Here is a 72089-nt window from a genome sequence, read left to right as displayed (position 1 = left end):
TTGATGTAATCACGGAAGCCTATACTCGACAAGGGCGACCGTTGCCGTCCGGGGTGAGGTGCCACTCCACAAGGGGGCTCTCAACTTCGTGGGCCGCTATGAACGGGGTGTCCTTGGACGTGATCTGTGCGGCGGCCTCTTGGACATCCCCGAATACATTTGCAAGATTCTACAGAGTGAATGTGGTTTCTCCACAACCGCTGGAACAGGTTCTCCGGCAACACTCTTCTGCGTCCCATTGAGGTATGGTTTTGTCTATTCCTCGGGACCCTGCTGGTAGTCGTCATCCAGTGCTTTATGCACCGCCTCTGGCGGTCAGTAGGGATGAAATAGAACGAAAGTTACGACTGTAACTACGGTTCTATGAATCCCGGATGACCGCCAGAGCATCCGGTCCCTCGGAATTCTCGTGCTTTGCGAGAAGGTTTCCAGGGACTGAGCTCCCGGTGTCACGTGACTATATAGACTCACGTGAGCCACCGTTGGTCAAAGGTGACTTTTTTGTTATTAATTCTCGACCTGTGTATGCGCAAGGATGATCATCCAGTGCTTTAACATGCACTGTCCTGACCAAATAAACAAATGTAATTATAAGTATATAAATAATGTTCTCTTATTTTTGATTTATTTATTTGTGTGTGTATGTGTTTGTGAGAGTGTGTGCGTCTACATGTGTGAGTGTGTGCGCGTTTGCATGTACGTGTTTGGGTATATTTGTGTTTTTGGGTGGTGTTCTCCTCTTATTTTTTATGAACCAGTATTATTGCTTCTGTATGATGAATACATGTCTTCACCCTGTTTTGAAAATTGACTGTGTGCATTCTTTGCCCACAAATGTATACCATGCAAAGTTGACTAATGGGTCCTTCGGTGTGACTGCCTGCCATAAGAAATTACAGCTCCGAAATGACATGACTGAATGTTAAATGACATGACTGAACTCGTCACACCTGTTTGTAGATTAAACAGACGCAGAATAAAAAACAAATCTACATTTACTCAGCTGAAATATTTTCAAAGTATTTTTTTTATTTTTATTTTTTTTGCCATGTTCCACTTGACGAACAAATCTAAACTCAGCCTCATCAAGTGCTTGGACACAAAACCCAAAGCATACATTTTAACTCTCCCCTTTTCTCTCCCTCAGCCTTGAATGAAAGCAAGAATTTCAGGGCTTCTTTTTAATTGACCTCCCCCCCACTTGCCAAAAACCCTCTTGGCACAAAAGGGTTTCTTTTCTGCAATAATACAAAGGTTAATAACCAGGTCCTTTTCTTGCCCCCTCCTCTGGCAAGAGGAAAAAGGAGGTACCATTAATCCAGAGCAAATCAGAATGACCTTTGAACCCTTTCGGCTGTATTTTTTCTCATGGTTCTGGTTCTTTGGAGGGGCCAGATCAGAGGCTGACCCGGCCCGCTGCCTTTCCTCTCCTGACAAATCGCTGCTGAGCCTCTTTTGTCTGCCACACTTTGATCTAACCTGCCTGTCAGTCGCTTCAGAAACAAGTGCCTTACAGTTCCAGCACAGCAAACAAATTAGAAACTATTAATGTCCTGTCTCAGATTCTCCTTTTCTCTGGCCATTTACCCTTGGAATTTCCTTAAATGCTAAACCATAAACATTTATGCTGTTATGTCTGATATTAAAACACTAGCTAAACAGAACAGTATAGTATGTCACTCCTACTTTCTGTTTGGATACTGGAGCGTCAGGCAAGAAACAGGTTTGAAGCAAATTCACTCTCCATCTAGTTTATTGGCAAACTCACAGACATTTATTGCATGTTTCTCAAATGAGGAAGACCTTTTTCAAACAAAACAAAATGAGGTGGCCCTGCAAATGTGTGGAAAAAAGTGCAGGAATCAACTGGAAAACTCGTCTGTCTAATGGCCAAAAGGAAAGTCTCTACCTGATTTTCCAGTTGAGCTTTTAGCAATATTTGCATGTCTGATTTGGATTTTACATATATGTTGGACATGCGCAACAGACTGCGGCACTGTTGGGCACTGTCAATCAAGAAGGTTTACTTTCTGAAGAGACAGAAATATCCACATAAATGTTTTTTGAGGATTAGCCAGAGCACTTTACTTTATGAGTGCATGCACACTGATTAGCTTGAAAACTCAGCTGTTTTTTAAAATTATAGGTCATATATTTTAGCATATTTATATAAAACAGATTATTAATTTCCTCTTAATTCGCAGTCTATGTTTTGCGTTTTAATAATCTCACTGGGGTTTATTTTTGTTATGGTCAGCACGCGACAGAAGCTAATTTAGATCTTAAAACACTAGTGGGGCTAAATCAGGGTTTACGCTTCAGTCCCCATGTGCATGTAGCCCTACTTAGCCTGATTTGCTGCTCTTTTTCTCATCTTTCACATGTTGCAAGACAGGCTTGGGACCTGGGATTTTACAGTTTTTAGTTCTTGTTGTGTGGACACTAAAATGTGACATGTGACACATTTTTAACCAAGCTGATGACTTATAACTTTCATATTTGTTGAATGTGAAGAGAGCCCTTGCAGAAGGCGAGCATGGGAACATTGTGATCCATGTGTGAGTGAGGTGATGGGGCCATGTGCAGCAGACTGGATGATGCTGACCAGTGGATGAGTTGGCAACATAAGCAAGAGCTCATTGTGGCTGTGCAATGGGATGTGGAGGCGCAGTTCGATGCCTTGGCACGGCTTGAAGCAGCACCTTTAAGCTGCTCATTTTTACTCAGACCTATTGATCCTTCATTATATTAAAAGAGGCACGAATTATTTAAGGCTCCACAAAAAGTTTTCACCTGCTGGGACTGCTGCAGTACAATCAAACTGATGCTCAGACATATATTTAGATAGAAGTTATTATGTAACGTACGTGATGAGAGAGGCAACAACTAGTGTGCAACAGGTTAACTTTTATTTCTGTGAACACAGATAAAACCATATTGATGAATAATGGTTTTACTGTACTGGCTTTACACAGCTTCTGACTAAACAACGTTAATTCTGCGTGAGGCAGAAAAGGCTAATATTTTAGTAATTACACTAATATAAACATATGTTACAAAAGAAAAACAGGTTCATGAAAATAGCCTTGAATATGTAACACACACATATTTTTCTAATTATTTATACCATTGAAATAGGTTTTGACATCAAATCAAATCAATTTATTTTTGTAAGGCCCAAAATCACAACAACAGTTGCCTCTGAGGGCCACAGGGAGAAATGAATCAACAATGTCTGTGGTGGCGATGAAGTCAGACAATGTCTGTGGTGGCGACATCACATGTATTGTCCGATTTATTAATAGTAGTTTTGTTTAAGAACCTGTACATTATACCATCCACCTGGGAGATGCTCGCTGTAGTTAGCATTTAAGCCCAGCTAATATTTGAATAAACAAAAATATTTAAAAATATAATCCTGCCAAACAAAACACTGCCTTATACTTATTACAGACATATCCAAAGCAGTGTTCTTTGATTATAATGGTTACCTATACCATTAGCATCACTTTTGTACAATAAAGTCAGCTTTTGTAGACATTTTGAATACTGCGAAATACCAAACCAGTGGTGGGCCGCCAGGGCCGGCAAGGCCTTCTCTGCTAGCCAGAGAAGGCTAATCAGAATATAATTTTAAAATATATATATTTTCCCACAAATATGTATAAATTATTCCCCAGAGTATGAGTTATACTCTTCATTTCATGGCTTTCCTCTTGGATGCACTGCTTCCAGCCCCAAGTTGAGATTTTATCCAATCATATTCAGCCATCATGTGTTGCCAGGGGTCTAAAATCTGCCCTCAGGCCTCAAGACTCAACAGTGCCGGTGCTTGTAGCTTAAAGTGACTGGAAATTAAAATTATGAACCAATCAGCTTTAGAGTTGGCTATTGTACGTCTGCTGGCTGTTATCTGTCATCTGCCTGAAGAGCTGGTTCTCCTCCTGAAGAACTAGTTCTCCTCCTGGCCGAGAAGGAGGGTCTTAGGACAGAGGACTCTGGAACATCGTCCCTCGCCACCTCAGACATTGCTAAATATGTTTTTTACCCTCAGAGGCAACCGAGGTGTGATTTTGGGCGTTACAAAAATAAATTTAATTGAATTGTTACACCGGAGCCAGCTAGCAGGTGCATCATGTGCACGTCTTTTGATTGGATTACCAATATTGAGAGGCAGGTCCTATGGGCAGGTCTATGCAGAACCTCAGAATGAGAAAACTGAATTTGACAGACAAATTAATCTGCGTACTGCTAAGCTTTAGTTTCTTCAACTCACAATGGCGGAAGGAGGAAAAGATATCGATTTGGTCGAGGATATAATTATAACCCCTTTCTCAAAACAAACTTTTCAAGAAGAGTTAGACATTGTAAGTTCAATTCAATTTATTTTTGTAACGCCCAAAATCACAACAACAGTTGCCTCTGAGGGCGACAGTGAAAAACGGATTAAGCAATGTCTGTGGGGGTGAGGGACGATGTTCCGCAGTCCTCTGTCCTTACACCCTCCTTCTTGGCCAGGAAAAACAACAAAAAACCTCCTTGGGGAAAAAGTAGTAGAGTTCCAGAGGTAGAAACCGCTTCACCAGGAGAGGAGTATCTGGATCCACAGGTCCTCGGGGATAGAAAAGAAAAGGCGATGAACAGTTTGTAAGTAGAATTAAATATTAAATATAGTTTGATAGAATAAGTAGTCAGAAGCAGAGGATAGTGCTCAAGCTGCCATACTTCCCCCAGCATAGTTGCTCCAACGGCAGCGTAGCTGAAACTGTAGGTTTTAAATTTCAGTTCCTAACTGGCCAGACCATAAGCGATTTCAAAGAGGAACGTTTTAAGCCTGGTCTTAAAAGAAGAGACTGTGTCGGCATATTTAACAAGGACCGGGAGCTGATTCCATAACATAGGAGATCGGTAGCTAAACGCCCTACCTCCTACTGTGCTTTTAGAGACTCTTGGGACCACCAGAAGGCCAGCATTTTGAGAGCGAAGAGCTTTGTTTGGATGATATTGTACTATAGCATCTTTGAGGTAGGATGGGGCCATGTCATTTATGGCTTTGTAGGTCAGGAGTAGGATTTTAAATTTGATTCTAAACTCGACAGGGAGCCAGTGAAGAGACTCGAGCACCAGTTAATGTGTTCTCTTCTTTTAGTTCCTGTTAGTAATCTTGCTGCTGCATTTTGAATCAGTTGAAAGCCATTTATGGAGCTTTTAGGACACGCGAGCAGGGAGTTACTCCAATCTAGACGTTACAAATGCATGGATAAGTTTTTCAGCATCGCTTTTAGGCAGAATTCTTCAGATTTTGGCTATATTGCGCAAATGGAAATAGGCAGTTTTACAGGCTTGATTTATATGCACTTTAAATGAGAGTTCCTGGTCAAATGTCACAAAGGCGCCGGTCCAGCTGGCAGCCCGGTGTGACGCTCCGCTCTTTTCTCACACTTTTTTCACACTTATTGTGCTTTATCTTTTGTATTTTGTATATTTTTTTTTACTTTACTTGTACGATAGGGACACGCGCTGGAATCGCTTTAATTCAACTTGCTTTTAATAATAATAATAATAACTTTTATTTATATAGCGCTTTTCAGTGACCCAAAGACGCTGATCATATATAAAAAAGGGGGGGGGGGTGGTATTTACAGACAGGGGGGGACAACACGTACAATACACATTAATATACAGATAAAATGAACAAGACAGAAGAAGTAGAGAGAAAAAGATGGGGATGTAACAGGGGGTAGAAGAGTAGGCAATGGGGTAGAGGAGGCTAGGGGTAGGGGAGGTCATAGGCTTGGGTGAAGAGGTATGTTTTTAGGCGGGATTTGAATGTTGTGAGTGAGGGAGAGTGGCGGACAGGTTGGGGGAGGGAGTTCCAGAGTCGGGGTGCTGTTCGGGAGAATGCTCTGTCGGCAAAAGTTTTGAGTCGGGATGTTGGTGCAGTCAGGGTGAGAGAGGAGGAGGATCGGAGAGCTCGGGAGGGGCGGTGGGGGATGAGGAGGTCAGACAGGTAGGGGGGGGGGGCAAGGTGGTGAAGAGCTTTGAAGGTGAGGAGGAGTATTTTAAAGTTTATGCGCTGCTTGATGGGGAGCCAGTGGAGAGAGCGGAGAACGGGAGTGATGTGATCACGGGACTGGGTGTGGGTGAGGAGGCGGGCAGCGGAGTTTTGGACCATTTGGAGTCTATGGAGGGAATGGGAGGAGATGCCAGTGAGGAGGGAGTTGCAGTAGTCGAGGCGGGAGGAGATGAAGGCATGGATGAGGGATTTAGCAGCGGGGAGGGTGAGGCAGTGTTGGATTTTGGCGATGCGGCGGAGGTGGAAGTATGAGGTCTTGACGATGTGGCTGACATGGGGAGTGAAGGAGAGGGTGGGGTCCATGATGACACAGAGATTGCGTACCAGGGTAGAGGGGGTGATGGTTGAGGTGTCGATGCTGAGTGAAAAGGGACCAGTTTTATTGAGAGTGGATTTGGTGCCAATGAGGAGGAGCTCTGTTTTGTCACTGTTCAGTTTGAGGAAGTTGAGAGTGAGCCATGATTTTATTGTAGAGATGCAGGTTTCGATGTGGCTGAGGGGAGGGTTTTGGGTGGATTTGGTGGTGAGGTATATCTGGGTGTCGTCAGCGTAGCAGTGAAAGTCCAGGTTGAGTTGGCGGACGATGTGACCAAGGGGGAAGATGTAGCAGATGAAGAGGAGGGGGCCGAGGACTGAGCCCTGGGGGACCCTGCGTTACTGGGGAGAGGGTGGATGAGTGACCGGAGAGGGAAATGAACTCTTGCCTGTTGGTGAGGTAGGATGTGAGCCAGTCAAGTGCAGAGCCCTCAACACCCAGTTGGCGCAGCCTTTGTAGGAGGATGGAATGGTTTATAGTGTCAAAGGCTGCGCTGAGGTCTAGTAGTAACAGGATGTTGAGGGCCCCGGAGTCTGCAGAGGTGAGGAGATCGTTGAGTACTTTGACCAGGGCTGTTTCAGTGCTGTGAAGTGGGCGGAAGCCAGATTGGAGGGGTTCATAGAGGTTGTTTGACTGGAGGTGGGTGTGAAGTTGGGCGGCGACGATGCGTTCCAGCGTTTTTGAGAGGAACGGCAGGTTGGAGATGGGGCGGTAGTTGGAGAGGTTGGCGGAGTCTAGGGTGGGTTTTTTGAGGATGGGGGTGATGGAGGCCAGTTTGTAGATGGAAGGAACATGGCCGAGGGATAAAGACTGGTTGAAGAGGGTGGTGAGATGGGGGATGAGAGCAGGGAGGCAAGCCTTGGTTAGAGTCGTTGGGAGGGGGTCGAGAGAGCAGGTGGTGGTTTTGGAAGCGGTGATGAGGTCTATGATATGAGAGGAGTTAACAGAGGAGAAGGTGGTGAGGGGAGGGAAGGGTGGGTGGTCAGGGAGGGGGGGGGCAGGGGGGGGGGTGTTGATGGAGTTAATGGAGACGGCAGTCATGGAGCTGTTGATTTTGGAAATTTTGTCATTGAAGGCAAGGAGGAAAGAGTTGCAGAGGTCAGGGGAGGAGGGTGGAGTGATGTCCGGTGGCTGGAGCAGCTTGTTGACGGTGGAGAACAGGGTGCGAGGGCTCCGGTGGGAGCTGTTGATGAGGGTGGAGAGGTGGGCAGATTTGGCGGCTTGGAGAGCGTCACGGTAGGAGGAGATGTGTAATTTGAAAGCTTCGGCGTGGACGGTGAGGCGGGTTCTTTTGAGGAGTCGTTCGAGTTGGCGGCCAGTCTGCTTCATGGTGCGGAGTTCAGGGGTGTACCAGGGGGCGGGGTTGATGTATGAGACGGAGGAGGTTTTCCAGGGGGCTAGGGAGTCAAGGGAGTCGGAGAGGGTGGTGTTGAGCATGACAGCATAGTCGTCGGGGGAAGAGGGGGGGAGTCAGGGGGGAAAGCAGAGGATATGAGCTGGGAGAGCGTGAGGGGGTTGACTGACTTGATATTGCAGTAGGTGATGGTGCGTTTTTTGGGGTTGTGGGGCGAGGGTAGGGGGGCAGAGAAAAGGATGCAGAGATGATCAGAGAGTGGGAAGGGGAGGGGGTGGGGCTTAGACATGGGTAGGAGAGAGGAACAGACTAAGTCCAGAGTGTGGCCTTTGGTATGGGTGGTGAAGTCAATGTGTTGGGTGTGATGGAAGCAGTCCAGGAGAGAGAGGAAGTCGGATGTCAGTGGGGCGTTGGGGCAGTCAATGTGGATGTTGAAGTCACCAGTGAGTAGGAGGCGGGCAGAGAGAGAGGATGCGATGGTGAGGAGTTCAGACAATTCAGTGAGGAAAGAGGGGTGGGGCTTTGGGGGACGATAGATCAGGATAGCGGTGATAGAGTTGGGGAGGGAGAAGGCGAGGTATTCAAATGATGAGATGGATGGAAGGTTGAGGTTCAGTTCAGTGATGGATGTAGATTTTTTATGAATAACAGCAAGACCTCCCCCACGCCCGGAGAGGCGGGGTTTGGCAGTGTAAGTGTAGTTGGAGGGAGTGGCTTGGTTGAGAGCATAGAAGTCCAGGGGCTGTTGCCATGTTTCACAGAGGAGAAGCAGATCAATGTTATTGTCCAGTAGCAGTTCAGATATAACAGGTGATTTGTTGGAGAGGGAGCGGCAGTTCAGCAGTGCAAGGGAGATGGATGGAGGCGCGGAGATGGATGGGGGCGTGGAGATGGATGGGGGCGCAGGGGTGGGGGGGCGGAGGTTGCTGAGGTTGGCAGTGTGGCAGGTGGGGGTGACGGGGGGGCGAAAACTAGTCCAGAGTGAGGGGATAGGTGAGCCGTCGTTGGAGTGTTGGTTATGGGAGAGACCAGAGCCCCGGTGGATGTAGCGGGGCCGGCGAAGGATCCCAGCTGAGCTAGCTGCAGAGGCAGCAGCAGCAGCTGGGAGACGGTGGTTATGGTTGAGGAGGTGAAGGTCAGCAGCAGTGTAGGTGAGTGGGCGAGAAGTTGGTGGAGCGGTGGCCTGGAGGCGCGGGAGGGATAGTCCGAGGAGGAGATGGAACGTAGCAGCAGATGAGAGTAATCCAGTTAGTATGTTGGCGGTGGCTAGAAGCTGGTTAACTAGAAGCTGGTGGGCAGAGAGTCGTGAAAAAGCAGCAGTGGACCGGGTGTTGAAGCTTGTGGAGTGAGTGGCGTTGGTTGCCCCAGACCTTGTATGCACGGCAGGGAGGCCCCGCGATACCATGACGGACCTCAGCAGGTGTTAAGCCAGCTGTTAGCTGGCGGCTAGGGCAGTAGATAGTCCAGGAGTGAGGGAGGAGATGAGTGATGGACGGTGCAGTAATGTCCGATGAAGTTAAGGAACAGGGATGTAGACAGAAGACAACACAGAGACGCGGGAACAAAACAAAACAATGGAAACGACTAACAAAACAAAGACATTGGGACAGAAGCGGCAGTCGACATACCAGACGCCGGCGTTGCTCTAGCCCAATCAAGACGCATTTGAGTCCAGTTTTGTGACCAGATCGCCCCCGTCTGTGGAGCAGGGAAAGCAGAGAAACGGGGCTGTACCTTGGTTGTATGGGGCTGCTTTTCTCCGGGTGGAGCCGGTGCCCCGCTCTCTGTGTCTGCTCCTGTGGCGGGCTGGGGCCACACCTTCGCCCAGGTACAGACCTCCGGGGCGGCGGGTGCGGGAGCGCGGAGCCGGTGTTCGGGCGTGGAAACGCCGGTGCAGCGGAGGAGAAGCGGTGCCGCTCGCTCGTGGTGCGTGCGGCTCGTGGTGGTGCGTGCCGCTCGTGGTGGAGCCGGTGTTCGGACGTGGAAACGCCGGTGCAGCGGAGGAGAAGCGGAGCCGCGTGCGGCTCATAAGTTTATTTTATGAATGTGAAGTGTGAATGAGAAGTGTGAATGAGATACCAATCACAGCTGGTCTAACAAGTGACTTTTGACTTTGTTTGGCTGGATTATTGAGTGTTTTCGTCGTGTCGTCGTGATGTGCGCTGGCTCCGAGCCCCCCCGGCCCCCCCGCGCCCTCCGGCCGCCGCTGATGTACAGTATGCCGCCGGTACACATTTATACAAAAGAGGAACTTCATGAACGATCGGGACACGCGCTGGAATCACTTTAGTTCAACTTGTTTTGACTTTGTTCGGCTGGATTATTGAGTGTTTTTGTCGTGTCGTCGCGATGTGTCCTGGCCCTCCACGAGACCGAAGGTTCGCTAGTCCGAAGGTTCACAAGTCCGAAGGTTTTAAAGGTTCACTAGTCCGAAGGTTCGCTAGTCTGAAGGTTCACTGGTCCGAAATTTTGCCAGTCCGAAGGTTCACTGGTCCGAAGGTTCACTGGTCCGAAGGTTCGCTAGTCCGAAAGTTCCTCATAGGCTAAAGTGAAGGTGCAGACGGCATCGGGATGTAGTCAGTCTGTAAAATGCGCACGAAGCACGAAGACACGCACTGGGGCTCGTCACGTTTGATGTACCAGCTGCTCACAGGAGGCACCGCAAGTTGTACTGTGTATATAAAAGTAATAAGGGAATATATCGAATCCTCCGCTTTATGCCCTCATTTGATCATAAGAAAAATGCGTGAACAGAATCCTCCGTTCTATGCCTTCATTTTATCATAAGAAATATGCATGATCAGAATCCTCCACTCTATGCCTTCATTTGATCATAAGTATAGAAATGATATATGTATATATAGAAACGCGTGATCCGATCACCGTAGGATTGGTAGTCAAAAAGGAAATTCAGCTGGCCAAGACGGGAGTGTCTACAGAGCCGCGGCGCGGCGCGGAGTTAATTCATTCATTAATAATACGACTATGCACAGAAACAAGTCGGTTCTGGAAAATACGTGAGTTTAATCATAAAAAGTGCATCAACACTAGAAAAGTCAGAAAAGCAGTGTGTGGGGCAAAGGGAGGCGAGAAGAGCCCGCTGCACGGAGACACAGCTTTGGTGAGGAGAGCCGCGAGTAGAGCCCACTGCGCAGACTCTCATCTTCGGACTCGTGAACCTTCGGACTAATGAACCTTCGGACTTGTAAACCTTAACATTTCGGTGAATTTTTTTTAAATTTCGGTGAAATTTCGGATTCGTGAACCTTCGGACTAATGAACCTTCGGCCATGTGAACCTTAAAATTTCGGAATTTTCGGACTCGTGAACCTTCGGACCAGTAAACCTTCGGACTCATGGGCAGCCACCCCCCGGCCGGCGCCGTACCGCGTTTACACAAAGGAGGAACTCATGAAACTGCGGAGAACCGTCGTCTTACCCGGAGATCGTCACGTTATCCCAGCGGACATCTAAGATTTTTTATAAGAGATCTTCTACTGAGAGTGTTTTTCAAACTTCCTATAAGTTATCTGTTCTTTTCTTCTGTATCTACCTCTGTATCTCAATGAAATTTCCCCATGTGGGACAATAAAGGATTATCTTATCTTATCTTAAATAAGACTCCGAGTAGAACTGGAGGCTACACTAACATTGTCCACTGCTCAGATAAAGTGTCTCGGAGATGTTTAGGGTCCAGCACAATGACTTTGGTTTTTTCAGGGTTAAGAAGCAGATAGTGTCATCTAGGTATGCATACCTAAACCCACGTTCAGGTTCAAGTCCGGAGTCGAATCCAGAGGTTTAGGTTCAGGTCTGGACCTAATGAGTCCAGCTGAACTCATGCCATTTTTGCATAATGTTATAACAGCATAACACAAGCTACTTTGCTAAATTAAGTTGAAGACACTTGAACAAGGACTTCTATCAAACACAAGGCTTAGCTGCAGACTGAAATAAACTCAGTTTATCTGGTTTATTCACTGTTTATTAACAGAAGTTACAACTTACAAATCACAAGCTACGAGCTAGTTAACACACATTCATGTGTTTTACTAGAGGAACAACTTCCGAACAAGAGCAAGTTGAGTATTGGTATTGGGGCAGCTGTTTCAGCTGATACTATGTTTGTCAAGTGTGTTACTGGTTTGACTGGGCTGTTCCCCACACTTGAAGTTTAATGCCTTTAGATACATTTCCACTCTTTAATTTTGCAGATCCATTAGCATCAAAGTCATGTAAAAACCTTCAAAAACTAGCATAAAAGTCAACTCGAACCCCTATAAATCAATCAACTTAGCAGTATCAAAAATAGAATGTGAAAATATTTTACACTACACACAATACATCATATTAACAGCATTAAACACAAGACCATATTTAACAACTGTAGAATACAAATACTATTACAAAATATAAGCTCCAATTAATGAATCCAGCAATTAAACAATATTACTTTGACTTAGTATTTACTTAGATGTATTTATATATATTGCACATTAACCCACCTAAATAAATGCTACATCACACCACAACATAACAGTTATTTTATTCATATTGTAGCGACCCTAGTCTCTAGTGCGCGTGCGTGCGGTCTCTGGGGCGGAGCTAAGAGCGGGCTCAGGAGACGAGGTAGTTTCTGATGTTCCTGTTCCATCACCATGGTTATAGCCAACAGTAACCAACTCTGTTCAAGAAATAGAGTGACAACTTGTGAGCACTAAACCAGGATTACTGACCTGAGCGAGAAGTTACAATATTTACACCCAAACCAAAGCACAACCCGCTCCTTTAACAAGCGTCTTAAACAAACTCACGGAGCGGCACAAGCGGCGACGCACGCGGCGCCTTAAAACGATTCAATTAAGACAGCGATCTTCCCGAATGTTCGGTCTCTCGCGTCTTTAAACTCATTGCGCCGGCTTCAACTTCTGCCGCGCGGAAGACGCGTGCGTCGCTGATGCTCCGGGCGCGCCATTGACAGCGATGTCAGTGTTTACGTCTTTTCTGGCGCGAATTTCGCGATCTACGGAAGGTTTAAGATGGTTTAGATTCTAGAACGTAAAGGATATAGAATGTGAGTGGTAGATTTTTAATGAGTCCAGAACCGAATCACTGGGGTTTCGGTTTTTTGGACCTGAACCGAAACGTTTTTACAAGTCCGGATCCGGTCCGTCGTAGCGGTACGCATCCCTAGTGTCATCCAGGTTTTTATATCCTTCTCACAAGCACTAAGTCTGTCTACTTGATCGCTCTGATCGGGTTTCATTGATAAATACAGCTGAGTGTCATCTGCATAGCAGTGGAAGTTAAGATAAGATATTCCTTTATTGTCCCACATGGGGAAATTTCATTGGTGCAACGCAGGTAGATACAGAGGTAGATACAGAAGAACAGATCACTTATAGGAAGTCTGAAAAACACTTTCAGTAGAAGATCTCCTATAAATAAATAAAAACTCCCATAGACAAATAAATAAATAAATACATAAATACCATTGCATGTGATCACGACAGTAATTGCACATGAATATGTGTCACGACAGCACATAGATTGCACATGAATTTCACATGAATTGCACATGAATTCCAACAGCAATTGCACATATGACAGAGTTGCACATCAGTATTAGGTCAGGCCAGCATTGCGAGTGTTCAGTACTAACAGTTTTTGTTATAAAGTCTGACAGCAGCAGGAAGGAAAGACCTACGGAACCTTTCCTTCGCACATCGAGGGTGGATCAGTCTCTCACTGAAGCTGCTCTCCAGAGCAGAGAGAGTGTCCTGCAGGGGGTGACACTCATGGTCCAGCATAGATGTGAATCTAGCCAGGACCCTCCTGTCCCCCACCTCCTGCACCGAGTCCAGAGCACAGCCCAGGACGGAGCTGGACTTCTTGATGACTCTGTCCAGCCTCTTCCTCTCCCTCTCTGTGATGCTGCTGCTCCAGCAGGCCACACCGTACAGGAGGGCTGATGCCACCACAGAGTCATAGAAGGTCTTCAGGAGTGGCCCTGTCACTCCAAAAGACCTGAGTCTCCTCAGGAGGTAGAGCCGACTCTGGCTCTTCCTGTACAATTAATGCCATGATTTCTGATAATGTTACCAAACGGCAGCATATAAAGAGTAAACAGAATTGGACCGAGTACTGAACCCTGAGGCATACCTTAAGTTACTTTAGAACAAGGTGAGGAGCTCTGGTTTACATATTAACAAATTGGTACCTATCTGATAAATAGGATTTAAACCAGCTGAGGGCTGTTCCTTCAACACTTACATCACATTCTAACCTCTGCAGTAGAATGTTGTGGTCGATAGTGTCAAACGCTGGGCTGAGATCCAAGAGAACCAGGATTGAGACCAGTCCATCGTCAGCAGCTAATAACAAATCATTTGTGACTTTAACTAGTGCAGTTTCAGTGCTGTGGTGGGCTCTGAATCCTAACTGGAAAACTTCAAATAAGTTATTGTCCTGTAGGTGGCGACAAAGCTGTTTAACTACAACTTTTTCAAGGATTTTAGAGACAAAGGGAAGATTTGAAATAGGTCTGTAGTTTACCAATAGGTCAGGATCTAGGTTAAGCTTTTTCAAAAGAAGCGATTTAATGACTCCATGTTTGAAGGACTGTGGAACATAGCCACTTTCTAGTGAAGTATTTATTATATTAAGAATAGAGTCTATAATCAGGGGGAGAATGTCTTTGAGGAGTCTGCTTGGAATCGGGTCTAGGATACAAGTTATCTCTGCTTGATTAACAGCTGTGAACCTTTCTAAATTTACTGATGGATTTATATGGGACATTAGTTTTACAGCCTGGGCCTGGGCTAGTTCAGGGCTGATAGTGGAAGTCATTTTTATCTAATTTATCTCTGATTGTTTTTATTTTATTGTTGAAAAAAAGGAGGAAATCATCAGAGCTGAGAGAAGCTGGGATTGAGGGCTCTACTGCGCTGTGAGAGTTTGTTAGCCTGGCTACAGTGCTGAAAAGAAATCTAGTGTTACTTTTGTTGACTTCTATTAGATTTGAATAATATCTGGTTTGGGTCTTACGCAGAGCCTGCTTAAAGGACAGTAGCCTTTTCATTATAACTTTATTCTGTGGGGCTGGATGATCTTTAAGAATAAACTGAAATGTAATTAGGACATGATCTAACAATATAGGGTTTTAAGGGAAGACAATGAGGTCACTAATCTCTATTCCATACGTTAGGACAAGATCCAGAGTGTGCTTATGACTGTGAGTCGGTTTATTTACTTTTTGAGTGAAACTGATGCTATCTAACAAGGCACTGAAGGCATTACTGAGAGAGTTATCACTCACGTTCACTTGGAGATTAAAGGCTCCAGCTATAACAATTTTATCCCAAGCTAACACTAAGTTTGATATAAAGTCAGACAACTCTGAATAGGGACAGGAGGTTGGTAGATAACTATGAACAAAACTCCCTTTTGGTTTCTCATATTTGGACACGTGATTGACAGTATGAGACTTTCAAATGAGTGAAATACATTGTTAATTTTAGGGCTCATGAGTAGGCTTGAGAGTGAGATCACTGCCACACCACCACCTCGGCCTGTGCTCCTGGAGGCCTGAAAGTTATCGTGGGTGGGGTGGACTCATTTACCCTGACATAATCATCTTGTTGAAGCCACGTTTCAGTTAGAGCTAGAAGATCTATGTTTATAGTCACTAATTAATTCATTAACTAAAAGCAATTTGGAGGAAATTAATATAATGTTTAGCAGTCAACATTGTATATGCTTATTTGTTTATTGTTGTTTGTGAGTGTTATTTCTCTTAAGTTATTTGTTCTGACGCCTGAAATAGTTTTTCTAAGGTTTGACTTTTGGGCATTATTTGCACGAGGGACACACACAGTCTCTATCTGCCTTGAAGCTGAACACTTCATATGTGACAGAGCGGGCGAGAGTTCAGCGACAGAGACACTTCTGCTCTGGGCTTATCCCTGGGTGGGTGACTAAGGAGAGGTCGTCCGACGCCGACGCTGCAAAGCCTGTTACAGGCGGATTCGTTCCCCACTTTCAAAGTTCCAATGTGTTGTCCGCGCTGATGTCGAACGAGCGGACATCGGCGCAGAGAACGAGCGGAGAATGGCGCGGAGAACGAGCGGACGTCGGCATCGGCGCGGACATTGGCGCGGAAAACGCATTGACAATGGCGCGGAGAACACACGAACATCGGCACGGAGATTTGGCTATTAATCTCCCTTTTGTTTTTGTGTTTGTGTCCCTGGCTCACTCACCCTGAAGACCTGATTAGGATCCGAATGTCCTGGACATCTACCTCTTCAGGGATTCAAAATTCCATTATAAACCACCGGGAGGTTGAACCTTAACCCTCCATTCCTGTTTAAAGAAGGCCTTTCTTCTTTTTTTTTAACAAAAATAGCCTCTTTAACTCCTCTTTCAAACCATCTTTTCTCCCTGCTTAGAATCTTCACCTCACTCTCTTCAAAAGAGTGATTAGAGGCTTCAAGATGAAGATGCACTGCGCTCTGTGGTCCTGAACTCGAGTGTCTTCTGTGTTGATAAAGCCTCTTGTGCAGTGGCTGTTTAGTCTCCCCTATGTAACACTCTTCACACTTTTCTTCACTACATTAGATAGAATGAACTGCATTGCTTTGTTTTTGGGTCGGCATCTTGTCCTTAGGGTGAACCAGTTTTTGTCTTAAAGGTGGTATGGACGATTTTTTTCAGCAAATTTTTTATCATATTTCCTCGTGGCGTGGATAAATCATTTGTCCTGCCACGTATCAATCATAAAACTCACCTACCATTCACCTGCAGCCGCGTCAGGCTCGTCCCCACGTTTCAGCGTGCCTAAGCGCATGGATCTATCATAATATAGTTCCCTCAGTGTACGGGGCAAAATGAAGACGGAGAAAGACATTTCGAGCTGACGCAGAAGTGGACAGAAATCTACGGGAGACGAGCAATGTGATGCGCTCCGTTGCGCTAATAAACAAACGCACTTTGTGTTGTATCGGTCCGCACGGGGGAGTGCGCATGCGCACTTCCGCCTGCGTTCTCAAATCGCCGAAAAATCGTCCATACCGCCTTTAATGTGTTGCCTGGTTTAAAATAAACAGGAACTTCATGTTGTCTAAAAATTCTCTGCAATTTTTCCGACAGTCCTGAGACATAAGGGATAGAAACACCCTTCCTTCTTTGTTCTGTTTCCCCTTTGTCCCTTTTTGTCCTGCTTTTTGGTTCTTTTCCCTCTGTTCAGGGCCCATGCGGGGTATCCACAGGCTGAGAGGGCATTCCGGACATGTTTTTCCTCTTTCCTCTTGCCCTCTGAGCTGGTGGGCACCTCTTGGGCTCTGTGCTGTAAAGTTCTGATCACTCCCATCTTGTGCTGTAGTGGATGATTAGAGCCAAAGAGCAGATACTGACCGGTGTGTGTAGGTTTCCTATATACTTCTATTTGGAGCTTCCCTTCCTCTCCTCTGATAGTGGAACAATCAAGAAAGGCCAAGCGGTTCTCCTTAGAGTCTTCTCTTGTAAACCTGATATGCAGGTCCAAAGCATTGATGTGCTCTGAGAAGGCTTCCAGCTCTTGTTTCTTGATTGTTACAAATGTATCATCAACGTAGCGAAGCCAAAGCTTTGGGGCAATGCCTGAAAAGGAGGCCAGAGCCTTCTTCTCAAAGTGCTCCATGTACACGTTGGCCATTATGGGAGGAACGGGAGAGCCCATGGCACAGCCATAAGATAAGATAAGATAAGATAGCCTTTATTTGTCCACACGATGGGGAAATTTTGGTGTTGCAACGCAAGTAGATACCTAAGTAAAAGAACTGATAACTCATAGGAAGCTTTAAAAAAAAGGCTATCCCAAGTAAATTGTCTGTTTGCTGTAACCCGTGCCAACATTTTTTAAGTGGGTCGGACAGTAGGTAAATTCTTATTTTTTTACTTTGAAGGCAAAAAAAAAGATCAAAATGTTGCCATTTTTTGACTCAGAGTGACCGCCAGGGGTCAGGCTTCAACAGTCAATGACGGAAAACGTCTCTATCAACCCGATCAGGAGACTAAATCTCACGATTTTAAGATATTTCAATCAACCTTTTGTACGCCGTTATCCTTTATTTTGGTAGCGAAGGCGAGCGGGGGACACGGGCGCCGCCATGTTTGTTGTGATGACGCTGCTGGGCGTGTTTCAATCACGGAATGCATTGCTTAAGTCAAATTTAAATCAAGTCACACCGTGGCGAAATAATAGAAAAATAAAAGATTTTGACGTTTTTTCAACAGAATGCTGATATTTTTTTTTCAGTCGGCTAGTTTCATACCGGGTCGGTCGGGTTACGGCAAACAGACATATTATTTTGCCGGGACGATTCTCGTCCTTCGGCTCGGGCCTAATTAAAGTCCAACGCGGAGACATCCCAAAGAGCACAGCTCTAATCCCCCTGCCTCCATCACCCCTCCCCCACAAACAGTATAATACTTAATTCAACATTTTCACGACCGCACGGTGTGAGATAGAGTAAGGTCTCCACTGGCTTTTATCTTCTTTTGTTTAGAATGGCAAGAAAGCAAGATAAGTTTGTTATCTTAAGTTTTGGAGCAGGACCACACCCCTTTCACGCCCTTTCTTGCGGCTAAACTCCTTTCACGCCCCTTCTTGCGGCTAAACTCTTTAGGTAGCCACACACATCAGCGTTCGTGACTTTGTGTCTCCCCCCACCCTCTTATTTATTATTATTCACCGAGTTCTAATTTTCGATACCACTCACTAGCATATCTGTCTGTGCTTACTACTCAATTTTTGCATTTTTCCAGCCCCCGGATTTGATCGGTCACCCGCCCCTCCCCCTGCACAGCTGCATGCTCCCTCTTCCACAGCTGGACAATGCCCTGCATCTGTTCCTCTTTGCTTCTCTGCCCCAGACCATCAGCTCCCCACTTCGCCTGGACTCACCCATCCCCCCAGCACACAGTCCCCCTGCCAACCACTGGCTGTCACAGCAGCACAGGTGAGGGGTGAGCTGAAGAGGATTAAAGTGAGGAAGGCAGCAGGACCTGACGGCATCAGCCCCAGGCTCCTTAAGTCCTGCGCAGATGAACTGTGTTGTGGAGCATGTCTTCGACATGAGCCTGAAGCTGAGGGTGGTACCACAGGTCTGGAAGACCTCCTGTCTGGTCCCTGTGCCTAAGACACCGCGCGCCAAAGACTTCAACAGCTTCATGCCAGTGGCTCTCATGTCCCACCTGATGAAGACACTGGAGCGGCTGGTCCTGGACCACCTCCGCTCCACCGTGAGCTCAGCTATGGACCCGCTGCAGTTTGCATATCGGCCTGGCATCGGAGTGGAGGACGCCGTCATCTTCCTGCTGCACCGCTCTCTCTCTCACCTGGAAAAGCCTGGCAGCTCTGTGAGGATCCTGTTCTTCGATCTTTCCAGCGCCTTCAACACCATCCAGCCGCTGCTCCTGAGGGACAAGCTGGAGATGGCTGGTGTGGAGTATGACCTGGCAGAGTGGATCCTGGACTACCTCACACTCTTTGTGTGTCTGACACTCGGACCTGCAGTGTGGGGGCGCCCCTGGGAACTGTCCTCGCGCCCTTTCTCTTAACCCTTTACACTGCAGACTTCAGACACAACACGGACAGCTGTGTCCTGCAGAAGTTCTCTGATGACTCTGCCATCATCGGACTCATTACAGACGACGATGATGCGGAGTACAGGGGACTGGCGCAGGACTTTGTGGACTGATGTCAGCGGAACCACCTCCTCATCAACGCGGGGAAGACCAAGGAGATGGTGGTGGATTTCCGCAGACGCCACCCCACTGCCCAAGTCCAGTGAACATCCAGGGACGGGACATTGAGAGAGTGGACTCATACAAGTACCTGGGTGTTCATCTGAACCACAAACTGGACTGGACTCATAACACAGACGCACTGTACAGGAAAAGCCAGAGTCGGCTCTACCTCCTGAGGAGACGCAGGTCTTTTGGAGTGACAGGGCCACTCCTGAAGACCTTCTACGACTCTGTGGTGGCATCAGCCCTCCTGTACGGTGTGGTCTGCTGGAGCAGCAGCATCACAGAGAGGGAGAGGAGGAGACTGGACAAAGTCTTCAAGAAGTCCAGCTCCGTCCTGGGCTGCACTCTGGACTCGGTGCAGGAGGTGGGGGACAGAAGGGTCCTGACTAGATTCACATCTATGCTGGACCATGAGTGTCACCCCCTGCAGGATACTCTGTCCGCTCTGGAGAGCAGCTTCAGTGAGGGACTGATTCACCCTCGCTGTGGGAGGGAGAGGTTTCGTAGGTCTTTCCTTCCTGCTGCTGTCAGACTTTATAACAAACACTGTTAGTCCTGAACACTCGCAATACTGACCTAACCATGTGCAATTCCGTCATATGTGCAATTACTGTTGTGATTCATGTGCAATTACTGTGAAATTCATGTGCAATCTATGTGCTGTCGTGACACATATTCATGTGCAATTACTGTCGTGATCACATGTAATGGTATTTATGTATTTATTTATTTGTCTATGGGAGTTTTTGTTTATAGGAGATCTTCTACTGAAAGTGTTTTTCAGACTTCCTATAAGTGATCTGTTCTTTTCTTCTGTATCTGCCTCTGTATCTTCCTGCGTTGCACCAATGAAATTTCCCCATGTGGGACAATAAAGGAATATCTTATCTTATCTTATATAAGACACATTAGAAATATTCTTTCCCACATTTAAAATTTTTATTTAACTGCTCTTGGCAGGAACAAGAATAACAAATTGGTGGCTTTGCCACTGTGAATTTAAGTAATGTAGCAAAGTCATAAGTATAAACACAAGGCATGCCTTCTTGAAACACTGTGTGCAAAATTTACCATCATAACAAAAAAAAATAATTTAAAGTGATAGGTGTCTTAGTGCTCCCAAGTGAGTAACATTTCACACAACTGAAACATAGAATTGGCCTATTTCAAAAATATTTGTATCAAAGTAAACAAAGTTATACATAAAAAAACTGAGGAATAAACTTAGTAAATTAGACAATAAAAAACAATTTGAATACTATAATATAGATCAACAAAAACAATAACACACCTCACATACTAAATTTCAGTGGCTCACAAGTTTTTTGCTAGGAAAACCAGCATATTCACTTTGGCTGGTTTCAATGATGACCTAATGCAAGTAATAACATTCCCTCCTGTGCTAAAAATATGCTCTGAGGGAGCACTTGTGACAGGTATGCAAAGATACTTGCGGGCCATGGTGGACAGTTGTGGGTAGCTGATCCCGTGCACCCTCCACCAAGCCAAGGGATCGTCCTCTCCATCGATGGCAGGAGTCATCAGGTAACTGTTTACCTCTTCCTCTGAGACATCTTCTGGGTTTACAGGCAAAGACGGAGAGGCCGCACTGGTCTTGAAAAAACGAGACCTCTTCACCTTTCCTCCCAAGGGCTGTGCACTTTGAGGAGCAGTTTCAGTTTCAGACCTCTGCTCCTATTAGATGGAGAAAAAAAACAGCCATTAGTTTTCCAGTTAGATTTTACAGAAACATTTTATTTTTGCGAAATACTCATTTACCCAATGATATGTACGTTTTGATAAGTCTACCATCTCGGTCTTCAGTCTGGTCTTGATGGCAGGCAACATCCAAAAGCTCCTGGATGGTTGGGTCTCCATATTTATCATTGAGGTATTTTAAGACTTTGGTTTTTATTGATTTAGTGAGGTCAGCGTCCTCTTGGCATCTTCAGCCAGGACTGAGGTAGCAAAAAGGTGGAGAACTGGCTTGAGGTAGGAGATGCTCACATATTCCTCTACGGAAAGAACCTCTGTGAATTCCAGGAGAGGATGCAGCGCCTTGTGAATGGACTCCCACACGTACACATCCTGCCAGGTTGGGATGAGGGAGCTTGCATATCGATCACCAGACAATACCTGAGAAATGGCTTTGGGCTGTTCAAGCACTCTGGAGATCATCATCTCTTTAGATCCCCATCTGGTTGAGCACTCCGTTATGAGGTTGTGCTCAGGGAGTTTGAGCTCCCTCTGTGCCTCCGTCAGTGCTGCCTTCTTCTTCCAACTGTGGGAAAAAATGTCCCACCAGCTTCCAGCACAGTGCTGTTGCCCTTGACACTCTGTCATCTTTGAGTGCATTTTCTGAAGAAAAAAAAAAGGCAAACAACTTTTGTGATACAAAGCTATCACCATTACACACCCACATTCTCTGACATCCACAATCCTGTCCTCTCTCTATCTCACACACAAATATACACAGCTTGTGTGTGTGTGTGTGTGTGTGTGTGTGTGTGTGTGTGTGTGCGTGCGTGTGTTTATTTTGAACATGTATAAATGCAGGTGGGCATTGCACCACAGACAGACATACGACGCACATAAAATCAAAACACATAATATTTAAATTTACATATTCGTAAAGGAATGGGGGGAAGTATGAATTTCTTTCATCCCACCCACTTTCCACAACTAAACATAATTTATATATTTGTATTATTAGCTTTCTGATTATTACTAATCAACAAATTCGATTTTTAAACTATAGGCCTGTACTGATTTCTGAAAATTGGTGAATCTCTCTCTTGCGCACGCACGCACACACACACACACACACACACACACACACACGATATGATAACGTACCAATGGGAAGTAAGCAGCTTGCTTTAAGATTGAATTCTTCAGCAATAAAATGTACTGTAAGACTCTGGTAAGGCTCAGGTGTGCGGCTTGACCACATATCAGTGGTAGTAGAAAAAAAACTCCATCATTTTAAGCTCCGCGGCGACTTGGTCTCTGATCTTTGTGTACAACTCCGGAATGGCAGTCTGACTAAAGTACGTACGGGAGGGTATACTGTACCGTTTATCAAGTTTATTTATTAATGACGAGAACCCAGGCTTGGTAACCATGTTGAGAGGCATCATATCTCCAGGTAAGAACTCGGTTATTGCCTGAATGATTTCAACGTGCCGTTTTGAATTGCGGTCATATGGAGTGACACTCTCAAACATTTCCGTCAATGATCCCTGTCTTGATGGCGCACTGGTGCTCGGCATTGTGGCCATTCAGCTGTCATATATGGCTTTATGATATTTTTCTAAGTGCTGCAACAAGTTGTTACCCCGTGAAGTAGTAATGGTAGCATGTTCTGCACAACACCTGACATTGCGCAACATCATCTTTTTTAAAGCCAAAATAATTCCACACCACCGACGTGCTAATCCTCTTAGTAACTAAAGTGTCAGTTTCTGACTGTTCCGTCGAGCCAGAGGCCATTGTAGCAGGTTAAAGTATAGCCTGAAACGTTGATGCAGCCCAGTGCCTTACTGTCTGTCGCTCGTCACATGACCACATTCTAATCGCGTACGTTGTGATTAGCAAATCGCGTTTGATCACGTGCAATTAATCGTTCAATCCTACCCCGGATACAATATTAATAAGTCGCTCGCCGGGACGATTCTCGTCCTTCGGCTCGGGCCTAATAAGAAATCAGGCAAGAACAATGACTCCTTGAATTCCTTGGAATGAATTTCATTCCATTTTGAGCCAAAAATAAACTTGGTCTGAATATATACACAAAATGATTCTGTTGATTCATCCGTCTTTATTATGAGTTCACCTGGGGAGACTCAAGATTTCTAAGTGGGAGCACTTATTTCAGGAAAATGTCTAAGAAACTGAAGAAAAACAGAAGCGGGTTAGCAATGCTCCAACTAAACAAGTAGGTCTCGCATCAGCGCCTGCCCTTCGGCTCCGGATCTGGGCTACTGCTCCAGTACATGCTCTAAACCTGAGGAATCCAGGCATGAGACCCAGGGATTACAGCGGCTTTGTGGGAGATAACTGACAAGATTACAAAGGTAGTAGATGTAAAGATGGTGGAAATGTGTGATTTTTAATTAAATCACTGTGAAGGGCACGGCCTCTACATTACAAGTTGCAGAATTGACAATACAGGTACATGCCCTGACTGAACAAGTGCAGAAAAAAATCTGCAGGTTGTTGGTATTCCAGAGGACACTGAAGGGAAATATGAACCGTATTTTCCGGACTATAAATTGCACCGGAGTATAAATCGCACCAGCCAAAAAATGCATAATAGAGAAGAAAAAAACACATAAGTCGCACTGGTGTATAAGTCGCATTTTTGGGGGAAATTTATTTGGTAAAATCCAAGACCAAGAACAGATATTTCATCTTGAAATGCAATTTAAAATAAGAACAGTTTAGAGAACATGGTGAATAGGTGTACGTATGCTAACGTATCACCATCAGTGAACATGGAGTGGAACCTGGCAACGCAGTGCCAGAGGAGAATTGGCTGGAAGCTGGCAATGCCAAAAACATTGCCAAAATAAAAAGTATAGTGTCTAAACCAGACATGGAGAGACTTGTCCATGCATTTGTCGCCAGTAGATTACTGATTACTTGCCTCTCTAAATGAGTTAAAAACAGCTGCAGTATATCCAGAACACTGCTGCTCGGGTCCTGACTAGAACCAGGAAGTACGATCACATTAGTTCTGTGCACAGGTCTCTACACTGGCACCCTGTTGCTCAGAAAAAAGACTTGAAAGCAGCTTTGCTTGAGTACAAGTCTCTCCATGGCCTAGGACCACATCTCAAACATGTTAGTGCCATATGAACCATCTCGGACCTCGGCCTCCTGCTGGTGCCCAGAGTCAGGACTAAACATGGGGAATCTGCGTTTCAGTTTTATGCAGCTAAAATCTGGAACAGTCTTCCTGAAGATGTGAGAAAGGCTTCTGGTACAGCTGGCAGCCCGGTGTAAACGCTCTCTCTTCTTTCTCACACTTATTGTGCTTTATCTCCTATATTTTGTAAATATAGTTAGTATATTTTTTCTATTTTACTGTACGATAGGGACACGCGCTGGAATAGTTTTTTAATTCAACTGTTTTTGACTTTTTTCGGCTGGATTTGAGCGTTTTTCGTTGCGTTCGTTGTGTTGTTGTGACGTGAGCTAGCTCCGAGCGAGCCCACCAGCCCCCCCCCCCCGCGCCCTCCGGCCGCGCTAAAGTACGGCGTGTCGTCGGTACACGTTTATATACACGTTTATATGAAAGAGGAACTTCACGAACGATCGGGACACGCACTGGAATCGCTTTAAATGAACTTGTTTTGACTTTATTCGGCTGGATTGAGTGTTTTCGTCGTGTCGTTGCGATGTGTTTTGGCTCTGAGTCCCCCGGCTCCGGCCCCGCCCCCCGCACCCCGGCTCCGGCCCCGCCCCCCGGCTCCGGCCCCGCCCCCCGGCCGGCGCTGTACCGCGTTTACACAAAGGAGGAACTCATGGAACTGCGGAGAACAGTCGTCTTACCCGGAGATCGTCACGTTATCCCGTCGCAATACTGACCTAACCTAATACTGATGTGCAATTCTGTCGTATGTGCAATTACTGTGAAATTCATGTGCAATCTATGTGCTGTCGTGACACATATTCATGTGCAATTACCGTCGGGATCACATGCAATGGTATTTATTTATTTATTTGTCTATGGGAGTTTTTATTTATTTATAGGAGGTCTTCTACTGAAAGTGTTTTTCAGACTTCCTATAAGTGATCTGTTCTTCTGTATCTACCTCTGTATCTACCTGCGTTGCACCAATGAAATTTCCCCATGTGGGACAATAAAGGAATATCTTATCTTACTCTGACAATGTTCAAATCTAAGCTAAAACAGTTTTGTTTAGCTGTGCATATGACTGAAAGGATTTTCTTTGCACTCCTTTCTTTTATGTCTTAAACAGTTGTGTGATTTCTGTAATTTCTTTGTGATTTTAATGATTTGTTTTCCTGTCGTGTCAAGCACTTGAATTGCCTTGTGTATGAAATACACTTGCCTTGCCTTACACGCAGGGTAAAGCAGTGATACAAACAGGACCTGTGTGTAGCCAGCCAGCAGTAAACTGGTTCTCCTGCAAAACACACACAATGTAAAGGTCCAAGCCATGGATGCAGGCCTGGAACACCTATCCTGCTTTACTTTTAAAAGAGCCAACAGACTACATTCAGCCAGGATAAACTCAACAACATTATGCTGTTTCCTTTCTTCCACGCTTTCTCACTACTTACTCTCTCCCTCTTTCTCTGTATCTGCACTGTCACTCTTTGTCTCTCATTCTCTCGCTCTCCCACTGAAACTCTATCGCCGTTACACTCCTGCTGCTCTTTGATTTTCTGCTGCAGGTTTCAGATGCCAGCAGAGTGGCTGCACCTTCTAACAGGCCAATGATTGTGAAAGGATGAAACTCTAGAGGCCATCAATGGCTGTGACACACACGTGCACAAAAGCACACACCTACATTGTACTCGCACACACACATGCACAATCACACAGTCTCATACAAACAGTCACAAGCCTGCAAGTTATACCCGTCGTAAAGCTATATTCACATTTGGTGTGTAGTGGTCGCTCTGAGCTATCCAGCATCAGCAGCTGAGTTGGTTCAAATCACCAAATCACTTAATATCAAAACATGACATGGGTCAAATATCCGTTTTTGCTTAGTCTTATGAGTAGAATGTGCCATATCAATAAAACTTATATTCTAAAGTTATACAGTAGGTCAATGGCCTTATAGTATTGACTGTTGCAGAACTTTAAATTACACTTAATCATAATGCCCAAAATCACAACAACAGATGCCTCAGTGGGCATTCCAAAATTATTGACATACTGAACCCTTTGGAATTACTTGGATTTCTGCATAAATAGGTCATAAAATGTGGGCTGATCTTCATATAAGTCACAACAATAGAAAAAAAACAGTGGGGTGGAAAAAGTTATGACTTATGACTTCTCCAAGAGCTAATAGGAGCCAAGAGTCAGCCAACCTAGAGTCCAATCAATGTGATGAGATTGGTTAAAGCTGCCCTACCCTATAAAAACACAATTTTTGAGTTTGCCCTTCTCAAGAAGCATTGCCTGGTGTGAACTTAACCATACCTCGCACAAAAGACATCTCAGAAGACCTACAATAAAGAATTGTTGACTTGCGTGAAGTTGGAAAGGTTTACAAAAGTATCTCTAGAAGCCTTGATGTTCATGTGTCCACAGTAAGACAGACTGTCTACAAATGGAGAAAGTTAGGCACTGTTGCTACTCTTCCTAGGCGTGGTCTTTCTGTAACAATGACTGCAAGAGCACAGAGTAGAATCCTCAATGAGGTGAATGAGAATCTTAGAGCGTCAGCTAAAGACTTACAGAAAAGTCTGGCACATGCTAACATTTTTGTTGACAAATCTACAATAAATCTACATTAAACAAGTATGGAGTTGGTTCCCCACGGAGGAAGCCACTGCTGACCATAAACACATTGCAGCACGTTTGAAGTTTGCCAAAGATCACCTCTAGGTTCCACAGCACTATTGGCAAAATATTCTGTGGACAAGTGAAACCAAAGTTGAGTTGAACACAAAACGCTGTGTGGAGAAAAAAGGCACAGCACACCAACATTAAGACCTCATCCCAACTGTGAAATATGGTGCAGGGGGCATGATGGTTTGGGGCTGCTTTTCTACCTCAGGGCCTGGGCGGATTGCCGTCGTCGACGGAAAAATTAATTATCAAGACATTTTGCAGGAAAACTTAAGACCATCTGTCCGTCAACTGAAGCTCAACAGAGGATGGGTGATGCAACAGGAAAATTACCCCAAGCATAGAAGTAAATCTACAACAGAATGGCTTCAACAGAAATAAATGCGCCTTCTGTAGTGGCCCAGTCAGAGTCCAGACCTCTATCCAATTGAGATAATGTGGAAGGACCTTAAGAGAGCGATTCACACCGGACATCCCAAGAATATTGCTGAACTAAAAGCAGCTGCTGGTCCATTATGGGCGCCCGCCCCCCCTGTCAATCTACGTCAATTTTTTTTATGTCTAAAAACAATATAATTTATTCAGAAATATCTTATATTCTTATTAGTGTAAATGTGTAAAATAATAATATATATATACATATGTGACTGACCGTGGATAAAGCAGTAACAAGTCTACCCGGAGACATTGAGTTATTCACAGATTCTGAAAGTGTGAATTCAAAGCTATACAATGGTGCCTCACTCATGCACATCTGATAATATTTGACTAAGTTGTGGTCGTTTGAATGTATACAACTCCCTTCCCCCTGTCACACTGACAGCACCTCCCCTACAGCTGTCACTAAAGACTCAAGAGGAGTGTTATTTAAGTGAACTGGACTTGAATCAGAATTAGAAGGTTAGGTAGGGTTTATTGCCATTTGTCAATAAACAGAATTCACAGGTGATTCAGTGCAACACAAACAACAAAACATAAGATAAGATAAGATAGCCTTTAATGTCCACACATGGGGAAATTTCGGTGTTACAACGCAGTAGATACAGGGGAAAAGGACAGACAACTTATAGGAAGTTTAAAAAACACTCTTAATAGAAGAACTCTCTGTGTAATGCATCCTGATGTCTTTGCTTGCTGACGGTGAGGGTCCGAAAGACAGCACATTAGATTCAGTTGTCTGTCTGCAGGCATCAATCAAAGTGTTGTAAAAAGTCCTCTCATTTTGCACAAGGGCAAGATGATGCAATTGCTTCTGGACCACTTCAGATTTTCTTTCATCTGGAAAGTTAGCAGTTCGTATCAGCAGCTCGTTGTTGCTTTGACACTGCCAACAGAGATCTGTGCCGTGGCCTGCAGCTTCTGATGTGTGAGAGAAGCTGTTTCCACAGTGATCTGAAGCTTGATTTACAAACTGCAGGCACACCTGAAAAACAGATGTTGCTTATGGTTAATTATACTCTAATCATTAAAACATGAAAATCACTCAAATAATGTTTTACACTTACCAAGCTCCTTAGCAGACTTCACGTAGAGACGCCAAACTGAGGCCTTAATGTAGGAATTAAGATAAAATAAGATAATCCTTTAATGTCCACACAAGGGGAAATTTCGTTGTTACAACGCAGTAGAAACAGGAGGAAAGGACAGATTATAGGAAGTTTCAAAAACACACTCTTAATAAAACTCTTATGAACGAAAACAAAAAACTCTTATTAACAAAAACTCCTCTCCTATCTTAATAGGGAATGGAGGGGGGGAAATAAAATAAAATAGATCAAAAGATAAAGATAAAAATAAGATAATAAAATAATGATAATAGAATAAAATAAAATAAAGTAAAAATAGCTAGCACAAGACTAGGTAATACTATTAGCAAGTAAGTAAATTGAATAAAAACAAAATAGAACACTCTTATTTACAGGTATTGCACATGGTTAATTCAGTATTGCACATGAATATGATGGTATTGCAAATGGTTACATCAGTATTGCACATGTTCAGGGCTAGCAGTGTTTGTTGTAGAGTCTGACAGCAGCAGGAAGGAAAGACCTGCGAAATCTCTCCTTCACACAGCGAGGGTGGATCAGTCTCTCACTGAAGCTGCTCTCCAGAGTGGACAGAGTATCCTGCAGGGGGTGAGACTCATGGTCCAGCATAGATGTGAATCTAGCCAGGACCCTTCTGTACCCCACCTCCTGCACCGAGTCCAGAGCGCAGCCCAGGACGGAGCTGGACTTCCTAATGACTTTGTCCAGCTTCTTCCTCTCCCTCTCTGTGATGCTGCTGCTCCAGCAGGCCACACCGTACAGGAGGGCTGATGCCACCACAGAGTCATAGAAGGTCTTCAGGAGTGGCCCTGTCACTCCAAAAGACCTGAGTCTCCTCAGGAGGTAGAGCCGACTCTGGCTCTTCCTGTACAGTGCGTCTGTGTTATGAGTCCAGTTCAGTTTGTGGTTCAGATGAACACCCAGGTACTTGTATGAGTCCACTCTCTCAATGTCCCTTCCCTGGATGTTCACTTTAATAAGCATTTAATATTGTAATGCATTAATATACCTTTCATTGTTATAGCATACTGGACACACGCACACACACACACTGCACATTCTTGCTCTGTCTGCTTGGTCTGTCTCTGCTCCCCCAACTTCTCTGTCTTGGTCAAGGGTCGCATCTCACGACCATATTAGGATGTCCTAAAAGGTACAGCCTGGTACGAAGAGGAGATCCACCTTCTTATGAATTCATATTATATATATATAATATTCAATATGAATATTCAGAATCTTTTTTCTGTGTGTGAGAGGCCCCCAGATGAGGGGCAGACGTCTGATGGGAACTTGAGGGACAGGACATGCGTTTTTAATCTGTTAGTTTTGTAATTGTAGGGAATAAATACTTTTATTTTAACGACCATAATCTTGTCTTGTTATTCTCAGTAATTAGAACCAACATTAGTCACATGGGTTGGGAGCAACTTCACATGCCAGTCCTTATGGCCAGGATGTCGGCCAGGCAACAAGTGTTTGATTATGTCAGTCAAGGTATCTTTGCCAATTCTGAAAAGGGGAAAGGATTATGGTTAACAGTAATATGGGAATAACACGCTTCACAGATAACAGTTCATATTGGCGGCGCACAAACAAACACACAAGACCTGATTTAGTCCTGGTTTAGTCCTGGTTTAGACCTGGTTTAGTCCTGGTTTAGTCCTGGTTTAGACCTGGTTTGGACCTGGTTTAGTCCTAGTTTAGTCCTGGTTTAGTCCTGGTTTAGACCTGGTTTAGACCTGGTTTAGTCCTGGTTTAGTCCTGGTTTAGACCTGGTTTAGACCTGGTTTATTTAGATTAAGACATGTGACATTTGATAAGATAAGATATTCCTTTATTGTCCACACATGGAGAAATGTCATTGTTGCAACGCAGGAAGATACAGAGGAAAAGGAAAGATAACTTATAGGAAGTTTAAAAAACACTCTTAATAGAAGAACTCTTATAAACAAAATCTCCTATAGACAGAACCTCTCATACAGTGTCTATTATTGCTATTCTGCATTTGCACTTTATTGTACATTTAATAAAGTGAAGTTAAGTAAATGATGTGTAATAAATAGTACCTGCTGTGCAAAGTCGAAGCTGTAATGCAATGGACTGGCATAGTTATGATGCTTCTGCCAGTCGAAGTTCTTGACAAACACTCTGCCATCCGCCGTTCCAACAAGCTGTGGGATATTGAGGTGAGACTCAGGAGAGCTGTTTTCCACTACCTGATGACAAGGGCGGCAATGTAAAAAAAAATGAGAACAGAAGAAAAATATCTTAAGCAGAACAGAGAGCAACACTGAAGTTTTGCCAGGCTAAAGTTTACACATTACAGTAGTCAAATAATATAAACTAACCTCAGTGATGTGGATGTCCATTGTGCTGAACGAGCGTCGCCTCCCTGCTGAAAGCGCGCATATCTGTAGAAGACAGAGGGAAGGAATTAGATGAAGACATGTGACATTTGATAAGATATTTCTTTATTATCCACACATGGAGAAATTTCATTGTTGCAACGCAGGAAGATACAGAGGAAAAGGACAGATAACTTATAGGAAGTTTAATAGAAGAACTCTTATAAACAAAATCTCCTATAGACAGAACCTCTTATTTCTCAATAAGGAATGGAGGGGAAAAATAAAGATAAAATAAAAATAACCCTATTCATAAAGTAATAGTCTATAATTACTATTATTAAGTTAAGTAAATGATGTGTAATAAATAGTACCTGCTGTGCAAAGTCGAAGCTGTAATGCAATGGACTTCTGCATAGTTTTTGATAAACTCCAGCTGTGAGCGCCTCTTCTGAAAAGTGAAACAAAGAAGTTTGGAACGAGCTAAACCGGCTAACACGGGCTACAGTAAAAAAACATGAAGATACAGACATTACACCGTCCCAAAACAGCTAGTTTCAAGAGAGTACGTGATGGTAATTAATCAGTAGTAGTCACATTAAATTCAAGCCCGTATTTGTTATGCAGAAGCCAAGGAAAAAAGAACACGGCCCGGTGCTAGCTTGGAATGTAGCGAGCTAAAGCGGCTAATGCGGGCTACAGTAAAAAACACAAAGATACAGACATTATACCATCCCAAAACAGCTAGTTTCAAGAGACTACGTGATGTTAATTATTCAGAAAGTGGTCACATTAAATTTTGGACATTTAAAAAAAACAAAAACATGGTCATGTCAAATAGCCCCCCCTATATTTTGCACCACCAGCCGCCACTGACTAAAAGAGTTTTGCAAAGAGGAATGGTCCAAATTCCTCCTGACCAATGTTCCCTCTAATTCTTTTTATGGCAAACACACAAACTCCCTGAGTGGCCCCCTTGGACCACTGTGAGCAACATCAGAAGTGTCCACTGTGGCCACGCCCATATCACATCTATCCAAGTGACATGCTTTCTTAAAAGAGTCAAATTACAGGTGTAATTTATGTGTGATTACTTTTAATTAAGTGCTTTCACTTACAATGAAAAAGACCAACATCTTGTTCATGTTCATGACCTGTGTAGCAGGGGTAGACTGGGTGAAAAAAGTGGCCCAGGAGTTGAAGTAATATTACTACTGGGAGCCTTGCAGGGAGGTCTGGGGGACCCAGGGCACATGTGTCAAATACAAGGCCCGCGGGCCAAATCCAGCCCGCCAGGCGTTTTAATCCGGCGCGACGAACATTTCAAATTTATCCATCCATCCATCCATTTTCTACCGCTTGTTCCTTTCGGGGTCGCGGGTGACTGGAGCCTATCCCAGTGACTTCGGGCCTTAGGCGGGGTACACCCTGGACAGTGGCCAACTCGTTGCAGGGCCAGCACAGAGACATAGACATTACAGACAGTTCACGCTCACATTCATTCACTAGGGCCAATTTAGAGTCACCAATTTTACCTAACACATGCATGTCTTTGGATGGTGGGAGGAAGCCGGAGAACCCGGAGGGAACCCACGGTAACACAGGGAGAACATGCAGACTGTTTCGTCTCACCTATGGAACGTTACATAGGTGAGACGAAACAGCCTCTACACAAGAGGCTTTATCAGCACAGAAGAAATACTAGTTCAGGACCTCAGAGCGCCGTGCATCTCCATCTTGAAGCCTCTAATCACTCGTTTGAAGACGGTGAGGTGAAGGTTTTAAGCAGGGAGAAAAGATGGTTTGAAAGAGGAGTCAAGGAAGCTATTTTTGTTAAAAAAGAAAGACCTTCTTTAAACAGAAATGGAGGGCTAAGGTTTAATCTTCCTGTTATTTATAATGGGATTCTGAACCCCTGGAAAGGTAAAGGACATTCAGATGCTAATCAGGTACTCAGGGTGGTTGAGCCAGGGTCTCACAAAGACAAAGAGGTTTCTAATAGCCCATTAAGATTCTGAATAGGCTAGCTCGGTAGATACAAGGGGGAGTTTCTGTTGAAACAAACAACTCTTTCTACTTCAGGAAGGCTCCTCCCAATGGGCGGGTCTTACCACAGAACAGTATTAATATCGGAGTTCTCGACCTAAATTCTGTTATTGACAATGACTCTTGGATGAGAGTCGAAACGTCTATTTTTTCAAACTGAGTCCAGATGACTACAACTGAAGCTTTTTCTACTATGGAACACGCCTGGACGAATGAGGGATTACACCGATATATTTACCTTATTTTATTGATTTCAATTGGTAGGCCTACTTCTATTTTTATGTTGCCCCATTTGCGAAAGAATATTCCTAGTTTGTTAATTGTGTAGCCTAGCTTACTATATTTCTGAAGTGAGCAATATTAATCATATATTAATATTGTTAGTATGATGATGATGGTTATTGATATTAATAATATTACTAATAATAATAACAACAATAATAATAATATTCAGTTCATATTGTTATATGGCATAATATGAGACTAGATAAATTATCGCCATGGTAAAAGACAGTTCCATTTTCTGACTGTAAATATAATCAAGACCTCTTTTATTAATGATTGTAATCAATACTGCATGAATAGGGACACAAACATAATTTAATTCAGCAGTGCTTTAAGACTGAATTAAAAAGCTTTATTCATTGATTTTGGGGCCTGTTGCTGCTCCTGCAATTGAAAGATGGCCGCCACGATTTCCACGGCAAGAGAAGATCTTTTTTCAAATTAAATTTTACGCAGTTTTTCAGTTTTGCGGGCTTTGATCACTGGCGCGAATCGGATTCGCTCCGCCCACGTTCTTTAATCAAAGTCGATATACCAGGGATTATAGCCTTTACAACAGTGGTCCCCAAACTACGGCCCGCGGGCCACATCCGGCCCATTGGGCCTTTCAATCCGGCCCGCCAAGCTTGTCCAAGTTATATTAAAATATAAGTTTTGTATTTTTAGTTTTGACTTTGATGCACTGGCAAAACAGGGAGATCAACAACACTGTTCCCACTGAAATTGAAGGTCAGTTTTCCTGCTGTGTTTATTCAACTGAAATGTAATCAAATTAATCATTATTTAATGCAGTTGGAAAACAATTTGCACATTGAGCCTTGCATTTGTTTGCTTTGTTACAAGTTACAGGTCAAATCTTGCGTGTAATTTATAGTAATTCATTAGTTCACACAAACACACCATCCATATTTTCCTGGCCCGACCCCTCGGTCAAATTTTAGAACCCAATGTGGCCCTCGAGTCAAACACTTTAGAAGCTATGTCATCCAAATTTTCCAAATTTGGACATTGTTTAATGTGTTTTTCACTGTTGCCCTCAACTGTTGTTGTGATTTTGGGCATTACAAAAATAAATTGAATTGAATTGAAAATGCCAAACAATTGTGAGCAAGAAGAAGAAAGTAGATCTTAACATGTTTTCAATGATAAGCTGACATTGGGAATATTTTAAGCCTTTATAGCAAAAATTAAAGAACTATTTAGAATTTCCAAGAGACAAGCGTAAGGTAGTTTGTTTTTTTATATTACAAAGGATGAAAAAAAATGCATTTCTAACCTTTTGGTTTGACCAAAATGTAGGTCCACAAAGATTCCCAGTGTGATCTTTAATGAAGGAATGGCATGTTAATAAAGTCTACAAACTGCTGCTTTATTGCGAATGTAAAAAAGGCCCTGGACAGGGGTGAGGTAGTGGGAGCGGTATTTCTTGACCTTAAAAAAGCCTTTGAAACGGTCAATCGCTACCTACTTATATGCAAAATGTCATCTTTTAACATCTCCCCTGAGGCAGTGGGTTGGTTTGCCTAAGCTCTCTGACACAACAACTATTCTAGTCACAAAGTCATATCATGACCTCATGGGCTTTGTAACACCAAAGCAATGGAAGGTGTACTTTTACGGACTACGACAGAGTCTGAGGACTACGAAACGTCTGAGGAATAAAGTCTGGCGGTAATGCAACACTCGGATGCCAACCGCCATAAAACAACAACAACAACAACAACAACAACAACAATCTCGTCAGGGTAGGTGTGTTAAAGGGGCTGTGAACAAATTTCCATTCCTAAACATCAGTATGGGCCTGCCTTCCATATTGGGACCACTACTCTTTATAAATGATCTGCCTTTGATCTATCCAAGTGTCCGCTGCCAACTTTATGCGGATGATGCCATTTTTTATGCACCCACCAAGACACCGGAGCAGGCAGCAGAGATTTTGTCTGCATGGGCCCAGGCAGCTCCCTCAGCCACAAAGAAAATTGGTTCACTCTACAACAAGGCAATGAAAATTATTGATTTCATTATTGCCACATTCTTAAGAATTATAATTCATTACGTTTTGAAAGCTTCTGTAAACAGTGTTTTCTTAAATTATGTTTCAAATACAAGTACTTGGGTGTTCATCTGAACCACAAACTGGACTGGACTCATAACACAGACGGAGGTGGGGGACAGAAGGGTCCTGGCTAAATTCACATCTATGCTGGACCATGAGTCTCACCCCCTGCAGGACATTCTGTCCGCTCTGGAGAGCAGCTTCAGTGAGAGACTGATCCACCCTCGCTGTTTGAAGGAGAGGTTTCGCAGGTCTTTCCTTCCTACTGCTCTCAGACTTTACAACACACACTGTTAGCACTGAACACATGTCACTATACTGTCATACCCATGTACAATACTGACATAATCATGTGCAACACTGTCATATTCATGTGCAATACTTTGACATAATGTCAATCATATTGGTGCAATATTATCTGTCCATATAACAGCTGTAAATAAGAGTGTGACTATTTTTATTATCATTTTTTACTTTTTATTAAGAGTATAAGAGGCTTTTTTTATAGAGCTTTTCTATTAAGAGTGTTTTAAAAAAAAAAAGTTTTTTTAATTTTTTTAATTTATCTGTTCTTTGTTGTTTACTTCTGTGCCTGCTTTGTGTTGCAACACTAGACATTTCCCATTGTGGGACAAATAAAGGCTTATCTTATCTTAAATGTATCAATAATCTGGCCCCTGAACCGCTCATTAATACAGAGACTAAACAGCAGCAGCAGAGTGACGAGAGGCTCTTCAAACCAAAACTGTAAAATCCCACAGAGCAGGACATCATTTGGATAATCATCCTTCTCCTATAAGCTGTAAACTCCGGGATTCATCACCCCCTGAAATAAAGTGCATCTGGAGGTAAAAATGTTCACCTCCAGACTTAAGTGCTGGCTGAAAGAACATCAAAACTGTACCCACCTGTAAATGTTATGAATGTGCATGAGTGAACGTGTATGAGTGAAAAATATGAGTGAACGTGTATGAGAGAGGTAGACTGAGCTGTGTAGATGTGTACATTTATCACTGATTTATTTATAATAATGGAAATGTGTTTTAATGCCTTTTTCCGTAAACATTTAAAAGCATATTACATCATTTTTTAAAATAAACGTTATAGTTGATAGTAATAAACAAACATCAAATTGAGTTTCTGCTTAAAAAAAACCCACACATTTTATTCTTAATTTCATATAGGGTTGTCCCCAAAACAGCAAGATTTCACTTCACCAGTCCAAACTGTTCTGTTTGTATATAAAGAATATATATAAAGGACTAATTAACTTGTCACCAGACTGTTTGTAAACAGTTACAGTAGCTATGAATTAATTTGCGTTTCTGTCACATAACTTGAAATAAGAAATTCATCTTGTAAAACATTCATTTTGGGTGGGACAAGTGATGCCTGGTGTTTTGAGCGGTGGCTCTGCATTTTGCGGCGTTGGCTCTGTGTGTCACTTTGGCCTCCGTGTCATTGCGGACTATCTGTTTCGCATCAGATTATTATAACATGGTCGCGGTCCTCGTGCTGTTTCCATGGATGTATTGGCTGTTTCAAGGCGCAGCAGAGGAGAACGTGGCGTGTTTTAAGCAGAGTTGTTGTGTGGGGGAGCACGGGGGACTGCGAATGTGGAGCGGGGGTCCGCGGTGGTGACGCGAGGGCTGGGGGAGGCGGCACGCGGAGCTAGTTGCGGTGGTTGGAGTGGCAACTCGGGACACCGTGCTCTTTCACACAACATAACTCTTCCCAGTCACGCTCGTGAGTTGCTTTAGTTGCTGCAGGGTTGAGAAGGACAAGCGAAATTAAAAACCTGCAGTGTTTTTTTCTTGTCTTGGCGTTTGTTTTGAATGTTAGCTCTGTTATGTGTGATGCACCAGCATGAGCCTTTATCAAAGCAGTAAAGTCACATACTGCATGCCATGGATGTGACAAGTGCCATCAAAGAGGTCTACGGATAGGAAGCAGGATGACTTTCCCAGAGGTCAGTGCTTAGGCGTAGGACTGATCAGTGCTTTAGAGCAGGCATTGATGAAGACCACCATCATGGAGACACACCATTATCCCAGTTATTGATATGGTTGCTTCCTTTCCTCATGATTACATGTACCTGGTGCGCCTAGGAGTGATGAGGTGGTTATTAGACCTGTGGACAGGCACCCCTGGTAAATTAAAGTAATTAAAGTCAAGCAATATATTGTCACGGTGGTTATAGTTGAAAACTTCTTTACACAAGGAGGTATAGAATATGTTGTAGGGAGGGAGTTCAAACACAGCTCTCTAGATGTCAAATGGGTATACAAAGTTTCACATCTGGCCTCCAAGGTTATGTCTTTTGAAATGGAGGAAAACATTCAGAAATATGTTTGACAGCCATATCAGGACAAATTTGTTGTGGTCCCGCTCATACATGGAAATGAGTCTCATTAAGTAACAAAATGTCATGTGAAATGTACATAGCTTTTCTGTTCTTCTCATATTGTTCCAGTTCATTTAAATATATTTAAGATAAGATAAGATAATCCTTTACTGTCCCACATGGGGAAATGTCATTGATGCAACGCAGGTAGATACAGAGGTAGATACAGAAGAAAAGAACAGATAACTTATAGGAAGTTTGAAAAACACTCTCAGTAGAAGATCTCTTATAAAAATCTTAGGATGTCCACCGGGATAACGTGACGATCTCCGGGTAAGACGACGGTTTCATGAGTTCCTCCTTTGTGTAAACGCGGGGGGGCCGGGGGGCGCGGGGGGCCACCTCGCTCGGAGCCAGCGCACATCACGACGAAACGACAAAAACACTCAATAATCCAGCCGAAAAAAGTCAAAACAAGTTGAATTAAAGCGATTCCAGTGCGTGTCCCGATCGTTCATGAAGTTCCTCTTTTGTATAAATGTGTACCGGCGGCATACTGTACGTCAGCGGCGGCCGGAGGGCGCGGGGGGGCCGGGGGATAGCTCGGAGCTAGCGCATATCACGACGACACGACGAAAACACTCAATAATCCAGCCGAACAAAGTCAAAAACAAGTTAAATTAAAGCGATTCCAGCGCGTGTCCCTATCGTACAAGTAAAGTAAAAAAAAATATTTACAAAATACAAAAGATAAAGCACAATAAGTGTGAAAAAAGTGTGAGAAAAGAGCTGAGCGTTTACACCGGGCTGCCAGCTGGACCGGCGCCTTTGTGACGACATTACATTATGCAAGCAATGTATCACATAGTGATTTTAAAGTACAAATGAAGTAGAGGTGGTTCCTGCAAAGTGGGTCCATGAAGAAAAGTGTTTGTGGCCAAATAACAAGATAGATGTGGCAAAGGCAACAACATTTCTAGAAGAACCTGGTGCAGAATGGACGGCTTACGACGTTCGTGTTATCTATAGAGGACGTGCAACGGACGTGCACCGTATCGATACGGCGATATATTGTCACGGATATATTGTCCCCGTATCGATACGCGTAGTCACAGTATCGATATTTTTTTATTTAAACTTTTTTTTGTTTATGGCCCGTAGACTTTAAACGAGGTGGTATAGTACTTTTGATGCTGTTTGTGCTGCGCTCCTCTCGGCCAAGGTTAGAAGGAGCTGTGGAAGTGATCAGAAGCTGATCTGTGCAGAAGATGCTGCTGCAGCATGTTCAGACCATGACAACTGTTTGGCAAGAAACATGCAATACTTGACTAGAATGTGTTCCATATATTTCTATTTGGATCAGTTGGTTGGATGTATGAAGTTATTAGAGCATAATGGATTTATAAATAAGTGCTTTGTGGATAAACATGACATTTCATACATTGTCTTATCCAGAGTAAAAACATTACCCATTTGGTACATTTTTAAGACCCTTTTTTCAAAAATATATCGGGATACGTATCGTAATGAGGGAATTGTATCGGAATATACAAGTATCGGGATACGTATCGTATCGCAAATAGGGATGCATACCCACGTTCAGGTTCAAGTCCGGATTCGAATCCAGAGGTTTAGGTTCAGGTCCGGACCTAATGAGTCCAGCTGAACTCATGCCTTTTTGCATAATGTTATAACAGCATAACACAAGCTACTTTGCTAAATTAAGTTGAAGACACATGAACAAGGACTTCTATCAAACACAAGGCTTAACTGCAGACTGAAATAAACTCAGTTTATCTGGTTTATTCACTGTTTATTAACAGAAGTTACAACTTACAAATCACAAGCTGCTAGCTAACACACATTCATGTGTTTTACTAGAGGAACAACTTCCGAACAAGAGCAAGTTGAGTATTGGTATTGGGGCAGCTGTTTCAGCTGATACTATGTTTGTAAGTGTGTTACTGGTTTGACTGGGCTGTTCCCCACACTTGAAGTTTAATGCCTTTAGATACATTTCCACTCTTTAATTTTGCAGATCCATTGGCATCAAAGTCATGTAAAAACCTTCAAAAACTAGAATAACAGTCAACTAGAACCACTATAAATCAATCAACTTAGCAGTATCAAAAATAGAATATGAAAATATTTTACACTACACACAATACATCATATTAACAGCATTAAACACAAGACCATATTTAACAACTGTAGAATACAAATACTATTACAAAATATAAGCTCCAATTAATGAATCCAGCAATTAAACAATATTACTTTGACTTGTATTTACTTAGATGTATAAATATGTATATTACACATTAACCCACCTAAATAAATGCTACATCACACCACAACATAATACAGTTATTTTATTCATATTGTAGCGACCCTAGTCTCTAGTGCGCGTGCGTGCGGTCTCTGGGGCGGAGCTAAGAGCGGGGTCAGGAGACGAGGTAGTTTTTGATGTTCCTGTTCCATCACCATGGTTACGGCCAACAGTAACCAACTCTGTTCAAGAAATAAAGTGACAACTTGTGAGCACTAAACCAGCATTACTGACCTGAGCGAGAAGTTACAATATTTACACCCAAACCAAAGCACAACCCGCTCCTTTAACAAGCGTCTTAAACTAACTCACGGAGCGGCACAAGCGGCGACGCACGCGGCGGCTTCAAACGCTTCAAATAAAGTCAGAGATCTTCCCGAATGTTCGGTCTCTCGCGTCTTTAAACTCATTGCGCCGGCTTCAACTTCTGCCGCGGGGAAGACGCGTGCGTCGCTGATGCTCCGGGCCATTGACAGCGATGTCAGTGTTTACGTCTTTTCTAGCGCGAATTTTGCGATCTATGGAAGGTTTAAGATGGTTTAGATTCTAAAACGTAAAGGATATAGAATGTGAGTGGTAGATTTTTAATGAGTCCAGAACCGAATCACCAGGGTTTCGTTTTTTTTGGACCTGAAACCGAAACGATCCGGTCCGTCGTAGCGGTACGCATCCCTAATCGCAACCCATGTATCGGGATACGTATCGTATCGCGAGGGTCTTGGCAATACCCAGCCCTACGTCATGTGATTCAGTTGCGCAACCGTTGCGGACTGCAAAAACACACAGAGACACGCACACGGATAAACGTAATACACACACTGTGATGTCGGACCTTTCTGCAAATTATGCACTTTCTGAATATGCTGCGAGGTTGTCAGACCCCTCACAAAGAGCGTTATTTATCCAAGATTTGTGAAATAGGATGCCCAGACCCATACTCCCTGCCGAAAGCGATGTTACAGCCAGTGTTTTCAGCGAGTCGCGGCTCTTCGGCAGTAACAGTGACGCTACCCGGACATAATTTGTAGAAAGAAACTCCGTCTGTTGTTTCCTGACGATCCAGGATGACTCAAATATCAGCCAAAATCTGCGATCTTTCTGGCAAGTGTACGTCCGTGCGTGCTCGTCTTTCTTGCCGTCCACAACACTGGAGCCACGTGACGGCACTGCATTTCCTCTATACAGCTGGTAAGAACTTTGATTTCAGTGTGCTGTCACTAGTGCTAGTGATATACTTTGTGCATTTGATATTTTTGTGTGTATTCTAATACACATCGCTATCTGCATACATGAAATACATGGGATTCTTGTATTAGTTTAACATTTTATATTTTGGGTTTAACGCAGAGATTTCTGCTCCTGAAAGTGGTAAAATGTGAACTTTGATCTGAATCTTGGTTTTAAAATCAAATTAAAATACCAAATTACTCCTTGTTTTGAAGCGGACTACAAATGAGGCCAGGCTAAAGCTTCCGAAAGCTGTTGAAAATACAGACTTGGGCACAGATGGGGTGGATTCCCCTATTAAAGCAATAACAGAGGATTTTTGGTGCTCAATCTGAGTCACAATTCCTCGTGGCGTGGACAGCCGAGTAGTTCTCCCTCATGTCAATCATTCCCTGCGTCCTACTGCACACCTGCAGGCTCATTCCCAGGATAGCAGCACGTTTCCCAGACTGCGCATGCGTGGTTGATATGCCGGTGTGTGTTTAGCGAGTTATTTCAGTGTACAATACAAAATGACGACAGTGAAAGAAGTGTTCGAGCTGGCTCAGAAGAGATCTGCGGAGACGAGAGATGCAATGCAATCTGTTGCACATACGTGTAGCAGCGGGGCTGTTTCGTGCTTCCGCACGAGGTTTGATGGAGTCTTGGAAACAACAGGAGGGTGGCGGATGAGTGTGGTGAGTGTTATTATTCCTTTAAATCAAAAAGAAGATGTGAGTTGGTTTATTTCATATCTATAGGTTTGTGATGTTCATTTATTGTTTTCCTTTGTTTTTCACTAGATGAAAGAATACTTTTTTTCTGAGGATTCCGATGATGATGAGGCTTTGGAGATGCCACATGCATTCTAAGCCACTTAAAAAGTAAGTAATTGGCTCTGTGCACAGAACGTCAGTTGGGCTTTTGATTTTTTTAATTATGCTTTTAACACACGTGTCCTTTGGTATTCACCTGTTTTCGTAAAGTCATATCTAGCCAGCAATGCTCGACCTCCTGCACAAGCTTAGGCTTCTGTCCCCCCACGCTGTGTCAGATCCAGTGATTCTCTCTACGAGTGGCGAGTCCACAGGAGGGCGGACCCACATCGTATATCTGGCTGAGCCCCATGGGGGTGAAAACCTGCATTATGAGCGCCAACCCCAGGCCTGGCTTCAGGGTACTTGCCATAGGAAGTGAACTGCTCTTAGTCTTACCGTCATCTAGGACCAGTTTTATGGGAAAGAAACTACACATTTAAGCTATGTTGTATTTGCACTTTCTTTTAAGACATTCTGCATTACCGTGTCCCCCGAGGGTTGGATTTTGCTCTGGCTCCTCCAGCCTGCACCACTCTGTCCCCAGCACTCAACCCTCCAACCTGCACCACTCTGGCCCCAGCACGCCATCCTCCAGCCTGCACCACTCTGGCCCCAGCACGCCATCCTCCAGCCTGCACCACTCTGGCCCCAGCACGCCGTCCTCCAGCCTGCACTACTCTGGCCCCAGCACGCCGTCCTCCAGCCTGCACTACTCTGGCCCCAGCACTTAAATGCGCAATGGACGATTTTTCGGCGATTTGAGAACGCAGGCGGAAGTGCGCATGCGCACTCCCTCGTGCACACTGATACAACACACACGTGCGTTTGTTTATTAGCGCGACGGATCGCATCGCACGTCTCGTCTCCCGTAGATTTCAGTCTACTTCTGAGTCAGCTCGAACTGTCTTTCTCCGTCTTCATTTTGCCCCGTACACTGAGGGAACTATATTATGATAGATCAATGCGCTTAGACACGCGGAAATGTGGGACGAGCCACACGCGGCTGCAGGTGAGCGGTAGGTGCGTTTTATGATTGATACGTGGCAGGACTAATCGGCAGTCCACGCCACGAGGAAATAAGACTCCAATTTATGCCCAAAAAATCGTCCATTCCGACGATTTTTTTCAGCAAATTTTTTATCATATTTCCTCGTGGCGTGGATAAATCATTTGTCCTGCCACGTTTAACCGTATAACAATGCGGTTAAACATTGTTAGACTACACGTTTCAGTAAAATTTAGAAAAACATTTAATATTTCATAATTAGTCATTCCACATTTGTGGGAAAAAACAGAGTCCAGATGACTACAACTGAATCTTTTTCTACAATGGAACACTCCTGGACGAATGAGGGATTACACAGACATTCTGTATTTATTTTATATATGGTCCAGGCCCTTGTGTACTTTTGACCTGAGCTTTAAAACGTTAACATTTGATTCATCAAAAAAAGAGATGTTGAGTAATTCTGCAGTTGTTGAGGCATTTGTGTCGCAAATGTGACCAAACAATAAAATGATTATGGGCACACACTGTAATGAATGCCAGATGTGTATTAATATGACATTCAAAATCATAAAACACAGCACTTTTTCACTCTTTCTTTAAAGTGCCTTAAACAGAGGTAACTTTCCCAGCAGCCTAAACAATATATACTATATATATATATATATAAAAAGGAACATGAGAAACTAGTGAAATACCAAGGCCTCAGAGAGGAGTTGGAGAAGGCCTGGAGCGTGAAGGTAGGTGGTGCCCATAGTGATCTAAGAGTTTTATTTTTATATATATATATATATATATATATATATATATATATATATATATATATATATATATATATATAATACATATACATATATATATATATATATATACATACATGGAGAAGGTTATTTTTTTTATTTTTTTTTTGACAGATGAAGAATGTTTGGACACATCTTTTTTATACAAACATGTCAAAGTGCACATTATTCACAGGGAGATTCTTACTATTGTAGAAATTGTGGTTGCCATGAGGCACACCATTATCATGTGTTCTAGGACTGTCCAGCTGCTCAAAAATACTGGACTGAGATTGACAAGGCATTGCATCCCACTCAATTTCAATGGAAATTTCTGGCTACCAGGCAAAAAGAAAACAAAAATAAATGGAAAGAAGAAATGGATGACGGACAGTATGTCATACTAAAAAAAATACTACTTATAATATTTACATGTTAACTTTCTGTCTTGTTTTTTGTTCATTTGTGTGGTTTTGTATATTGACAGTATTTATTAAAAAAAAACATCCTTTCCTTTAGTTTTCCTTACAGTGGATTTCATCCCTGAACTGTTTACAGCTGTAAAACCAGCTGAGACAATGCTCAAATGTCAGGACTAAAAGCAGCAACCTAATGTAATATAAAAGTTACTGTCTCCTGAGGATTCCACAGCATCAAAGCAATGGGAATCACAGTCACAGTCTGTCTTCCTCTGTAGTCCACTGGAGACTTGTGGACCTGGAGAAATGTCAATCAGCTCCCCCGTGAAAAGCAAGAGGAACAATTGTTGAAACGGTTGGAGGGAAATGGCAAGTGAATGAAAACCGCTGCCTGTCTCATCAATAAAGAGTGGGAGCATTGTTGTTTTACAGTGGACAGAGGTCAAGCACTGGCCCTGGGGACCAGCAGCAGGGGAACTCTCCATCAAACATTAGGACAGTCATTGGCCACCTCATTACCAACATGTGGCTCGAGGACAAAGGCCTGGGGGAATGTGAGGACTGTGAGGACTGGGCTTGAGGCCTGGGGGACTGAGGAATACTTGGGGGACTGACCCGGAGGCTTGTGGGGTTTGCAGTACTGGGGGGGCGGGGCCTGAGTATTGGGGGGACCTGGCCTGGGGGACTGGGAGGGCTGGGCCTGGGGCGAGACACTTCAGGTATTTGAAGGTAACTGACTACAGCATTGGAATAGCAGTAATATCATGTGCCCTCAGGAGGACATGTGGTCCTTTGGATCAGATCTTCAAGTCTTCATGAGAGGACAACTGGAGATACGCTTCCATGAGCACTTTTGTCTCGGCCAGAGTTCCTCATTATGCAGCTTTCCTCTACATGCAGCCCTCCAAGCCTAAAACAGAATTATTGAATGTCTTTTTAAGTCCCTGTGATGGTTAAATATGTATTTTCAGGGCGTTTGAAGTGTCTGTCGTCACCCTATGCTGTCTCTGGGTGGAAAATCAGCCTTGCAACTTGGCTGAGAATCCCTGGCACTTTTATATTATGCAATGTGAATGTTTTTGCATGTTATTATACTGTATTATTATGATAAAGAAAGAAAAAAAAAAGAAAACGTTTTGCATCTATTTTCTGACGATGTATTTTCACAAAGAACCCACAGGGGGAGCTATATCCCCAGAGTTCCTCAGTTCTGCTTTAATTGGCGGCTTGTAAGATCGCTTCATATTTTATGATGCACAAAAATAATATGATCAATCAGCTAGATAAACACTTGTGTCCCATTTCTGTTTGTCAGTAATGATGAATGTTGTGCACAGCTGTAGTGTTAATTGATAGCATTTAAAAATTGAAAAAAGGGAGATTCTGTGAAATGTTTATCCTTATACAATGTAATAATTTGTTACTTTCTCTACTGTGTTGTTTGTGCCTTGGTCAGGATTCTGAATCTCAATGGGATTTCCTGGTTAAATAAAGGTATACACCATGACAATTCCATTGCTCATTAAAGTGTATTTACTAATATGTTATTAATTAATCAAATTTTATCCATATCGAGGTTGGTCTTACATCTTCAGGAAGACTGGTATTTTATATAAATTAAAACATGAATAGTAAAATTGATGATTTGAGTTAATTTGAACACAGTTCTTGTTTTTGTGAAGTCACATTATGTTTGTATTTAGATTGGTTGGGCATGTTGTCCAGGTGATGTCTCCTTGATACATGACAAATGTATGTGTGTAAGAGAGAAAGATCAGCTGGACAAAGAGAGAAAAGGCTGCATCCAGTTACAGGTGGTGGCTTCTGAATGGCTCTAAAAGGAGCCAAGTGCCTTTGACGTGCACATGAAAGGCTAGGGAGGGATGGGACGGCTCCATGAGCTTGCTGCACACAAACGGAGGAAATGTGAGGAATCTGCTTCTGTGGACCTCAATGAAGCGCAGCGTGGCTTCTGGCTCACTCACCCATGCCGTGAGGTGTGAGGGCTCGTGAAGAACATGAGTGATGACTCTGAGGTTGTGTTGTCTTCTGTTCCCTGTTCATTTGTCACTGCCATCTGCTGATCAATTAGACGAGAACAAGAAAGAGTGTACTGAATGCTGCTGGATGGATCACACCAAACATATATTACAACACATAACAAAGGACAATCCCGTCTACACTTAAACATGACAATATTTATTGATTTTAATTTCCTCCATATAAAAGACGTCATCAGTGACATACAGTTAAGCATAAAAGCGAAATGAATGAAAGGAGCAGAAAGAAGAGAAAACTTAAGATTTCTGCCCCCTTTTTAACATACATACTACTGATCGTTTAACATTACATTATACATTTACATTAATAACACATGAATTCATTGCATATAGATGTCAGCGTTTTTATCCATTCATCCATTTTAATATGGTATTTTTAATTTTTTTAATTGTTCAGTATTGTTCTTGGTTCATTTATTTCTTGGTAAACATGATTCCAAAAATAAACTTCTTTTACAGCAATGCTTCATTTCATTAACTAAGTTCTGAATCTTTTATTTTTTATTTAATTGATCCTTTTAAATTGTTATTTTTGAAAAAAATATCTTATTACTAATAATATTTTGAACTTATGAAATAATAATACATTTGATAGCATTTGAGGAAAATCACCCTACTTTGAATTTAATTTCAATATATATCTATTAATATAAAAAGTTTCTTGTACATGTTGACAAGATCGTCCAAAGCACTCCACACATTTCCTAACAGGAGGGATGCCAATGCATTTTTACCTATGGCGGTCTTTTCCCAGGGCACACACATTTTGACAAAAGGTGTTCTTATAAAAGATATTCTCCCCTCCATCTTGGCAGATAGCGAAAAGACTTGGAATGAAGACAATGCTGTATGACTTTGGGCCATGTTTATTGCTCCATTCGCTCAAGTTCAATAATTTTTTGTAAAACTGTAAAATAAAGAAACAGTAAGTCACATAAAAACACATGATTTAAGCACATGAACTTACAGACATATACTCCCTTAACCTGCACGCACGCGGGCAAAAACCATACTTTAGAAAATCCTTTTGCATCCTCACTCTTTTCTTTTTCAATACAAGCAAACTATACATAATTTTAAAGATTATTTTCTCAATAAAACGAATATGTGATTGATTTACATTGAATAATACGCCCTAATAAGCAATTACTAATAGTTTGTGATAAAATCTCAACTTTTCCTAAACATGTGTCTTACCTGTTTATGACGGACTCAACAGCGTTCAAACCATCTGTAGCTGTACTCATTCTGTCCGTAAGAGTCCACAGAAAAACAATATCCACTTGTATTTTTCTTGAAGTAATCCCATTTGAATAAATAGTCCAGTAAACAGCGTTTTCTTCTGTGAAAAAAATCACAACTAAGCTCGTCCATTTTGATTGACATATTATTCTAGCCAATGAGTCAAGCTTTCGAACGGTGGGTGGGTTTTAGGAATCAGCCTAAGCGGCGAGTCTTCACTAGGCTTATGCGTAAAGCAGTGAAGAGCCGCAGACAAGATTTTACATCACGTTTTCTGATCTTGTTAGCCTTTTGGACGCGCATTTCGATAGATATATTATCATACCAATAAAAAATATATATATATTTCCCCCCCCTTCTACATTCATGGGTAAACTCATATTTACACATTTTCACATACATTGTTTTTTGCAGTTATATTAGGTATTTGTGGTCTACAGAACACCAAAATGTATATTTTCATTATCATAGAGAAGCTAAAATTGTAGTAAAACAGTTTGGCACAGTTGGCACATATTTGGATCACTTGTTCCGAAAATACTTTTTGATACAAAAAGTCAACAGCACCAAAATGCCTGTTTCTAGAGATCTGAAACTTTACACAGTTGTTGTCAACAAGAAACACAGCATGTATGGACCTTTACAAATTGATAATATTCAGGTGAGACTAAAAAAATGATGTATTTTGTATGTTTGGGCTTCTGTAGTGTAGGTTCTGAAGCCCCGACAGTGTATGTATCACACTTGCATGTGGGCTGTAAGATCCTCTTTTAATAAGCAATGTCATTTGGGTATGTCCAACCATTGTGCACAGAGTGAAATAGGCGGATGGTAACAGGTTTTAAACCCCGAGGAAGATATTTTGCACATAAAAACACAAGCTTTAACTTCAGCTTATTGCTGACACAGAAAAATATGGCTTCTGCCTCACTTCCTTTACAAAAACAAAGTGCAGAAAAACATGCGCCCTCTAGAGGAAGGCGTTACACCAATAGTCCTTCTGTGACAGCAGGGCATCATGTTAAATTAGCCTTGAAGATGAAAAGGTAAAAATTTGAACCTCAGACAATTTGTTTATTATTGAAATAGTCTAAACAAACTCAAATTCAGGTGATTAGGGTTTGAAATTATAATTCTATAACATCTCAGAGCTTTTAATTTGCAGTTGGAAGGAGCAAGGAGGCATTTTACAAAATCCAGATAGCAATAGTTTGATTTGATTAACATAATGAACATGGTGGTTTTAATTTCAATCTATTTATGCATACGTCACTTATTTTGAATTATTTTCAATTACTATGATATATTTTATGTTTGGGGTTAGTTAGCTCTCTTAATATATTAAACATTTTAGAAATACTCATCCATCGACTTTCAGATAGAATTGATCAGATTTTTGGTTTTCCCCCAAGTTGGTTTTCTCACCCTGACCCTCAACTCTGCATTTAAAGGTAAAGAAGAACCTAAATACATCAATTGTTACACTCTTGTACTTTACAATTATTACATTTGCAAGTATTTTTAACAGATGTGTAATTTCCTTGATTTACTGAGGTTACATTTCATTTTCAGAAATATCTCAAATATTCAAGTGACCCTTTTTTAGATTTGGATATAGATATATATATATATATATATATATATAAAAACACAAAAACATGCACAATGGAGGAACTCATGAAACTGCGGAGAACAGTCGTCTTACCCGGAGATCGTCACGTTATCCCGGCGGACATCCTGAGATTTTTATAAGAGATCTTCTACTGAGAGTGTTTTTCAAACTTCCTATAAGTTATTTGTTCTTTTCTTCTGTATCTACCTCTGTATCTACCTGCGTTGCATCAATGGAATTTCCCCATGTGGGACAATAAAGGATTATCTTATCTTAAATCAGCAAACTACTTCCAATTTATCTTCAGCTTTTTACGCATTTATTTCACTTATCTGCATCTCTACCCTACGTGTTAATGACTATGAAAAGCATTGGGTTTGGGGGTTTGGGTAATGTTAGAAGCAGTATGCACTGGTAATATATATATATATTTTTCGGCCGTGACGCAATTGTTGTGCATCGATAAATAAGAAACTGATTATGCTATTGTGTGCAAGCTTTGTTTTGCTAAGCATGTGGGCTAAATTTAGCACAATAATTTATAATAACAAGTCAGCTTGATAATAATTATTTTCTTTTTATTTAAGTTTTATTGCCATTTCGTTTTCACCTGAGTCTGCATTCTCTCTTGTCCAATCATTTTCCAGAAGCCAAAAGAGAGCCAGATCACTTTCAAATTTAGACTTCACGGGGTCTTAAATAGACTGGTATTGTCATGTTTACCGTTTCAATGTTTTAATTTGCTGTTAAAGGGGAAAGTAAAAACCTGTGGTGATGTGTTAATTTACACTGCGGAGGTGAGTAAGTAAATTAGTTGTTGCGAAAGTCTTTTAATAAGTTGTTTCACGGACTTTCCTTGGCATTTTTTTAAGGGGGAGGACGGAATAAAAATAAAAATAAAATGTTATTTTCACGTTATCAAATCACATCTCTACCATCCAGAAGTCGGAGTTGAATTTAGAAATAAAATTTTATTCTAAATAAATGTTTTGGATTCTTAGAATATAGGCCTTTTGTTGTAACTATTTGTGTGTCTATGCATTCATTTGTGAGCCATGAAAACGGCATAGTGCAATTTATTATTTGTTATTCATGTAATGTTTTATTTTGAAATACCGGATATATATATATATATATATATATATATATATATATATATATATATATATATATATATATATATATATATATATTATTTTGAAGGGTATGAAACCGGATGTAGAATGTGTTTCATCCGCCATCTTGGCACATAACAAAAAAAGACGAAAATAAGTTTGGTGCAGCGTTGCAGCCGTGTTCAAGAATAAACGGTAACCCGTAGGTTACAGGAAAGACATCCGCCTCTGTCATCAATGGGAAGCGTTCACTCCGTTACACCCTTCTGCCACCTCTCTACATTATCTACATAATTATAGTTATCAATGCAAGAAATTGAAAATAATAAACAATATTCTGAAGTAATGATTATTCTTTATTTGAGAACTTTTCATTAAACAGGTTTATTTAAAAAAAAACTGGTCATATTGGACAGAGCAACACGCTCTCTTTATTTTAATTTGCTTAACTTGATTCAGCACTCCCCCTCGAGCTTACCCCCCCAGACAAAACACACCCAAAACACCACCCCAAACACAAACAAATAAGGAATACACACAGTTACACACATCAGACAACACAAGAAACACAAAAGAAACAAATAAAACTGAATGATTGAGGGAGAGTGGACGCTTGCGCGCCGGAACTCCGGCCAGCTCCAGCCAGCGCTGTTGTTTTTTATCGTGTTTTTATGTCGGCGGGCTTGTGAAACAACTTATATAAAACCTCTCGCCTAAAGTATGATTACATTTATGATTGTTTGTTGTTATTATAAACAATACAATATATACAAAAAATATATCAAGACGTAATGAGTGTGTGTCTTACTACACTGGGATGGCTCACCAAAACAGCAGAGCACCATGTCCTGTCTGTTCGCAGATCCACATCAGCTTCAAAGTCCCTGAGCGTCAAACAACTCCATCTGCCGCTGCATCCACACCCTGCTGTGGTTTGGCATCTGGCCCAACCTTACAATTTCCTCCAGTCAGATGAGCGGCAGGTGAGGTCCTTTGAACTCCAATGCAGGTGCACTATCTTTAAACGAGAATGCATTTGTTGCACCAATCACTGAAGACAAAATAAAGTCAAGCTTTGCTTCAACAGTGCTAGCCCTGTTATTTACTATATATATTATATCATATATATTATATTATATGCATTTTCTGTGCAGCAGAGCATTGGTGCAGAGGAAGAAGATATAGGTGCAGATGAAGAGTGTTGATACAGAGGAGGAGGCCAGAGCAGATTGCTGTGCATATGAAAACCCCGGCAGTAGAGCTTTTCTATGCCTGACTCACAGAATGAGTGGATCTGCGCTCAAAAGACACACCTGTTGTTTAGCCCTGTGTCTTTCTGTCTGTCTCACCACAGACGCAACAAGCAGCTTCAAACACAGCACCACACCCACTAAAGCACACATGCACCGCGCTGTCCGCGCACTCACACATACTGCCCGCACTGAGCACACATTGAGCACATGTGCTCCTACACAGGCCTAGGCTGGCTAAAGTGCAGAGAGTCAGCACAGGAAGATTAATGTAATTCAGAATGAAAAAAAATAAGACGTTTGTCTTAATGGTGCAAGGCGCCATCCTACCACAAAGCTACAGCAGTGCCATATCATACATACCAAGTGTTTTTTTTTAAACTTATCTAAATAATGTACTAGTGGTTGGAAATACTGTAAGTCAAATGGAATATCCCTTTTACACCGAGTACATCAAATTACCAAGATTAACTCTTAACCCTCATTGTAGAAAAAGCTTCAGTTGTAGTCATCTGGACTCAGTTAGAAAAAATAGACGTTTCGACTCTCATCCAAGAGTCATTGTCAATAAATGAATTTAGGACGAGAACTCCGATATTTGTACTATTCTGTGGTAAGTCCAGCCCATTGGGAGGAGCCTTCCTGAAGAGGAAAGAGTTGTTTGTTTCAACAGAAACTTAGCCTATTCAACCCTTTAATGGGCTATTAGTCTCCCCTTTGTCTTTGTGAGACTTTTGTGAGATTGTTTTATTGACAATGACTCTTAGATGAGAGTCGAAACGTGTATGTTTTCTAAGTCTTGTCCAGATGACTACAACTGAAGCTTTTTCTACAATGGAACACGCCTGGACGAATGAGGGATTACACCGACACTCTTAACCCTCATGATGATAGGGTAAAACCTTTAAATAACGCTTTATGGATTTTCATTACATTTTGCATCGCTAACCCTGAGCAAAATCCAAATTCAACCCACAAAACCTGTAAACTTTGAAGAAAGTATACTTTGTCCTCCAAACAGAAAGGTTGAAAGATTGCCACCTCAGAGAAAAACTAGCCTCCTAAGCTTGCGTTAGCATGCCGGCCATTGTGGCACATGGGTGTGGGTGACCAGGCTGCAGGCTCCGCTGCCGGAGGAGAGGACTGGCCAAAAGACCAACTATGCTGATTTCAATACAGAGTGAGCTCAGGGCTGAGATGGTATCTATAAAAGCTGGAATAAAGGTGGAAAACAATGCAAGATTTAATAAAATGGAGATGGACATGAGTGTCCTGAGAGAGGATTTGGACGGACGTGACAGAGCTGTATGTTTCGGACGACACAGACAAGCAGATTGGGTTTAGACAAAAACAAAACCATAAATATAAAACTTCTGAACCTTTAATCTAGATTCTGCGGAACCCCGCAGGTGACATTGGCAAGATATTATATTTTCACGTGACCACATGATATTATCACGTTCCCAGCATTGAGTCTCCCCGGCCCTTTCAATGGTTATATGCTGTGTTTGTAGCATGGTATCTGCGCCAGGAAGAAAGACGTGAGTTTACTGCTTTCGCTCCTAGATCCTGTCAACGTCCAGGCTCGCCAGAGAAGTTGTCTCATATGGCGATGCTATTTTTCACGAAGGCCTAACTTTATATGGCATGCTGATTCTTATGACAAGCTGAAGCCTTATGGGATTTGCATCAATGGATGCACAGACGGATTTTCCCGGAGAGTTTGGTGGCTTAGAGCATCTTTCTCTAGCAGCAACCCAAAAGTTATTGGAGGGTATTTTGTTTAGACAATAGAGCATGGAGGTTTCGCACAGACATGGGAACAGAGAATGTTGTATTAAGAGATATTAAAACTATATTTGAGGCACAATGGACAAGCTCACAGAGCTTTATCACAGGAGGAAGCTAGCACAGCAGATCTAAGAATTGAGAGTTGGTGGGGTCAGTTAAGAAAGGGGAAAATTGAAGACTGGATACAGTTTTTTGCTGACCTTAAGGATGAAGGACATATCAGCAGGGATTTGACAAAGTACTTGTCCAATTTTGCTTCCTGGCTTTCATTCAGGTATTGTTTACTCCTTATGAATGCATGTTTATTTGATTATACTCCGTACCATTTTATTAACGTTTGTATCCATTTAGCAGAACGACCTAAATTGCATAAAAAATGTTTGAAACTCGCATTGCATCAGGCCCTCAAAAATACAAATGTGTCTTTAGGAATACCCAATGTATGTACAGTGGACTTAATTGCACCCTTGAATTGTCGGATTGTAATATAACTGAGAAAACAAGACAGGATGTGGTCGTGTGGATCAAAATCATTTATTTCCATAACAATTACAAAACTAACAAATTGAAGCACGCGTGCTGTCCCTCACAGACGGTCTGCCAAGAATAGTTTTCTCACACAAGACAAAGAATATAAATATTCATATAAAGGTGGATCTTCTGGGACCAGCCTCTCGGTACCTTCCACGGACATGCTCGTTCCTAATATGGTCATGAGATAAGACACTAGGAGTTGGCTATATCTGACCTTTGGTCTATGTGAGAAGTAGACAGAGCAAGAATATATTTGCTGTGCGTGTGTGTGCGTGCGTGCGGTCAGTATGCATAACTATTAAAGGTTTATTAATGCATTACAATATTAAATGTTTGTTAATGACAACAAATGAGAACATTTCTTCCTGTAAAGAGCATTGCAAGTTCTTGACTTCTGTTCCTTGTGATGAAGATGTCTTTGATTGATGTTTGATTAAACTGTTTTGTGATTTCTGTAATTTCTTTGTGATTTGAATGCATTTTTTGTTGTGTGAATCACTTTGAATTGCCTTGTGTATGAAATGTGCTCAAAAAAACTTGCCTGGCCTTGCCTTGATTGGTGCACTATTACAATGGAACAATTAGGTCAGGCTTTTTCAGCTAACAGAACAGCAGCACTTGAACAGTATTTATTACAACGGGATAATATCCGAACCCAACTGCTTGAATAAAAGGGCTTTTTTCAATAAAGTAGCTAGTTTTAATAAACCCAAATAGGGCAATAAATCAATCTGTTTTACTAAGATGAAAAATGTGACTGATTAAAACAAGCATGTACGTTTCAACAATGGTTTATTAACATAGACAAGGAATTTGTCTTGAAACATTGTTTGTGAAAACAGGAAGACCACAGAGCTATTGCCATGCTGTACAACTGCTATACTGAAATAAAGTGTTGTATTTGACACTGTTTAGACATGGACACTTGTGCAATCAAAATATGAACACTGTCAGGGCTTCAGAGCTTACACTACAGAAGCCCAAACATACAAAATACATCCTTTTTTAGTCTCGCCTAAAAATTGTCATTTGTAAAGTTCCTAAGCAAGACATACTTAATTGCAGTGGTGGGCCGTCAGGGCCAGCAAGGCCTTCTCTGCTAGCCTAAACATAATCAGAATATAATTTAAAAATATATATATTTTACCACAAATATTTATTACATTATTCCCCAGAGTAAGAGTTATACTCTTCATTTCAAAGCTTTCCTCTTGGTTCCACTGCTTCTGCCCCAGGTTGAGATTTGGAGGGCTGGTCTTTATGTTAGATCTTTTATCCAATCATATTCAGCGCTCATGGGTTGCCAGGGATCTAAAATCTGCCCTCAGGCCTTCAGAATCCAACCGTGCGGGTGCTTGTAGCTTAAAGTGAATGGAAATTAAAATGATGTGTCAACCAATCAGCTTTAGAGTTGGCTATTGTACGTCTGCTAGTTGTTACCAAGCCCCCGAAAGCCAAGATGGCCCCCATTGAAACCTATGGAGCGTGCTCATTGGCGCATGGCTCCCAAAACGTTTTTTAGTTCCGCATTACTTACTGAATACTGGTATAGCACCTCCCACTTTTGTGACGACATCGCCATGAAGCTTTGGCGAGCACGTCGACAGCAGACTGTGAACTGACTGAGAACAGTCAACGCAGACTTTTGGAATAATTCAGCTTGAAATAGTCTGTTTACGTAACGTATAATGATGAACTGTTATATCCATCTATAAAGGTCTGACATTTAAGATAATTATAAAGAAGTGTTAAGATAAAAAGTCCCGTTAGATTGACAACGAATTACATTTGCTCATTTAGAGGTGTAATAACGTCCTCATCATTTTCTGTAGTTTTTGGTTTGGGTAGTTATTTTGTTATTAACTTTTCAGTTATTCATTTACATAATATAATTTAGCCAATATGCAGATAAGAAGAAATATAAAACATAATCATCAATTCTGTTACATAATGGAGTTAAGCAGTATTTAATTATATTCAGTTTCCTTGTGTGTCGTTTTGTGTCATGTCAATCTTTAATAAATACAAAACACATTTGTTTATTCATGTATTTAATAAGAATAATGAACATGAATGAACTTGTTGAATAAATGTAAATCTGATTTTAGCTATAAAAGTAATTTGATCTGCAGTCCTAAGGCAGGTATAAAACAATACAATATACAAATAGAAGATTAATACAACACAAGGAATCTGGTTTGATTTTAGCCACAGTTTGAGTTAAGTTTTAAAGCTACAATGTGGGACTACCTTATTAAGAGGAGTTTTGGAGTGCGTGTACTGTTTATTATTATTATTATTATTATTATTATCATCATCATCATTATTAGAATCAGAATCAGAAAAGGTTTATTGCCATTGTCAAAGAACAGAATTCACAAACAGTGGAACTTGCTTTGGTGATTCAGTGCAACATAAAACAATGAACAATGATAAAACAACCTGTATAAGTCAAATAGAACATACTGAATATCTTAGTATTTAACAAGACTTTGTTTCCATGGCTGCACAGTCTTCTGGTGAAAAGGACAACTTCAGTAAACTCCTCCGTTCAGCTCCATCGTTTGACTGAGAGAGAAACATGTCGCAGCATTAGATTATACAAGTCACATAACATACACTTCACATGTTTAGATTATACAAGTCATTTAACATACACTTCAAATGTTTAGATTATACAAGTCATATAACATACACTTCATATGTTTTAGATTATACAAGTCATATAACATACACTTCACATGTTTAGATTATACAAGTCATATAACATACACTTCATATGTTTTAGATTATACAAGTCATATAACATACACTTCACATGTTTAGATTATACAAGTCATATAACATACACTTCACATGTTTGTCCTGAAGCTGCTGGAAAACTGTTTTACAGACGCATGTGACACAGCAGTGACTTTTAAAAATTCAAAGTTCTGATTCTACTCACTGTTTACTTTTAGTCGAGGCACAAGTTATCATTAAAATACATTTTGCTTAGGAGTCGTCAGGAGTTTACTTGAGATGACTGTGTTTGCAGTGACCTGTAGAGCTCTGGTCAGCACAGACGGAGCGCAAACTCACTGGTCAGGATGGTCAGCTCTGCTCTGGACGGCTGCTTCACTCTGTAGAAGATTAGAAAAATAATCATTAGAACATTGATATATAATGTTGTATATAATGTTGTAAAAACTGGAATATGTTATTGACACAATTACATTTTGCTCTGTAACACAAAAGTTCCTCTTTTCACATTCATTTTTAAAGCTAGTCCCAAAAGTTGTTTACTTATGCATAAGTTTAAACCTTAGAAGTTAGAACATACACAACTTACGTGTATCGTTGGTCCCGTCGTGTCGTTCTTCTGCTTGTGTTTAGTTTCCGTCACATGTTCTCCCGAGGCTCGTTCATGAGGGTTACGTGCGCGCTCGGTGCGCGTACACCGTTCTCCGGGAGGTTAAAAATGTATTTTTAAAGTATTTTAAAAACAAGTCAATGAGTGAAATTCCTTCTATTTTATTTTTAGACTAAAAATAATTTAACCTTTTCGGTAATTTCAGAGGCCAAACTCTGGAAATGGTCCGACCAAGAGGCTGCATGCTGCGAAGTGGCCACTACTCAATTTGGAGCCAGAGGCAGAGGGGGAGTACCCTATCCAGATATTATAATACATCCATGGCTGTCACACAGGAGCCAGCTAGCAGGCGTAACGCGTGCACGTCTTTTGATTGGATTACCAATATTGAGAAGCAGGTCCTATGGGCGGGTCTACGCAGAACCGCAGAACGAGGAAACTGAATTTGATAAAGAATCAAATCAAATCATCAAATCAATTTATTTTTGTAAGGCCCAAAATCACAACAACAGTTGCCTCTGAGGGCCACAGGGAGAAATGAATCAACAATGTCTGTGGTGGCGATGAAGTCAGACAATGTCTGTGGTGGCGAGGGACGATGTCCCAGGGTCCTCTGTCCTTAGACTCTCCTTCTCGGCCAGGAAAAACTACAAAAAAACCTCTTTGGGAAAAAAGCGTAGAAACCTGGAGGAGTTCCAGTGAAGGAGAGATCCGACTCTCACAGACGGACAGACGGACACGAGGAGACTGGAGCTGGACCCACTCTTCAGGCAGAAGAGGGACCGTCTGAGTCGAGCTGGACCCACTCTTCAGGCAGAAGAGGGACCGTCTGAGTCGAGCTGGACCCACTCTTCAGGCAGAAGAGGGACCGTCAGAGTCGAGCTGGACCCACTCTTCAGGCAGATGAGGGACCGACTGAGGCGAACTGGAGCCACTCTTCAGGCAGATGAGGGACCGTCCACACAGGGCAGGGACCACTTCACCAGGGGAGGGGCATCTGGGTCCACAGGTCCTCAGGAGTGAGAGAAAGAAAAGAAGGCGGTGAACAGTTTGCAAGTGGAATCAAAAAATAAATATTGTTTGATAGCATAAGTAGTCAGAAGAAGAAGAGGATAGTGCTCAAGCTGTCATACTTCCCCCAGCATAGTTACTCCTAGGGCAGCGTAGCTGAAGCTGTGGGTTTATCTTTCTGTTCCTAACTACTCTGACCATAAGCGATTTCGAAGAGGAACGTTTTAAGCCTGGACTTAAATGAAGAGACTGTGTCAGCATATTTAACATGGGTCGGGAGCTGATTCCATAACACAGGAGCTTGGTAGCTAAACGCTCTACCTCCTACAGTACTTTTAGAGACTCTTGGCACCACCAGAAGGCCAGCATTCTGAGAGCGAAGAGCTCTGTTTGGATGATATGGTTCTATAGCATCTTTGAGGTAGGATGGGGCCATGTCATTTATGGCTTTGTAGGTCAAGAGTAGAATTTTGAATTTGATTCTGGACTCGACGGGGAGCCAGTGAAGAGACTTCAGCACCGGCGTAATGTGCTCTCTTCTTTTTGTTCCTGTTAGTAATCTTGCTGCTGCATTTTGAACCAGTTGAAAGCTTTTTATGGAGCTTTTAGGACACGCTGCAAGCAGGGAGTTACAGTAGTCTAATCTAGTCGTTACAAATGCATGGATACGTTTTTCGGCATCACTTTTAGGCAGGATTCTTCTGATTTTGGCGATGTTGCGCAAATGGAAATAGGCTGTTTTACAAGCTTGATTTATATGAGCTTTAAATGAGAGCTCCTGGTCAAATAAGACTCCAAGGTTTCTTACAGTAGAACTGGAGGCTACACTGACATTGTCCAGTGTGACTATCTGCTCAGATAGAGCGTCTCGTAGATGCTTAGGGCCAAGCACAATGACCTCGGTTTTTTCAGGGTTAAGAAGCAGGTAGTTTAGTGTCATCCAGGTTTTTATCTCCTTCACACAAGTACTAAGTCTGTCTACTTGATCGCTCTGATCAGGTTTCATTGATAAATACAGCTGAGTGTCGTCTGCATAGCAGTGGAAGTTAATGTCATGCTTTCTGATAATGTTGCCTAATGGCAGCATATAAAGAGTAAACAGAATTGGACCGAGTACCGAACCCTGTGGCACACCGTAAATTACTTTAGAGCAAGGTGAGGAGCTCTGGTTTACATTAACAAATTGGAACCTATCAGATAGATAGGATTTAAACCAGCTGAGGGCTGTTCCTCCAACACCTACATCACATTCTAACCTCTGCAGTAGAATGTTGTGGTCAATGGTGTCAAACGCTGCGCTGAGGTCCAACAGAACCAGGATTGAGACCAGTCCATCGTCAGCGGCTAATAACAAATCATTTGTGACTTTAACTAGTGCAGTTTCAGTGCTGTGGTGGGCTCTGAACCCTGACTGGAAAACTTCAAATAAGTTATTGTCCTGCAGGTGGCGACAAAGCTGTTTTACTACAACTTTTTCAAGGATTTTAGAGACGAAGGGAAGATTTGAAATAGGTCTGTAGTTTACCAATAGGTCGGGATCTAGATTAGGCTTTTTCAGAAGAGGTTTAATGACTGCATGTTTGAAGGACTGTGGAACATAGCCACTTTCGAGTGAAGTATTTATTATATTAAGAATAGGGTCTATAATTAGGGGAAGAATGTCTTTGAGGAGTCTGCTTGGAATGGGGTCTAGGACACAAGTTGAGCTTTTAGAGGACATAATGGCTGAAGTTATCTCTGCTTGATCAACAGCTGTGAACCTTTCTAAGTTTACAGGTGGATTTATATGGGACGTTAGATTTAGAGCTTGGGCTAGTTCAGGGCTAATAGAAATTGATGTGCCTACTACTAAGCTGTTTTTTCAATCCACAATGGCGGAAGGAGGAAAATATATCGATTTGGTCGATATATTTAAGTCGATATAAAGACGCCTTTCTCAAGACAATCTTTTCAAGAAAAGTTAAACATTGTAAGGAGAGGTCGTCCAACGCCGACACTGCAAAGCCTGTCACAGGCGTACTGCTGGAAATGCCTATTTGCAAGTGATCGATTTGGTCAACGAGACTCCAAAAGTACAAGCAATGTTGCTTTGGAAAACTTCTGGGGACGAGTGGATCTACAGCTCAATGAAAATGCATGCAGGGCGACGGCGCGGGGGCACCGGAACGAAGCGGGCAACAGAGCGGGCAATGACGCGCGCAGGGCAATGAAGTTGCACAATGAAAAGGTAAAGAAAAATAGGGACATATTGAACTTAGTTGAACTGTACTGTACTCTTCCCCTGCAATTCAAGGTGACGCAACGCCTGATTAAACTGCGCTTCTGTCTAAATGTATAGTGTCTAGAGTTATGGCATCATAATGATGGTAATAAGAGGTGGATTCATTCGGGTGGGACTGTGTAGGACAGGGGTGTCAAATTCAAATACACAGTGGGCCAAATTTAAAAAAATTGCTACAAGTCAAGGGACGGGTTCAACGTTTATTGAAAACTTCTTAACACAACCTTTTGGCTTATATTGAACTTGGTGCTTGTATACTCCCTGTATAAAACATTACTTATGAAATAAACACAATTTAAACAATAAATAAATCATAAATTAAAGTCTCACAACATTTGCTTGAGTAATTTCAAATGAAAACATTTTCTTCAGGCAAGCAATAAGCAAAATGTAATATACTTGTAATATACTATAAAATAAAATGTCCTGTAGCAGCAAGGGTAAATATATAAATAAAATGAAACTGCATTACAAACTGAAAAGGTGTCAAAGCACTGTTTGCTGTTCTATGATGTTCACTTGTCAGAGCCAGATACTTTGTGTCTCATCTTGGATACAAGTTCATCAATGTCTGGGGTCAGACTCTGAGCTGAGGAAATCCTCAGGATTGAGTGAAGATGTTCATCGGCAAGACGACTCCTGTGTGAATTTTTGCTTAGCTTCATCAAAGAGAACAGTTGTTCACACATGTATGTGCTGCCAAACATAGAGAGCGTTTGAACAGCCTGGAAGCGCAAATTTGGCATTGTGTTGGGGATGAAATGTGAAAACTCTGCAGCGCCCACAGACTCATATTTTGCCCTCAGTGTGTCACTAGATCGGAGGTCAATCAGCTCCATTTGGAGGTTTGATGCTACACTTTCCACGTCAACTGCAAATGGATTACTGAGCAGTTCAAACCTGCTTTTTTGAGCTTCAAAATCAGCAAATCGCTGTGTAAAGTCAGCACCAAGTATGCCGAGTTTTTCAACAAACTGTGCAGTGGGAAAAACGGCGGCTGTGACCTGCTCTTGCATTATTTGGCAATGCAGAAAATGGCTCAAGTTATCCTGCAACATGTGCGACTCCCACAGGCGCAGCTTGGTTCTGAAAGCCCTGACTGTAGTGTACATGTCAGTGATGACACGGCCGCGTCCCTGAAGATGCAGGTTGAGCGCGTTCATGTGGCTCGTGATGTCACACAAAAACGCCACTTCACACAGAAATGTTTGACTTTGGAGCTCTGTTGTGTCTTTCCCTTTGCTTTCCAGGAACTCTCAGATTTCCTCACGCAACTCGAAAAATCGTTCCAGTACCTTTCCCTGGCTTAGCCATCGCACGTCTGTGTGGTACGGCAAGTCATCATATTGTGAATTGAACTCCTCCAGAAAAGATTTAAACCGGCGGTGGTTCAAACCTATGGCTCTGATAAAGTTAACCGCTCGTGTAATGGCGCTCATCACATGTTCCATTTTCAATGCTTTGCCACACAAGGATTCTTGGTGTATGATACGATGATAAGCGGTCAGCTCACCTGTGACGTTTTCCTCCTGCATCTTTCCTCTGATCCTCCCCACCAATCCACTTTTCTTCCCGCACATCGCAGGCGCTCCATCTGTTGTCAGTCCCACAAGTTTATTCCACGTCAGTCCCATTTTATCAACACACGTAGTCACCTCTTCAAATAGATCTTTCCCCGTAGTCGTGCCGTGCATTGACTGTAATCCCAACAACTCTTCTGTTATGCACAGGCTTGAGTCCACTCCACGCATAAAAACAGAGAGCTGGGCAATATCAGACGTGTCAGTGCTCTCATCCACGGCAAGGGAATATGCGATGAAATCCTTTCCCTTTTTCACGAGCTGCTGTTGAATATTGTCCGCAAGCTGACGCACACGGTCTGCAACGGTGTTTCGGCTCAGGCTCAGATTTAAAAACAATTGCCTTTTTTCTGGGCAAACGGCGTCGCAAACTTTAAGCATGCCGTTCTTGATAAATTCCCCCTCAGTAAAGGGCCGGGCTGATTTTGCAACCTCTGCTGCCACAAGGAAACTGGCTTTAACAGCAGCCTCGCTTTGAGATTTGGCTTTAGAGAACATAGCCTGCTGTGAAATCAGACTTCTTTTTAGCTCTTAAGCCTTTGTGTCATGTCCAGGTGTTTGTATTTGTCGTGGTGCTTCGTTTCATGGTGTCTTCTCATGATGTATGCTTTCATTACAGCTACACTGTCTCCGCACAGAAGAAACACGGCTTTGCCCTTTACATCCGCAAACATGTATTCTGCTTCCCACCTGTCTTGAAAACCCTTGTTTTCAAAGTCCACTTTTCGTTTAGCCATTTTTGGGCAGGATAGTTGTCACAAGCAATGCCTACAAACAAGTGGGGCATGTTCGCGGGCTGAACGAGGCACGCGCAGTGCATTGTGGGATTGTAGTATTATGGTGTTGCGCGCGATATACCCGCAGGCCAGCTCTAATAGTAAATAGATTTTGTCGTGCGGGCCAAAGATAATCCCCTCGCGGGCCGGACGTGGTGACACAGGTGTAGGGCCTCACTGAAGGCCCAAGCCCCAACCCACGGCCCGCCACTGCTTAATTGTAAAATTATGCTTTTCACTGTACATGCTGTTTATCTTTTTGACAACAAGATGATACAACTGTGTAAAGTTTCAGATATCTAGGAATAGGCATTTTGGTGAGGTTGACCTTTTTGCATCAAAAAGTATATTCGGAACAAATATGTGCAAACTGTGCCAAACTGTTTTACTACAGTTTGGCTCCTCATTGATAATTAAAAATACATTTTGATGTATTTTAGACCACAAATACCTATTAAAACAATGTATGTGATAATGTGTAAATATAAGATAAAATAAGCCTTTATTGTCCCACAATGGGGAAGAAGAAAAGCTCTTATATTCTTAATAAAAAGTTTAAAAAAAAACAATAGTAACAGTCTTATTTACAGCTGTTATATGGACAGAGAATATTGCACCAATAAGATTGACATTATGTCAAAGCATTGCACATGAATATGACAGTAGTGCATATGAATATGACAGTGTTGCACATGATTATTTCAGTATTGCACATGGGTATGACAGTATACACGTGTTCAGGGCTAACAGTGTTTGTTGTAAAGTCTGACAGCAGCAGGAAGGAAAGAACTGCAAAACCTCTCATTCACACAGCGAGGGTGGATCAGTCTGTCACTGAAGCTGCTCTCCAGAGCAGGACTGCAGGGGGTGACACTTGTGTATATTGATCAAATTATTGTCTGTGTCCTATTTATCATGAGTCAAGACGATCTTGCTGCATATGGGTCACAATGAACTATTCTGTGTATTATAACTATTCTGTGTATTTTCTGATTATCTGTGGACTAGTCTAAACAATCTTAAAGCGGACGTCATAGCGAAGGTCAGGCCGTTTTTATCACACTCAAACAACAGCGATGTAAAACACAGCTAAATCTTGTGAAGACTCGAATCTCAGCTGCAAGAAGAACAACACGCTACTGTTTTGCCTGTTTTTCCATGTTTTCATCAAATAAAGAATTTGAGAACGATCTTCGCCTCTTGCAGTCTGTATAGACTAAACTTCGACAGACTCCAGCTCAGATGTGAGTTTAGCCAGGACCCTTCTTTCCCCCACCTCCTGCACCGAGTCCAGAGCACAGCCCAGGATAGAGCTGGACTAATTGATGACACTTGCCCAGCTTCTTCCTCTCCCTCTCTGTGAAGCTGCTGCTCCAGCAGACCACACCGTACAGGAGGGCTGACTACAGGGACGACCACCAGTTGTAGAAGGTCTTCAGGAATGGCCCTGTCATTCAAAAAGACCTGAGTCTCCTCAGGAGGTAGAGCCAACTCTGGCTCTTCCTGTACAGCGTGTCCGTGTTATGAGTCCAGTCCAGTTTGTGGTTCAGATGAACACCCAGGTACTTGTATGAGTCCACTCTCTCAATGTCCCTTCCCTGGATGTTCACTGGTAAGGGGACAGTGTGGTGGCGTCTGCGGAAGTCCACCACCATCTCCTTGGTCTTCCCCGCATTGATGAGGAGGTGGTTCCACAAAGTCCTGCTCCAGTCCTCTGTACTCCGCATCATCGTCGTCCGTGATGAGTTCGATGATGGCAGAGTCATCTGCAGGACACAGCTGTTCGTGTCGTGTCTGAGGTCTGCAGTGTAGAGGGTGAAGAGAAAGGGTGCGAGGACGGTGCCCTGGGACGCCCCCACACTGCAGGTCCGAGTGTCAGACACACGGTCCCGGGCTCTGGGGTCGGTCTAAGAGGTAGTCCAGGATCCACTCTGCCAAGTCATACTCCACACCAGCCGTCTCCAGCTTGAAGTTTGAAGAAAAAATTGTTTACCCATGAATTTCCCAATAGAGGTGAAAAATTATGTAATGTAATAATGATAATATGTATTTTTATTTTTTAAATGTTTTCAATGACAATGGAAATAATTCTGATTCTTATTAAGTACATGGAATGTATGATCTACAATTGATTTCTTAAGTTACGGATTTTTTATCTGCCAAATCCCTATAATTCTACAACATGTCAAATGTATTCAGATGACATGTTTATCTATTTACAAAACATGCTAAATGCTTGGATGTGTAATACAGATAACAACACTGATGGACACGAAATGTAACATCGATTTGTTTATACCTGGCAAAACATTCCATTTCCTTGTTCCTTGTCCATAGCATTTATTACATTATTTCGTTTTTCAGACATAAACGTTTCAAGACATCGCTTCTGAGTAGTAGATCCACGGCCCTCAGATCCGTGGTGGTCATTAGCTCCATGATTTGTTCAGTTATTAAACCTATGGATCCATACTTTACATCTGCAGCTCGTTCATGGCATGTGGGCTCGTTCACGGCATCTCCGCTCGTTCACATCACCTACACGCGCTGATTGGTCTAGACCAGGCCTGGCCAACCAGCGGCTCACGAGCCGCATGCGGCTCTTTGCCTGGTTTCATGCGGCTCTTTTACGTTCATATCAACATTTGTGTCTGAGTTGTGCCAGACGGCGCTCTGAGTGTGCAGAGGCGCCCGCACGGTGATGGTACACACGCGCCATGCAAAAACCACTGTGTGTGTTGGCCCAGCGGTTAGCGACACGGCTTTAAGTGCAGAGATCCCGGAGATCGATACCCGACATAAACTCTTAATCTTGTATTTTTTGCCCTCGTCGCCTAACTACATAGTAAAAGAGTAGTAGAGAGGAATGCTGCCAAAACCCCTGAACTAATTTGTTATTGAAATAAATGGGAAAATGATATGTTGTTTTAATTTGTGTTTCACTTTTCACATTTAATCTAGGTCTATATTCGACAAAGCCTAAAGATCTACATATAGATCTAAATAATTGTATAATTTAGTATTATTTTAATTGTTAGTATTAAACAGGTTTTTATTTTTGTTTAACCATACTTAGGCTATAGAAACACAATGTGTGACGTCCAATGTGTAGCTCAGGACCCGTATTCAACCGCACGGAAGTGGAGCTTCGGCATTCTCCGGACCACGGCTCGGCAGCCAATCAGAGCCAAGCACACAAACTTTGTCGACCAATCAGCGCGCAGCCTGCAAATTTTCACTTGTAAACAGTAAACTGTCATGGCGAGGGCCGAGGCGGACTTTAATCAAACACTTCCCGGCCCGATTTAATGATAATATTCATTATTTATTAATAAAAATGACCCCGTCCTTGCACTCGAAAATGGCAAGGCAAGGCAAGTTTATTTGTAGAGCACATTTCATACACAAGGCAATTCAAAGTGCTTCACACAGCAGGAAAAATGCATTAAAATCACAAAGAAATTACAGAAACAGAAATACAATAAAATTAACTAAATTAAAAATTATCAATCCAACTGATTGTCTAAACTAATAAAATCACAAAGAAAAGAGAAGAGTGCAAAGAAAAAATCCTTTCAGTCATATGCGCAGCTAAACAAAACTGTCTTTAGCTTAGATTTGAACATTGTCAGAGTAGAAGCCTGTCTCACATCTTCAGGAAGACTGTTCCAGATTTTAGCTGCATAAAACTGAAATGCAGATTCCCCATGTTTAGTCCTGACTCTGGGCACCAGCAGGAGGCCGGTCCCTGAGGTCCTCAGAGTCCGAGATGGTTCATATGGCACTAACATGTCCAAGATGTACTTTGGTGCTAGGCCATGGAGAGACTTGTACACAAGCTGAGCTGCTTTAAAGTCTATTCTCTGAGCCACAGGGAGCCAGTGCAGAGACCTGAGAACAGGACTAATGTGATCGTACTTCCTGGTTCTAGTCAGGACCCGAGCAGCTGCGTTCTGGATGTACTGCAGCTGTTTTACAGCTCGTTTGGAGTTTTTTTTTTGGTTTTACAGTAGTCTAATCTACTGACAGACAAACGCATGGATAAGTCTCTCTAAATCTGTTTTTGACACTATATTTTTGATTTTGGCAATGTTTTTTAGATGGTAAAAAGCTGCTGATGTTATTGATTTGACGTGGCTATTAAAGTTCAAGTCTGAGTCCATTATTACCCCCAGATTTCTAATTTGGTTTGTAAGTTTTAGAGCGAGACTCTGGAGGTGACCGCTAACACTTTCTCTTTGTTTCTGTGGGCCAAAAACGATTATTTCAGTCTTGTCTGAGTTCAGCTGGAGAAAGTTGTTTTGCATCCACAAACTGATCTGTTGGATGCAGTGACAGAGTGAATCTACTGGTCCATAGTCACCTGCCGATAGTGAAACATAGATCTGAGTGTCGTCTGCATAATTGTGATAGGACACATTTTCACTGCGTATCAACTGACCCAACGGCAGCATGTAGAGGTTGAACAGAAGGGGACCCAGGACTGACCCTTGGGGCACTCCACAGGTCAGGGTCATGTGGTCTGAGACACAGCTACCAATTTCAACAAAGTACTTCCTGTCTTCGAGATAGGACCTTAACCAGTTTAGGGCAGTGCCAGTGATGCCCACCCAGTCCTCTAGTCTCTATAAGAGGATCCCATGATCGACAGTGTCAAAAGCAGCACTCAGATCTAACAGCATTAAGACTGAGGCTTTGCCCGTGTCAGTGTTCAGGCGGATGTCATTTGTCACCTTGATAAGAGCAGTCTCAGTGCTGTGATGAGGTCTAAAACCTGACTGAAAAACATCAAATGAGTTGTTTATTAAGAGGAAATCTGTGAGCTGTTGGTAAACAACCTTTTCAAGGACTTTGGCCCAAAATGGCAGATTAGAGATGGGCCGGTAATTACTCAGTACTGCGGCATCAAGACTGCTCTTCTTTAGGAGAGGCTTTATGACCGCAGTTTTCAAAGACATTGGGAATGTTCCAGATTGAAGCGACATGTTAACTATGTGAGTGAGTGGTGCACGAAAACTGTTCAACACAGACTTCAGAAATCTGGTGGGTAAACACATCGAGGCAGCATGTAGATGAACTAAGACTGGTGATGATCTCATGGACAGTTTTGTCAGTTACAGGTGCAAAGTGAGTTAGCTCTAAGTGTCTAGGTGGTTTTAGGGTAATTTTTTGCATTGTGGGATTTATAGCATTTGCCCGTCCACATTTCAAAATACCCCGTCCAAAATACGGGGAGACGGCCCTGATCTAAAAGAAAACCAGCAATATTGAACTTCAATATGGTATGTAAATGATTTTTGATTTTGGACTTGATGGACTTCGATTTTGCACACAATGTTCGTTGTTGAAAATGGCTTGTGGTCTTAGTACTGTAGGAGTCAATTTCTGTCATTATCATGGTTGTGTGTGACATGATATTGTTAATAATAATAATAATTTGGCTGAGCAAAGGTGTGTGTGTAAGAGGAAGGGATGGGGTGATGTTCATGTGTGCCCATGTGTATGATGTGGCTCTTTGTGGTAACACAGTAAAAAATGTGGCTCTTAGTCTCTGACTGGCCACCCCTGGTCTAGACGGCAAAGGCGCTAACCGCCAAGAAGGAGATCATGGGTTCGATTCCCAGACCAAACGTACATCACATGGGTGGAGTCAGTGTTACTGTGGGCTCTCTCCGGGTTCTCCGGCTTCCACTGTCCAAAGACAGCAACACTAAATTGAATGAAGTGAATGGATGTGAGAGTGAATGGCTGGCTGGCATGTCTATGTCTCTGTGTTGGCCCTGCGACGAGTTGGCCACTGTCCAGAATCTACCCCGCCCAAGGCCCAAAGTCACTGGGATAGGCTCCAGTCACCCGCGACCCCAAAAGGGAACAAGCGGTAGAAAATGAATGATTATATCAGTGTCTTTGCCAATTCTGAAAAGGGAAACAAAGAAGGGTTAGGGTTAACAGTAATATGAAGAGGCGGAGGAATCTTAGCGAGCTACGCGGCTAACAGTAAAAAGCACTAACATAGGCAGAACATCACCCCAAAACAGGTAGTTTCAAGAGAGTCTGTGATGTGATGATGACAAATCACACATTTGAAAAAAAACAACTCATTTTGTCTTTTTCTCTGTTTTGTCGAGGCCGACTTGTGGCGGTGTTACGGGTGGCAGGTCACATATACATACGTTGTTTGCGATTTATAAGCACCATGACATTGTTCCTGTTGATGATACAAGTGTGTGAAATAGCATTATATGTGTAAATACAGCACTTGGGGAAAAAACTAGTATTAGCATGTGGGCTTTGGCTAACAAGTACCACACTCTCATGTGTCTGTGGCGTTTTCTTTATTTTTCTGCAGACATGTGTGTGAAGACGTGGAGTGACTGTATACCGATATTTTTGTGTTTCACACAGTAAATCTCCTCCCTTGTGTGTGGCTCAATTCATCCATCTACACAACACAACGCAGAAGGTTTTCTGTCGGTCAGCACTACAGTGGCGCCGTGACCCGGATCCACATCGCTCAGATTGGTCCGTTGTGGTTCCTGGAGCTGTGGATCAACGCCAGTTTGGTCGCCAAGAGTTAATGCCGTCCACATCAAGAGTCAACAAGGGGTTTTGCATTAGGATAAAAGAAAAGAGAAAAATAGTTGAAACATTTGTGGCGCCGCGCAGCCTTAATGCCGGTACATGTTGGCCTCGGTGAAACTGAGCTAAACCCCAAAAAAGATTTTTTTTTTCAAGTGATTTTCGTTTTTTTTGCAGAATGTGCTAGTTGAAGTTATGAATAAGCCCCTGTGTGCTTCAGATAACACTATTGGTTGTCTTAAATGTATACATTAAGCTGTTAAAAATGTGGAGTTTTCGGGTCTTTTTCCTGCTCTCCTGGGGGGCGTCACCTTTTTCTAGCCAATGTATTTTTTTATATTTTCCACCAATCAGCTGTGATCCGCATGGCAGCTGCGTGCTCTCCGTGTTTTCCTCTCATTACTCCAGACCGTCTGCAGAGCACAGTCTTCAGAGCTTACATTTCCTGGACTACATTGCAACGGAACTGTTTACTCAAGTACACTTTTACTTTACTACTAAATTATTGCTTTAACGCTGTGTTTTAAGGCGGTCTCGTGATCACTTTAGAATCTTACTTGTCTGCTCCGGTGGAGCAATGCTAAGCTAACATGTTGCTTCAGTGCACTCTGCAATACGGGCTTAATGTGACTACTTGCTGTTATCACCATGTTATCGGGTTATTTTTCGGCGTGAGTTGGCCCATGGGTTGTGTGGGTCGTGCTTTGTGTGTGTTTTATGGTGCTAAACCGGCTGTTAGCCCCACAGCCCGGAGCTAAACGCAGCTATTCGGAGCTAAGTTGTAAGCTAAACTTTGCTATGTTATCGGGTTATTTTTCGACGTTTTGTCTGTACAAATTATATACTTATGTAGTATTTCTTGACCCGTGGGTTGTGTGGGTTGTGCTTTGTGTGTGTTTTATGGTGTTTTGCGTTAGTTTTAGAAAATAAAAAAAATAGAAATAGAAACAAACTACAACTCCCGATACCACTTCTGGTCACGTGGCTTACGTACGTCGCACGTCACGCACGCACTGCGTCCCTCGAACCAATCACGCGCTTGCCTGGCCATTATCAGCTTCCTGTGTGTCTCTCGGTGTTGGGAGAGACGACAGGACGGCTGAACCAGGTAAGCTTTGCGACTAAAACACCCGCTTTTAATCACTTTAATGTGCGCCGGTTTTAAACTCGAGTGTATGTTCAAGTTTTGGTGTGCTGTTCTGCAAGTGTTTTGCTTTTACGAGCCGTGTTATCTCAAGTGAGCTAGCTAGCCCCGCTAGCCGAGGGCAGATGTCCCAATATCTCCGCGTTTTGCATCTTAAATATACCGTTAACGTCACAATGTGAACTGTTATCTGTGAAGCGTGTTATTCCCATATTACTGTTAACCCTTTTTTTCCCCTTTTCAGAATTGGCAAAGACACCCTGACTGACATAATCATGACGATGACGAAAATGGAGCAACACCACGGTTGAGGAAGAAGCGCGCACAGCCACATTCACGCAGGTTCATCAGCCATGAAGTGATTCACACCGTTGTGAAGTTTATCAAAAACTATGCAGAAGTCCATTCCATAATGCTACCTGGTCGACATCCTGGCCATAGGGACTGGCATGTGAAGTTGCTCCCAACCCATGTGACTAAGGTCTCTACGTGAAGTCTGTCTCTCATCAGCTTTGCCTAAGTCTTACCCCGAGAGGCACAGCCTCTGATCCCGGAAAAGAAGAGGTTCCCTGGGCACTTGCTGCGGACCTTGATGGACTAGTTTTCTATTTTTCATCTCAGGTTTAACACAGGTAATATTCCGATTTTTGATATCCGATTTCAAAATTAAAATCAAATAGCCGCTGCTACACAGACCTTGTTCTACACTGTATAGCTAGCCTGTTGATTTCCAGTTAAGGTGCTAGCTAGACTAATGTTTCATTGGCATTAGCTACTGTTGTCATTAATAAACTTTTACTATTGCCCTCAGAGGCAACCGTTGTTGTAATTTTGGGCGTTACAAAAATAATTTGAATTGAATTGAACAATTGTAATGTATTAATAAACCTTTAATATTGATATAACTTCACACGAACACTGCAAATATATATATATATATATATATATATATATATATATATATATATATACACTCTTGCTTCTTCCTGTCTGTTCATTGTCATCTCTTACACTCCCTGTTGCACCTGTCATAGAAGAATAACTCTGAAAGATAATGTTTGCTTTTGTTTCTCTGTACCATGCAGTCTCTGTCTCAAAGGTAGTCTGCCTGTCTTGGAAGAATAACATTATTTCCTCAGTCTAGACTGTTTCTTTGAAAACAATACCATATATTAGGAAAACCGGGCTGATAAGAAGATATTGGTGGAAGGGGCTGGTCCAGGAACTTCAACCTTCATTAATGCATTTGTCCTGTGTCTGTTAAGAGCGTGAGGAACAGTAGCCAGTAGAGCGCCTACTGTGATCGTGTGTGTGAGGTGTATCGGGTGCGTATCATAAGCTTCTGATACGCGCCAAGTGGGCATGGCCTTATTACGTCACTTCCCTCAAAATAATATTGCGTTCCCTCATTATAATTATCACGTTCCCACATGATAATTATTACGTTCCCTCAAGATAATTATCACGTTTCCACGTGATATTTTA

Source organism: Eucyclogobius newberryi, unplaced genomic scaffold, assembly GCF_026437365.1.
Source record: "Eucyclogobius newberryi isolate DKJ021-1_F unplaced genomic scaffold, fEucNew1.0.hap1 SCAF_5, whole genome shotgun sequence".
In the NCBI taxonomy this organism is placed as follows: Eukaryota; Metazoa; Chordata; class Actinopteri; order Gobiiformes; family Gobiidae; genus Eucyclogobius; species Eucyclogobius newberryi.
This window is presented reverse-complemented; position numbering follows the sequence as displayed.